Genomic DNA, 72,089 nt, shown 5'->3' on the forward strand with positions numbered 1-72,089 from the left:
TGCTCTAAAAAAGACAATTTGTTGGTTGTCGGTTCTTGGTTTTCACCTTCTTCTCTTACACTTTCTGGCTCCAAGCTTGCTGATGAGCTACTTGGAGTGCTTTCTCATGAATTCGAGACCAAGTCATATTTTGCTTGGAATGTAAACACTTGGTTTTCTCTATAGTCTTTATCATCACGGAAAAATGTGTGTAGATTCCTCATTTTGACTTCATCTTGGTGTTTTTTGAGAATAGTATACATCGTTCTGTAATTTTTTTCCTTTGTTGTTGCTGGTGCGTCATAGTTTTTTATTTCTTTTTTTTAGATCATCTATTTGCTCTACTAGTCTGGTATGTGCTCTTTCAGCATGGTCAATGAGTAAGTGGATCATGTTGGCAGAGCTTTGTATAAGGTTTTTCTCCCATGCGTCTGCTAGGTCTGTGTCATTAGGGTCTTCAAAATCTTGGGAAGATTAGTATCCTGAGTCCCCTAGGTATTTTCCTTTGGTCTGAGTATTGCTGCATGGTGGTTTTTTCCAGAATTTGTTTATTTCTTTGGTCAAAAGTTTTTCTAGTCTTAGGAATTTGTGTTTAAGGTCTTCTTGATGGGTATTAGTAGATCTGAAAGCATTTTCAGTGGAGCCTCTTGGTGCAAAGAGGGCTTTTATGTCTTCCGTTTGTGAAAGTAAATATTTTGCCATGTTAGCAGGGAGCTGGAGCACTGGAGGTTCTCTAGTATTGAAACGGTAGAGAAAGTAGTTGGGTTCTAGATATTGAACACTCCTGTGCTGAGCTCAGAGAGTAATTTGCTTGGATTCTATCTGGTTCTGTAAGGTCAGAGGTTGGAAGAGGTAAACCCAATACTTCTTGAGAAGGAAGAATATCAAAAAGTCCTGGTTACCTTGCAAGGAGGGTATTTGGTCCCTTCAATATCAAAGGAACTCAAACTTTTTAGCTGTGGTTGTTACATGTATGTTTTTATCATAATGTTTGACTACTATTTTTAAACTAATGAGATTGCATCATTTTCTATTATTTGTTGTTGTTTCTGTTTTGCTGATATGTACTTTGATGACGTTAGCCAAATAACGTATTAACATCCTCTGGTATTATGCAAACATTGCAAATCTGTGCCCATACAATCATGAGTGAGGACATTGTCACTGAATGCATTCAAAGTATCATAGCAATCTCTGATGAGCGATCAAAAACCACTGAGCAAGAAGGCCATGAGACGGTGGACAAGACCCCTGCAGAATTTAGGTCGGGTGTGCCTTGGTGCTCTTCAGACCAACACACATTGATGGAGGGTGCAACCATGGCTACTGAATGAGGTGGTTGCTTTAGGTGAACCAGGAGCTGGCGTGGGAATGAGGCTACTGCAGGTACTCCTCTGTTGCATGGAGCAGTGGGCTGGGTGCACCTGGAAAGTCAAAGGTCACTGGGAAGGAGTCCCCTCCAAGCAGCGGTTTAAAGAGGGAGAGGGCTGTCATTTGATCCTGTATGGTCCACTGACAATGCAAAGAAGATTAACAGAGTGTGTCTGGGATATGAGCAGAATAAAAGGACTACATTGACACAACTGAGTGTAGACTTTTCGGACCCCCTTCCCATCTACTGCAAAACATGGAGGATGATCGAGGGACAGGGGCCCTGCAAGCAGAGACCAATGTGGTTGAGGGGCGTGATCTTATTATATGTGAAAGTGCACTCTTGACTTTTATGGAGGTCATGCAATGGAACCTTGATGTAGCAGTGTCAGTGGTTGAGTTTAAATTGAAGGCCATTGACTCTACACTTATGGGTTTGGAAAATAAGGTTTAAAGGATAGTTCCGGGACTTTTTTTTTATTGTCCCTACGGTTCGGCCATGTGTTTTTAAGCATAACTCGGTAGATCGTAGAAAACTTTCCTATGGACCTTACCCGACTTTTCGTCCATTAACGCACTCGAAATCAGCCGCCATTTTCTGATAATCCTATCATTTCCCCCCATCGCCCTGGCTCACCTGCTTTTGCGGCACTAAATCAAATCCCCCGCCCCTGAGCCTGACATCAGCAGACGCGTACCGCCCATTTCCCAACGCCAAAGCACGTTTCGTGTCAACAATCGCTGCGCCTCAGCTAATGAAGTGTCGCCATGGAAATGGCAGGACGCCTCTTTCCTCAATAAGTATAAACACACCGTTTCACGCAGCAGATTTTCGATTCCATTACTCTCTCTGTGTTACTTTGAGTATTCTGTGACTCGTTTCTGTGCTCTGGTCAGCTACCTTCGCCGCTTCTAGGCCTTGTGAACACCTGTACCATCTCTGTAAATTATTTTACTTTCTTTACCACACAATGGCTACAATAATGCCGTATATGTACGAGCCTGAGTACACCGAGCAAGAACTACTGGAAAGGCAAGCACGCGAAAACGATGGGGATTCGGACGGCAGTTGGGAGGACCAGTCAACGGATGACGAGCCTGGACCATGTCGCATGGACGGCGTCTCCACCTGGTGCACGTGCAATCGGTGCGAGCTAATGCCAACTGAGGAGGAGAACTGCTGCTGCCGTGAAAATTCCGGGTGCTTGGCCTACATTTCGGAAGGCGAGCCAAGTCCGCAATGCATCACCGAGCTGCCAGAGTTCAGGGAAGCCTGCCTCTCACGGACCGTGTTGAGGATGATGATGGTGCTTATGCACGAACTTCGCGGCACTGTTCGTCCGCGTAATCCGAGTAACGAGTAAGTATACTCTGGTTTTGACGTCAGTGATGCCACTACTATGTCATGGTCGTCTCCCACATATAAAATTACATCTACATATCATTCGAATGCATGTAAATTGGTTCCATATTGTGCATTTTCTAGATAGAATTTTTTTCAAAGCAGAATGACATTTTTTACCTGAATCGACAGTGATAAGAAAGTTTTGTCATTTTAATACAGTTTGCATCTTTCATTTTCACAGGTGGTACAGGCTGGTGGCCTATCGTTGCTTCACTTGGTGGCTTCACGGGAGGCTTGGACACCGCGTTCGGAGAGTAATACCTGCCTGTGCGGTACTTGCCATTAGACAACATTTCCCCAGCGACAGTGGACAATACCGCAGATTTTCCCTGGATGTGCTGCAACCGGAACTTTACAATGTGTAATGTTTATTATTTATGTTCAATTGAAATTAAGATCTAAAATAAAACCCAACATATATTTTAACAATGGTTGTTTTGATTTTTTAAATGAATCTAGTGTGTCTCCATTGAATAGTCTTCCTGTGCCTTGTCTTGTCACACCACATGTCTCCGGCCAGCATCCTCCCTCACGCTGGCCGCCCACCTTCAATCCACATAACCGTTGAACCCATATGCACCAGACATACATATGTTATTTTGCGGGTTGGCATCAAGCCTCCCTGCCTTGCCTCCTCCCCCAAAAATACTTACCACACCACTTTGTTCAAGCGTTGGCAATAAAAGGAAGGCCGTTGGATTTTATTGATACAAAACATGGTTATAGGTAAATAATCAATATGGTTGATCATAATAAATCATCCTTTTGGGCACCGGGTACAGAGATGACCCCCTCTGGCCCGTGCCGCCTTGCCACCACAGGCCAGCCTGCTGCTGACTAACTGCCTAGGCATCCAGGGTCTCCAGGGTGAACTGCACCCATATATTCTCCTGGGAGGCTGAGGTATTTATAAACTCACCCCCCTGCCTTCCATGTACTAGATCCTTCAGCCTGCCTCTTACATGCAGTTAGATGGCCTCTCCTTGGTGAGGCCCTGCGGCAAACGAGTCTTGTCTGCACGACCAGCGCCCTAATCCACACCCCCCCGCCCTATCAAAGGCAGTTCGCACCGGGGTACTTGCGCTGCCAAGTGGAGCTGTCAGGGAGCGATAAAGGCCAAGAGGTGCCAAAGACCATGTACACTTCAAAGTGGTCTATAGAGCATGGGTTGTTGTTCCCATGTCTACCTCCAGACCCTGTGTCTCCTGCCAAGCATCCCCCCTCACGCTGGACGCCCCCCTGCAATCCACATATGTGTGCCTCCATTCACAAGTCTTCCTGTGTCTTGTCTGCATGACCACCGCCCCAATCCACCCCCCGCCCTATCAAAGGCAGTTCGCACCGGGGTACTTGTGCTGCCAAGTGGAGCTGTCAGGGAGCGATAAAGGCCAAGAGGTGCCAAAGACCATGTACACTTCAAAGTGGTCTATAGAGCATGGGTTGTTGTTCCCATGTCTACCTCCAGACCCCGTGTCTCCTGCCAAGCATCCCCCCTCACGCTGGATGCCCCCCTGCAAACCGCATAATGCCACGACATATACACGTCATTCATTCACAAACACACCCCTGTTTCGAATTCTTTATAACCCACTTCATATTTCTAATGAGAACTTCTTTGCGCTTTGCTAGTCAACCCGTGAAGGTGCTGGTTATCCGCTCTTGTTCTCTGTGAACTTCCGTGACCACTTCGAGGAAACTCGTCAGTTTGCAACCTGTGAACTGCTCCCTGTTCGACGACAAGAAACTACTCTGATCCCTGCATCTAACTGTTTGTTCGTCAAGGTAAGGCCATGTACCATAATCATTTTGCGTCCAATTTTTTAATTTATATCTATTTGCTAGTAGTCATCAAATTGCATCCATGTTTTCTTTTCGTTCAAGACAGTACATGCAAGGAACTAGTCACATGTTCTGAGTTTAGTCAAATTATTTTTCTATTTTTTTAAAGTAATTCAAATACTTATCCGCATGTGAATAACGTGTATAGTTCCAAGAACCAAAACGAACCTTGCATTGAACCTTTTATGTGTCATTTAATTTTTTAACACATTGGTATTCATAGAGAATTGTTGATCTTTACTTTTTAGAACTTTCCACAATGCCTGCCTGTTCCATTGGCGGTTGCCCTTCGAAGACCCATAATAAATCTGAAGGTACTATAATGCATGTTTTCCCTAAGTCAATAGATCAGATAAGAGAATGGGTCCGATATTGCGGATATCCACCGTCTGAGCTTGAAAGTAGAGTCCTAGAAGTCTTTGCGGACAAGAGGGGTGATCGATACCGCATCTGCAGCAGGCACTTTAGCTCAGACATGTACTCCACATCATTGCTAATAAAGAAGAACACACCGCGAGCGAGGCGAAAATTGCTCTCAACCGCTATTCCCACTCTATTCGTCCACATCCCTCCACTGGTGAGTCAAGTTTACGTATTTATCTCTCGGCCTTGCGGTAGTGTGTAGCATTAGCTAACAATAATTTCCCCATTTATGTATCCACTCAATATGAAGGCGGAAGATTCTCCATCCGTGTCATTATTGCAGTCATCAGCCACTTCAAGCGCCTATCGGGTAATCTTACTTGGCTATTCTGCCACTGACTTGTTTTAGGCATGTAAATCAATAGTTTTAATTTATCGTGTAATTATTTTACCTAATGGTACACCCTTGTACTCGTCCTCTAGTCTTTGTTTTCAGTTATAATTATTGTTATCCAAAATAATGCAAGTACTGTCTTTCAGGGAGATGCTGAGGAGTCCAACGTATTGACGACAACCGTTGATGTCACTCAGATGCTCGAGGTACGTTTCCGGACAGTTCCATCGATGGAGATCATCAGATCTTGCATTCTTGTAGCGTGATTGTTACACACAATGTTTCTTTCGTTTTTAGCCATTGATATGTCCTTCTGTCGTCGCCCTCCTATGTGTCTTCTTTTTTCAATATTGTGTTCATTACTAATGAAAGTCCTATGTTTCAGGGAGTCGATGGAGCATTAATCCAAGAAGAAGGGGGAGGTTGCAGTTACGGGTCGGCGCAACAGCTTGCAGAAGTGTGCACCGCAGTTACATCGTCCCTTGATGTTCTTATGCATTTCGAGGTATGGATACTGACAGTTCGATCAAGCGAAATCATATGACGTGATTACATCCGCTATACTTCCTTCTTTATTAACGCAAGTACTATGTTTCAGGGAGATGACGGAGCTTCTTCTACAAGAACATCACCCCTAGTAGTTGATGCAGATCTCTGGGTGGTGACACTTCCAACGATCGAGCAAATCGAATCATATTTACATATCCATTATTTATTTTAGACAACTGATCATTTGTGCAGGTCTATTTAAATGAGCCGTTGACGCCTGCACAAAGTTTATGTTCTTTTTAACAAAATAGAAAACCATACTAATGCAATTACTGTGTTTCAGGGAGTTACTGAAGCATCATCTTCAATAATATCATCAATGGAAGTCTATGAGGAGCCCGAGGTATGGATCTTGACAGTTCCATCTAACTAGATCAACAATGCGTGAATAATTGTCGTTTGAATGTTCTACACAAAGCGTTCATTCGTGTTTTGCTATTGAGATGTAGGTGGGTATTGGTCCCCAAGTACATTTTGTGTTTTCGATATTATTATACATACTAATGAAAGTTCTATGTTTCAGGGAGTCGATGGAGCGTCAGTGCGTGATGGATGTGCTTATCATGAAAATATAGTCGTTGCAGCGCAAGAGGAAGTGGAGACATGCACACACGAGTCGGGGCAACAGCGTCCTGATGTTGAAGTTCGAGGCAAGAAAGTTTCAAAGAAAAGAAAGCAAAAGAAGGTTAGTGTCCTGGTCACTATATTATGTTGTTTTTCACTGTTAATAGTTCAATACTGTAAGTTGTGCTTAAACTGAACATCCCTTTTCCAATCTGTCCTCTAGTTGCGAATGGGTGTACGAACTAGATCTACACAGACAGTGAAGCGAACGAGAGATGTTGCTTGTCAAACCTTTTGGCAGGGACTTGAGACTGGAGATGCATCGTGCCAATGGGAAGAATATGAAGTGATTGACAACGGAGCTATACCACCACCAGCCATTGATAGTGAATGTCCTCCTGGTAGTTCGGATGCAGTCGGAGATCAATTCACAGAATCCACACCCGCAAAAACTAAGACCGCGAGAAAGTTGAAGAAATTGTTTTATTCACCCATCGCCGGAGAAGGAACAGATGTTGCAATGGAAGAGAATGAAGTGGACGACAATGAAACACCATCAATATCACTGAACATAGCGGAAGACGATATCAGAGATTCTACCTTTCATGTGAGTGACATGTCCTCAACGTTACAGGCAGAGCCAGCTGGGATGCAGAGTGACAGTATAAGGAAAGAGGCCAAATTCATTGTATTCGATAGTTGTTTGATTGATATTATTATTCGGATGAAATGTGGGCATTCGGTTGGTGGGGAAGTATGTGGGGAGCCATTGATTAATGTGACTCGTGCAATTCGAGGCACTAACCTTAAAATACATGCCACCTGTACAAAATATCATCCTTTCTCATGGTCTGCACAACCCATGCTGGGGCAACTGCCAGCAGGCAATCTACTTTGTGCAGCGGCTGCACTTTTTAGTGGTTCAAGTTTTAAAAAGTTAGAGTCTTTCTTTCAGTTTGTGGGAATCCATTTCATTGCGAAAACTCAGTTCTACAAATACCAAACCGATTATCTATTTCCAGCCATTAGCGAAGCTTGGAGAATGGAAAAAATGTCTATTGATAGTACATTCGCGGGCAAACGGTTCAGGCTAGCCGGTGATGGACAGTGCGACAGCCCAGGATTTTCAGCCAAGTACTGCACCTACCACTTTCAGGACATGGAAAGTAAGAAAATTGTGAGTTCGGTGGTCGTGCAGGTGTCACAAAGTACATCCTCAGTGGCCATGGAGAAAGTTGGCTTTGTAGCATCATTGCAAGAACTACAATCGCGGGGAATGGTGATCGACCTGATAGCCACGGACAGACACGTTTCAATTGCCAAGACAATGAGAGAAGAGTACAAAAATATAAATCACCAATTTGAAGTTTGGCATCTTGCAAAAACAATCAATAAAAAAATGTCGGCTGCAGGTAAAAAAAAAGATATGCAAGGTATTTCACAGTGGTCCAAGTCAATCAGCAACCATCTTTGGTGGAGCTCAAAAACATGTGGAGGGTCGTTGGAAATTCTACTGGAAAAATGGCGGTCAGTAATGCTACACTGTAGCAACGTTCACCATTGGAACACAAACCAACATTTCCACAATTGTGAACATGGCCATTTGTCCACAGAGGAGGCACGGAAGAAGAAGTGGTTGATTCCTTCATCACCCACTCACAAAGCCATTGAAAAGATTGTATTTGATAAAACTATAACAAGAGATTTGAGGGGACTCACGGAATTCTGCCACACAGGAGATTTGGAGGTGTTCCACAATATGTGCCTAAAGTACAGGCCAAAACGATTGCATTTTGGCATGGAGGGCATGATAAATCGGACTCTTCTAGCGGTCTTGGCACATAACCATAATGTTGGCCGTCAACAAAGTAGGACGACCGGAACTTTAGGGACGCTTCGCTACAATAAGGCCTTCACTAAAAGAAGTAAACAATGGATTATCAAACCAGTGTTTGAGGATATGCAATATGACTTTATTGAGAGACTTATTGTTGATGTCCTAGATAGGCACATACATGGAGTTGTGAACGAACCTGTGCAGGGGACAACTGCATTGCCACCCAACATTGCCTCTGTTCCATGTCCACCTAAAGAAGAGCTCATTGAGAAATACACATCACGGTAAAAATGATTGTAATTTGATTGTCTGTTCTCTCGAGTCTCCTCATGTCGCAGGCCCATTGAATATGTGTATCTATGTAATGTGTAAATAAAAGTGATTGCTCAGTGTACATGCAATGTGTCTCTCCACCGTTGCCCCTCCCTTCACCGTGCAGTTGTGCGAACCACCCGGGTGTCACCTGTGACTTTGCTCTGGAGTCTCCTCATGTTGCAGGCCCATTGAATATGTGTAACTATGTATTGTGTAAATAAAAGTGATTGATCAATGTACATGCAATGTGTCTATCCAACCTTGTTCATTTGCGCATTAAATTAAACCAAACAGTAATATAAATCATTTTTCAAAAAATATAGAATGTCTCCGTATTTATGGTTCTCTGGGGCTGCAAATGCACGCAGACAAAATGCAAAGATGGAGTGTAAATTTCAAGTCCTGTGAGATGGCCTTACACTGAATGTAGCTAACTAGAAATGTGTGCTCGTTCAAAGTGAAGGTCAGCTGCTTTGATTTTTTGCTCGGGTGCCGGAATGGCCCACGTCTCAGTATAAGGTTCTATTGTTATTTGACCTTGACAGGCCGGGACCATCCCGAAAGACTTCTTTTTGGGGGTGTGGGGCAATAACGTAAGAAACGATAATGAATATAATTTCAGAAACGAAAGCCATTTAATGTTCGTTCATTAGAAGAAATAACGTCGGCATAGAAGGAGTGGTATTTCGGGGCTGCCCTACGCACAGACACAATGGAAAATGCAAATATAATGTAAGTAACTCTTTAGATGAGTTTATACCGCAATTTAATTACTATACAGTAGCTTTAAAGACGGGTTAAGTTGTACTTGTTCGTTCTATGTGGCATATTGTTTTGTACCGCGCACTATCTTGAGGAGAACCATCTCCTTTTACGGAAGCACCTCAAAACCTTCCTCTTTGCTTCTGCTTTCTCTCTCCCTCTCCCCTGCTACAACTGGTCCACTGTCTGCGACCTCGGTCCTGGGCCCTTCCACTCTCCACCTGCACTGCCTCCCTGTCAACCCCTGCACTGGGGGACTGTCTCAGTATCCTACAGCCCCCCCTTGACGTATAATACCCAGTTGCACTGTCCTAGCTATGAAATAATTTCCCGACCTAATATATAAAATGAATAATTTTAATAAAGATCTGATGGTGAGACTAATTTCATTTTTTATGTTTTTAAAACAGGTACATCCTTCATTATTGTATGTGTCACGAGTACCAGACACCGGCGGATGGCTTTTTTAACCGCCAGCTGCTTCTCCGCGTGAACAACGTTACCACCCTGACCATTTTATGGGACGATCGCCAAGTACAAGTATGCCCTTACGCGGTACTAACGGCTAGATGCAACATACAGACCGTTGTGGTGGCCTAGTGCCTCGTTGTTGGAACAGCCATGCGATTATCAGTGCGACCGAAGAGCTTATTTTATCGTAAACCAACACCCTCTGTACTGCACACGAACATTGCTTGCCTCAAGACGAACTATTTTGGATCGAGAGCAAATAAAAATGCAAATCGCTGAATATTCTCAAAACATTTGATGTCAAATAAATGTACTTTGCCAAATGTACAATCTTGCCGTTTGCTTTTAAACCACAGTTTCATATTCCGAATTGTGGCGCTGTATTGTGAGATGATCTAAGACCCTGTGTACAGCAAAGGAACATCGCGTGCCTCAAAACGAACTTTTTGGAACGAGAGCAAATAAAAATGAAAATCGCTGAATATTCTCAAAACATTTGATGTCAAATAAATGTACTTTACCAAATTTACAATCTTGCGGTTTAAATTAAAAGTACAGTTTCATATTCCCAATTGTGGCGCGCTGTGTTGTGTGAGCTCATCTGTGTTGATTTCCGGGTTCTGTGTGGAGTCGCGTAGAAGACGCCTGCGCACGTTTGCCTACGCAGCTCAGTCACGTCACGGATAGAGGCGGGGAATATGAATGTTTTGATCAAGTCTGTTTCAGGGTCGGGGGATTTGATTTAGTGCCGCAAAAGCAGGTGAGCCAGGGCGATGGGGGGAAATGATAGGATTATCAGAAAATGGCGGCTGATTTCGAGTGCGTTAATGGACGAAAAGTCGGGTAAGGTCCATAGGAAAGTTTTCTACGATCTACCGAGTTATGCTTAAAAACACATGGCCGAACCGTAGGGACAATAAAAAAAAGTCCCGGAACTATCCTTTAACCAGTCCCAGAAGTCTAAAGCATGTTATGTGGCCAGAAGACGAATTTGAAATGTTGACACCATGCAGCAGCTTCTGTGTTGCTTCCAGAGTGCAAGGTTGATAGGTTAGAAAATCTGACCTGTGCTGCGAAATTCAGAGTTCTGGGTCTACCACACGTGGATAATAATGCAATTTTGTCCATGATGGTTGGCCTTCCCAAACCAAAGTTCAATTCAAAACCCTGGTGGGGACACTTCACAGGAAATCCTTCTCAATCCAGTTGAAGGCATTTGAAAGGAAACCACAGGGAGCTGGGATGGTCAAAACTGCATTGGCTGCCCCCGACCTGAGAGATGGCATGACAATAATACAAATATCAATATCGACCTAGGCAGTAGTACATACAGGTGGAGTCATCCGACCATGGTTTTGAACTCTTGTAGCATGACATTGTCCCTTTCCTGCCAATAGTCTGATGCAAATAGTCTATCTGTCAAGCATATTAAAGGCACCGGCTATTTGTAAGAAACCACAATAAATTAAGCACTCCAAACACCTGCTTCTAGACCTTCCAAAAGGAGAGGGACTACAGATCATGAACATTGAACTTCTTTAATTGGGACTTCAGTATCGGTTCATAATCTTGTGAAATTGAGTCTATCCTAAAAGGGGATAATGTACTATTTCATGGTGATGAAAGTGGCATGGTATTATTTGAACGGGGTGCAGACTGAAAAGACACTTTCCTGACTCTGATACTTTAAAGTCAATGCTGCTATCGTACATATGGTGCTCAGACATCTGCTTTCTTCTTAATGTTACCCAGTACTTAATTAACATTTGCTATGATTTAGCATTAGATTTCATTGGACTCTGTACAGGCCTTCTACCACTCTGTATATTAGACAACTAGATGGCGGATTAATATTTATGAGATTGAATTGAGTTTGTTTGATGAATTGGACTCTGCCCAGCAGGAGTACAAGGGTGAAGAGGGGAAAAATAGCCCATAAGCCCTCACACTTCGACACACCAAAACCCAACACAATCATAAAGGAATAACAGGAAAAGTTAGGATAAATGCCTACTTATGCATTTGTGGTAATGTGGGCCGAAGGAAGGCTATTCTCTCAAGAGGGGTGTGATGGTGAACCAGTAGTGATCCAAACAACAAAGTATCACAGTCCAAAATAAAGGGACTATCCAATTCATGTTCAATAATAATATATATTTTAATCAAACAGACCATCTGCATAAAATGAATAGGAAATACTGTACAAAAACCCACCCCAAAGGAAGAACAGAGAAGATGTGACAGGCTGAGGAAAGTATCACGTTGAGCATAGTTCCCGTGATGGTAGGTGAGATGCTCGCCATACTAGCCAGAAAAAGGATTTGTTGTTGGGCAAAACAGGAGCGATCATGACCCAACCAGTCTCTAGGGGCAAGTGAACCCAGGGGAAACTTCAGGGTGAACAGTACCTGGGTTCAGTTCTTGGTGGGCTGGCACAGTCAGACCTGGTGTCAAGCATTGAAGCAAGCGGATCAAGCTCAGTTTGGGCACGTTGGATTGTGTGGGCACAAGCAGCAAGCGGGAGTCGAGTAGGTGTGAACGCTGACGCTCTGTGCGGTCAAATGAAGTTCTGAACAATGCAGGTCAGGGCAGTCCCAGGTTTGCTTCATGTTGGCCCAGGCTGAGTCAGCTTTAGCCGCTGGTAGGATCAATGAGTGATGCTCCAGCAGTTTGAGTCAGCGGGCGACGCTCGTGGTGACTTTGCGGCGATGATGTGCAGATCAATGAAGCAGCTGTTAAATGGCTTTCTGGGTTCACCTGTGGTTGTAATCCCTGGTAATAGTTGGTGTGTGACTCGTTAGTGATTCGGATCAGGTCCTGGCATTGAGCAGTCGATTCGGACCTTGTAGGTGAAGTTCTTAACTAGGGCATGGTGCAGAATCGAGCTGGTTTGAAGTACAAGCAATAGTTTGGATTGGTGGAGAAGCACAAAAAAAGTGCTGGTCCCTTCCCTCTTGCTCAAGGTGTGGTGAACATGGAGTGACCGGTCCACTGTGGAAAAACATGGAACTTTGGCTTGTCTGTCCTCCAGTTGCTGTGTAGCCCCCCCAGGGGAACTCAAGGACAGGATGGTTCTGTTCAGGGTCTGTTCTCCCAGCATTAGGAGATTCAAGTGCAGAGTGGTAGGTTCTGGTCCACAGCAAAGGTCACTCCCAATGTACCTTGGCACTGGGTAAATGGCAGATCGTCCTTCTGCCTTGGACATCTACTTCTTCACCTTAGGCTGAAGGCTTTGGAAAGTACACATTTCCAAAATGGAAATCCAGTGAGTTCTTCCAGATCGAATCTGTGGGTCTTGAGAGGATCAGGCACCATCTGAAATCTGGAGAGAATATGCAGGAGGGGTGTGAGAACCCTTCTTTTAAGCTCACAATTGGCCTAAAGCTAGCTTGCCTTAGAGGCCCAATCTCTGCTCCTGGATAGAGTGGACATTGCCCTTGTGATGTCACACTCAAAGTGCTTTGCTTCAGAGGAAGTGGAGAGGACAGGAAAGGGAAAAAGAGACAGAGATGAACAAAATGTTGAAAGTCTCCTTCCAGTGACCAGGTCCCCCCTGCCTATCCTAATACCGCCCCCTTCTCTTCTTGCTGAAAACAAATGCCTTTGGAGATGCAGTACCCTGTTATGAGGCTATTCCTTTTAAATGGGTGTGCTCCTTTGATACCCGGGCCCAGGACAGCTGTCTGCTGTGTAGCTGTCTCCATAGGAGGGTATTACTAGCCCTCACAAAGGGATCAAAAAAGAGGTTTGGTCCTTTGGGTTTCCTATCTGCCACTTGGCAGTATCAACCTGTCTGACAGGAATACACATCACTTTCCACAGCAGACCTAACTCACAGAAGCTGACACATTGATATTGATTGGCATGTGATCACCATGATCATAAGTATTACCATGGACCATGCCTAAACTCAGGCATAGTTTGATTTAGAATTGACCATGCCACCAGCATTGGCTGCTTTTGAGCATCAGTGTTGGTAAAGTTGGGCATATCTTAAATGCTTCCCCTGTGCTGCAGAGAATTGGCTTTTGCTGCAGGTGTTGAGTGGGCATCAGGTGACCTTTGAATCTGCTCTATGCCATGAGTAGAGCGGTGCTCCGGATCACGGTCCTGATGCAGCAGGGCACACATAAACTATGCTTTGGCATGTGTAATATCATGATTACAATTTGCCCAGGTGAAAAACCTGCTGAGCTAACTACACTGTGTATAAGTGTGCAGCATACCAAGGCAGGATGGAGCTAATAGTTTATAGAGTCATTGAGTGCTTGCAACCTAACAGTGGCCCACCCTCTATAACATTTTTACACGGCCCCTCTTCCTCATTCTCGACTCTCTGGGTATCTCGTACACTAACTATGCTTACAATATTCAGATCCTCCTCACACTAACAGGAGACTATGATACTGACTCCAAGACACTTAATGATATTTACAACACTATCCAAGCTTGGATGGGAGCCAATGGGCTCTGTCTAAACTCAGACAAGACTGAACTACTCCTGGTTGGCTCCAAGGAAACACTTAAAAACCTTGACTCCAAGTTAGAGTCACTTTATGATCGACTGCATCGAAATCCCTGTGGCTAACTCAGTAAAAACATTGGGAGTCTATTCTGACTCCAACCTAACAATGACTAGGCAAGTTAATGACATCGTCTCATCAGAATCATAGCACGCCAAACTCATGACTGCAGCTAGACCTTTCCTCTCCAAGGACAACTGCATCACCATTGCTAGAGCTATTAGAGGATCTAGATTAGATTACTGCAATGCTCTCTTTCTGGGTACCTCCACTAAAAATATGGCCAAATTGCAAATAATACAAAACAGCGGTCTGCGTGCGGCCATTGGAATCCCAAAAAAATAACACATCACAGCTGCCAGGAAACAGGCGCACTGCCTCCCAGTTAAAGAGAAAGTCCTCTTCAAAGCCCTTTCCCTTACTCATAAGTGTATCCACCATACTGCCCCACCTTTACCTCTCTGAGAGAATTCACCCCACAATCTCCACAAGACCTACCAGAACACCCTATGCAAACATGCTCATAATCCCCACAATCAAGAGAGCCCGAGCCGGAGGCGCTAGCTTCCCATACTTATCAGCTTTGCAATGGAATGCCCTACCACCTCCCCGGTGAGGAGAAGTCTCCCACCTAGCATTGCATAAAGCCGTGAAAGCAATGCTCTTTACTTAATGCCCGACCTAGGACTGACCAATACCAACCACCTGCATCACAAATGTCATAATATATGTACTTCAATGATTGTACTCACCTGCTCTGACATTTATTTATGACTCATAAGCATGCATCTCTCTGTAACTAATCCTGCCACAAGTAACAGTGCTGTGATGCCCTTGGGCTGTATATGCGATATATACATTTAAAAATACATAAATAAATAAATAGTATAGCGCTTATATACTAACCAGCACAAGCAAGAAATGCTCATTAAGGCTTCATTGCTTTTTTCTGAAAGGCCTATATGGGCAGTTGGTGTGCTGACTTTAGCGCTTACTGAAACATTCTGCTTCTTTCACAAGCTGCTCCACCATCCGTGGTAAACAAGTACATGTTTGCACGAGACAGGACAAACTGACCGGAGTACACTGGTAACACAAATTCTAGCAAAACACGTCCCAGGGACAGCTGGGCTCTGAGATGAGAGAGGAGAAAAAGGCTTGCAAGCAGGTACTTACAAGTACTTTTCCATCCTAAACCTGTTTTTCCCCAAAGGAAGGTTCTGGAAGTCTGTGTCACTCTGACTGAAGGGTGTACCTGATAAAAGGTTATACACACATTGATTGAGAGGAACTCTCCGATGGGTTTGCACCAAGCACGTGCTGGCGCACTGGGTTTTTGACAGCCTCTAGCAGCAATTCCAATTTGCCATGTCTCACTTGTGGACTGAGTACCGGAAGGAAAGTGCAAGGGTAATCCAGTTCCTGAGAGGGATGGAGGCCATTCCATTAGCTGACCTGGTTCTAGGCTTGGCATTCCAAAGAAATGTAAAACTGCTTTCTAAATATCTGTAACTTTTTACTTGCATTTCTCCACTTATGTCAAATTGCTTTATTATCAACGTACTGTCAAATAAATGCTAAGTTTATATGCTTGAATTATTGTCTCTCTACCATGAGTTCATGGCTGCAGCACGAAAGTTGAACTTGTAGCGGGGTTAGTATTATGTGCGCATTTTCTTTGGGCTGGTTCCAAAAAACCTCTGCATGCCAGTATGGAACATTATAGAGTAGCAAAAAAGGGAAATCAGGTTAGATTACCCTTTTGAGGATGGAATTATCTGCATAATTGTATGTATTAATAAAAATAAAAAAGACAGGGCTTTGCATCTTTGCCAGATAGCAATTCCTCACAAGTAGTCTGTCATCTCCCGGACATGTTCACAGATTGTCTGACTTGTAGTAAAAACCTCCAGCGCATTATTTTAGACTGGTGCTCTTATCCTGATTCCAGTGATTTTCTTGATGTATAGCTGAAATAGAAACACAATTGTGTGTCATGTATGTTGATGAATATGTTCTGGTAAACTCCCACAATAAAAACATTTATACAGAAAAAAGGCCTATCTGCAACTGAAAAGGTGGGGTTGTACTCCAGGCACACCCATACTTGGAGGAGTGGTATTAGTCACGAAAATAAAATTATTAGGTGAGGAGGCGATATTTGTTTAAAGTCCATGGGAGCTGCATGTCTAGATGACCTATCGGCTGATACCATAAGGGCAAAAACTTATGAGTGGGCTGAAATTATCACCGATTCATTTTCAGTAATAATTAAGGAATATCAAGTCCCATAGACAGAGCGAGGTAGTATTTTGTTTTCAATTCATATGAGGGGTGATTGACTTGACCCTGCAATCTACTGTTTAGTTGCTCTCCTTGACATCAGGGATCAGATATTCTCTCGGATACTTAACAACCTGGGTATTTTCTCTCTAATTGAGTCCTTCATGATAAACATGATTACCCTCATGATACATTACTGCGGAACCGATAGGGTTCCATGTGGTTTGACTGACAGGAATTACTTTGAAGTAATTTACTTCGAAGTAACTCCTTCAGAAAAACTCCTTCTTATTTTATTTTTGCGGGTTGCCCCATACTCCCTCTCCCTATACTAGTCCCCTTTCCCCCAGCTCCTCCTCGCCGATTTTAACCCCTTACCGCCAGCCCCTATATAATTCGATGAGTTTTTCAAAGGAATTACTTCAAAGTAAATTACTTTGAAGTAATTCCTGCCAGTAAAACAACGGGATACGAAACGGTAGATAACTTAAAGTTAAAAAATGTACCCTGTATGCTGGTTTCAAATGTTTCTTCAGTTTGTTTGACTCTTCTAATTGTGGAATTCTTTAGAGAAAGCTTGAATCATGAGGAATGCCACCAGGATTATTAAAATGTTGTGTAGCAGTATGCAGTGATTGTGTTAAAATAGGACCAAAACGGCAGAGCACAAGAACAATTATGAACCATAAGGGTCGTAAATAAGGATGCCTTTTGGCTCCGATTGTGTATAACGTATATTTGGAAGATCGCCCAGCCCAACTAGGAGTGGCCAAGGCTTTCCTGCCTAAATCAAAATCATGCTGTCCCTTTGCCTTATGCTGATGACCTTGCCCATATAGATTCCATGCCTGTTGTCCTGCAAGAAGTTTTGGATTCCCTGCCATCATATTATACAACACATTAGTTAACAATGAATAAAAAGAAAACAAAAAATTTAATATTTTGTAAAATCATTTACGCTAAAGAAACGGACTCCCGGGAAATGTTTTCTTAGAGAGGTAAATATTAGGCCCTTCAAGGATTCTTTTGAAATATCCTCCTACTGAAGCCAGCAAGTTTAAGCAATATCCTATACAAAGGGTCAATAATAAGGATTGCAGGAGAGGTTATCACTTGGAGTCATCGGCTACATTTTGAGATTCAGTCCATTACCTATCCTAGATTGGAACGCGTATTGAAGGGGGGTATTTTTACGCTGGAGAGAATGCAGAAGTGGGTAAACTTGTTGACAAAATCCAGTAGCGGTCACTATTTGACACAATATTGTCCCCATGAAGGTTTGGCTACATATCTAACAAGGGGTTTCCCAATACCTATCTACGGCAGAATGTATATGAGTAAAGTTTATTCTGGTCAATACACTAGAGGTTTTAGGGGCGAGACGTGGTCTACCTAAGAGTGAATGCACGTGCAGAGCTAGCAAGACGAGTGTACACTTGAGACTGCAAAACATGTGTTAAGTTATTGTCCGTACTTTGCTCGATTCAGGACGAACACCAGCAGGGCGGTAGGAATTAACAACCTGTCTGGCATAGAGGGAGAGGATTTTTCGATGGATTTTGTAAGGGGTAACAGTATCCCACTTATTTGCTATCTCACTCGGCAGTGGGTACTTATAAATAAGAGTCTAGATGAGCACTTTAAGCTGGTGACCCAGACCTATATTTTTTTGAGTCGGCTCTTCATTGGAGCTTCTATAACCCTCTTTTGTGACTGTCATAAATTATGGAACTGCAGGGAATAAAGAGGTACATTGAAGGATGCTGTTACACTAATTAATGATTCTATATATGTGGGACTCCGTGATTAACACAGTGATGCTGAGTTAGGATCATAATATTGTAATTGTGGTTTTAGTGGGAATTAGTGGATGTAGTGTATTTTTAAATGTGTTCCTTTTCTATTTCGGTGAATGGTTAGATGTTGGATCATGTTGTGATTTATTTATTTTAAAAAAAGTCATTTTATGGCTGTATTATAATTATAATTAAAAACGAATGGAACAAATATTAGAACAAGTAAAGTTTTCTGTTTATCTTGCAATTGTCTTTGATGAAAGGCTAAACTGGGGTAACATGTACATACACTTTCCATCGGGACGCCTCGAGGTGAGTGCAGCACACGCAAGACCCTTCTGGGCCCTGATCCTGACCCCATCCAGTCCCTCTAGAGGTCCCCTGCACCTGCGTGCACGGTAGCTTGCCCCGGCCCTCGCGCTCTCTCTCCCCCTCCCGACCCGCCTCCCAGCCCGCCCCCGCCCCTGATTGGCCAACCGAATTCCGCGTAGAAACTAGGCCTCTGCAACTCACCTCGAGCGCCACTTTCCATCGGGACGCCTCGAGGTGAATGCAGCACACGGAAGACCCTTCTGGGCCCTGATCCTGACCCCATCCAGTCCCTCTAGAGGTCCCCTGCACCTGCGTGCACGGTAGCTTGCCCCGGCCCTCGCGCTCTCTCTCTCCCCCTCCCGACCCGCCTCCCAGCCCGCCCCCGCCCCTGATTGGCCAACCGAATTCCTCGTAGAAACTAGGCCTCTGCAACTCACCTCCAGCGCCACTTTCCATCGGGACGCCTCGAGGTGAGTGCAGCACACGCAAGACCCTTCTGGGCCCTGATCCTGACCCCATCCAGTCCCTCTAGAGGTCCCCTGCACCTGCGTGCACGGTAGCTTGCCCCAGCCCTCGCGCTCTCTCTCCCCCTCCCGACCCGCCTCCCAGCCCGCCCCCGCCCCTGAATGGCCAACCGAATTCCTCGTAGAAACTAGGCCTCTGCAACTCACCTCGAGCGCCACTTTCCATCGGGACGCCTCGAGGTGAATGCAGCACACGCAAGACCCTTCTGGGCCCTGATCCTGACCCCATCCAGTCCCTCTAGAGGTCCCCTGCACCTGCGTGCACGGTAGCTTGCCCCAGCCCTCGCGCTCTCTCTCCCCCTCCCGACCCGCCTCCCAGCCCGCCCCCGCCCCTGATTGGCCAACCGAATTCCTCGTAGAAACTAGGCCTCTGCAACTCACCTCGAGCGCCACTTTCCATCGGGACGCCTCGAGGTGAATGCAGCACACGCAAGACCCTTCTGGGCCCTGATCCTGACCCCATCCAGTCCCTCTAGAGGTCCCCTGCACCTGCGTGCACGGTAGCTTGCCCCGGCCCTCGCGCTCTCTCTCCCCCTCCCGACCCGCCTCCCAGCCCGCCCCCGCCCCTGATTGGCCAACCAAATTCCTCGTAGAAACTAGGCCTCTGCAACTCACCTCGAGCGCCACTTTCCATCGGGACGCCTCGAGGTGAGTGCAGCACACGCAAGACCCTTCTGGGCCCTGATCCTGACCCCATCCAGTCCCTCTAGAGGTCCCCTGCACCTGCGTGCACGGTAGCTTGCCCCGGCCCTCGCGCTCTCTCTCCCCCTCCCGACCCGCCTCCCAGCCCGCCCCCGCCCCTGATTGGCCAACCGAATTCCTCGTAGAAACTAGGCCTCTGCAACTCACCTCGAGCGCCACTTTCCATCGGGACGCCTCGAGGTGAGTGCAGCACACGCAAGACCCTTCTGGGCCCTGATCCTGACCCCATCCAGTCCCTCTAGAGGTCCCCTGCACCTGCGTGCACGGTAGCTTGCCCCGGCCCTCGCGCTCTCTCTCCCCCTCCCGACCCGCCTCCCAGCCCGCCCCCGCCCCTGATTGGCCAACCGAATTCCTCGTAGAAACTAGGCCTCTGCAACTCACCTCGAGCGCCACTTTCCATCGGGACGCCTCGAGGTGAATGCAGCACACGCAAGACCCTTCTGGGCCCTGATCCTGACCCCATCCAGTCCCTCTAGAGGTCCCCTGCACCTGCGTGCACGGTAGCTTGCCCCGGCCCTCGCGCTCTCTCTCCCCCTCCCGACCCGCCTCCCAGCCCGCCCCCGCCCCTGATTGGCCAACCGAATTCCTCGTAGAAACTAGGCCTCTGCAACTCACCTCGAGCGCCACTTTCCATCGGGACGCCTCGAGGTGAGTGCAGCACACGCAAGACCCTTCTGGGCCCTGATCCTGACCCCATCCAGTCCCTCTAGAGGTCCCCTGCACCTGCGTGCACGGTAGCTTGCCCCGGCCCTCGCGCTCTCTCTCCCCCTCCCGACCCGCCTCCCAGCCCGCCCCCGCCCCCGATTGGCCCTGACAAGAAGATCTGCACTCATTACCAGTCCCTCCAGGGCAGCCCTCTGCCCGGCAGCCCATCAGCTAAGGACCTGAGGCAAAGGACGGCTCCTACAGAGACGGCTCCAGGTTGTATCTGCAGGTATCAGCAGGAGAAGCAAGAAGCCACCAACAAGTAAGTGTGGAAAGGGCGGGGCCAGAAGCAATTACTTCAGGCCATACTACCCTACCACTCAACTAACAAAGCATCGCCACTGTAAATTCACTATATTTGCATTCTGAAACTCTGCCCTCGGTATGTGAAATTTGCATTTGGAAGTTGTACCCAATAACCTATAAGTGTATTTAGAAATTGTGCCCAATAGCCTCTCTAAGGAAAATTGCATTTTGAACCGTTCCCAATTGCATTCAAGAGTGGCGCCCAATAGCCTCTCGGAGGAAAATTGCATTTCGAAGCGATCCCAATTGCATTTAGGTGCTGTGCCCACTAGCCTCTCTGAGGAAAATTGCATTTAGAAGTGTTCCCAATTGCATTTAGGTGCTGTGCCCACTAGCCTCTCTGAGGAAAATTGCATTTAGAAGTGTTCCCAATTGCATTTAGGTGCTGTGCCCACTAGCCTCTCTGAGGAAAATTGCATTTAGAAGTGTTCCCAATTGCATTCAGTAGTGTGCCCAACTGTATTTAATAGTGCTCCCAATTGCATTCAGGAGTTGCACCCAATAGCCTCTCTGAGGCAAATTGCATTTAGAAGCGATCCCAATTGCATTTGATATTGCGCCCATTAGCCTCTCTAAGGAAAATTGCATTTAGAAGTGTTCCCAATTGCATTCAGTAGTGTGCCCAACTGTATTTAATAGTGCTCCCAATTGCATTCAGGAGTTGCGCCCAATAGCCTCTCTGAGGCAAATTGCATTTAGAAGCGATCCCAATTGCATTTGATATTGCGCCCATTAGCCTCTCTAAGGAAAATTGCATTTAGAAGTGTTCCCAATCACATTTAAGCGCCGCGCCCAATAGCCTCTCTGAGGAATATTGCATTTAGAAGTGTTCCCAATTGCACTCAAGAGTTGCGCCCATTAGCCTCTCTAAGGAAAATTGCATTTAGAAGTGTTCCCAATTACAGTTAAGCGCTGCGCCCAATAGCCTCTCTGAGGAATATTGCATTTAGAAGTGTTCCCAATTGCACTCAAGAGTTGCGCCCATTAGCCTCTCTAAGGAAAATTGCATTTAGAAGTGTTCCCAATTACAGTTAAGCGCTGCGCCCAATAGCCTCTCTGAGGAAGATTGCATTTAGAAGTGCTCCCAATTGCACTCAGGAGTTGCGCCCAATAGCCTCTCTGAGGCAAATTGCATTTAGAAGCGATCCCAACTTGCATTTGATATTGTGCCCATTAGCCTCTCTAAGGAAAATTGCATTTAGAAGTGTTCCCAATTGCATTCAGGAGCTGCGCCCAATAGCCTCTCTGAGACAAATTGCATTTAGAAGTGATCCCAATTGCATCTGATATTGTGCCCACTAGCCTCTCTAAGAAAAATTGCATTTTGAACCGTTCCCAATTACATTCAGGAGTGGCGCCCAATAGCCTCTCTGAGGAAAATTACATTTAGAAGTGTTCCCAATTGCATTTAGGTGTTGCGCCCAATAGCCTCTCTGAAGAAAGTTGCATCTAGAATTGTTCCCAACTGCATTTAGGTGTTGCGCCCAATAGCCTCTCTGAAGAAAGTTGCATCTAGAAGTGTTCCCAATTGCATTTAGGTGCTGTGCCCATTAGCCTCTCTGAGGAAAGTCGCATGTAGAATTATTCACAATTGCATCTAGCTGTGTTCCCACACTTAGGTATTGTGCCCATTAGCCTCTCTGAGGAAAGTTGCATGTAGAAGTATTCGCAATTGCATCTAGCTGTGTTCCCAACTGCATCCTGAAACTGCGCCCAATAGCCTCTCGCAGGAAAGTTGCATTTAGAAGTGTTCCCAATTGCGTATAGAATAGCCTCTCACCTAATCCCAATTGCATTTAGTAAGTGATCCCAATGGCATTCTGAAATTAAGCCCATTAGCCTCTCTAATGAAAATTGCATCTAGAAGTGTCCTCAATTACATTTAATAATGTTCCCAAATGCATTCAGGTGTTGTGCCCAATAGTCTCTCTGAGGTAAATTGCACTTAGAAGTGTTCCCAACTGCATTCAGGAGTCGTGCCCAATAGCCCCTCGCAGGAAAGTTGCATTTAGAAGTGTTCTCAAGTGCATTCAGTAGTGTTCCCAACTGCATTTAATAGTGTTCCCAATTGCATTTAGGTGTTGGGCCCAATAGCCTCTCTGAGGAAAACTCCATTTAGAAGTATTCCCAATTGCATTCAGGTGTTGTGCCCAATAATCTCTCTGAAGAAAATTGCATGTAGAAGTGTCCCCAATTGCATTTAGGAGTTGCGCCCAATAGCCTTGAGTAGTGCTCCCAATTACATTAAGTATTGCTACCAATTGCATGTAAGAGTTGCGCCCAATGCGTCTAGAAGTGCTCCCAATACCATTTAGTACTGTTCACAACTGCATTTAATAGTGCTCCCAATTGCATATAGGTGCTGCGCTCAATAGCCTCTCCGAGGAAAGTTGCATCTAAGAAGTGTTCCTAATACCAGTTAATAGTATTCGCAACTGCAATTAATAATGCTCCCAAGTGCATTTAGGTGTTGCGCCCAATAGCCTCTCTGAAGAAAGCTGCATTTAGAAGTGTCCCCAATTGCATTTAGTAGTCTTCCCAACTGCATTTAGGTGCTGTGCCAAATAGCCTCTCTAAGAAAACAGCATTTAGAAGTGTTCCCATTTGCATTTCTGAAGCTACCCCCAATAGCCTCTCTAAGAAACTGGCATTTAGAATTGTTCCCGAAACTACAATTAGAAACTGCGCCCGATAACCTCTCTGAAAAAGTTAAATTTTAGTAGTGTCCCGAATTACATTCATTAAGTATTACACTCCTTGAGCCTACGTGCGTATGTAGAAGTTGTGCCCAATAATCCCTCTAAAAAATCTCTCTGAGACTAACAACCTAATACCCCTTCTAAGCAAATAAAATCTTGAAGCTGTCCGAATATCCTCCCTGGCGACAGAGGAACCTAGAAAGGTACCCAACAAACTAAAATAATCTCTGTTTAAAACTCTAGCTAGTAAGCACCAAATAAAACTAATACCTTCTTGAGCAGTCGAACCCTGAAGTGTGCCTAAGATATCACATCTCATGGTATAGGAAGGGTCTCAGGATTGGAATAGGAAGGAGTTGATATCACATCCCATGTTATAGGAAGGATCTCAGGTTTGAGCAGTTGAACCCTGAAGGGTACCTAAAAGCGTGTCACCACCGACCTTAGAACTACAATCAGAAAACCTGCCTAAACCAATCTTAAAACTCGCACCAATCATGAGTGCACCCACTCCACCAGAATCAGTCAGAAACACCACCCATGGACCACCCCCACTCTCCGATCTGTCTCCCGTCCCGACCCGCCGCACCCAAACCCCCCCACCCTATCTCGCACCCCCTGCTCTTCCCCTCTCCAAACACCAAGCAAGGGGGGCACGATGGCGAGCCACCCACCCCAAGACCACTCATCCTCTGAACCCCACCCCTGACCCACCAGCATTACCCATACCCGCTCCCCTCTCTATCATACCTGCCACACCCCACCCTGCAACCACCCAACTCCCGCCCTCCCCTTATACCCCTGCCACCATCCCCACTCGACCTCACCCCTTCCCCTCCCTAAAAACTGCACGGCTAGCCCTAGCAAGAACCGAAGCTGCCTCCCTCTCACCCTCCAACTCCCCCACTCTCTCCCACACACCAGTCGCAGCAAGGAAACTAAAGAGGAAACATTCCTGGTCCCCCTCAATCTCACAGCACTCCTCGCCCCCCCTATATCGACCAACCACATCTATCCCGCAATCCCCCCTCTCCCCCGCGGCCTCCCCCCACCTGAAACCCCTCTCCCTCGATTTCTCATCAGCTGCAACTGAAACTCCTTACCGTCAACATCCCTCTTTCAAATCCCCCTTCCAAAACCCGACCATCCTATCACACGCAGCCTCCCAACCCCTCCCGAAGCCTGCCAATCTCTCTGCTCGCCCACTATTCCCATCCATCATCACCCAACCCACCCTCCCCCCCCAAACTCTCCACCACTGCACCCTCCCCCCCACCACCAAGATCATCCCCGACTGCCGATGTGAACTGCATCCTATTTAACGCCCGATCAATAGCAAAAAACAGACACTCCATCTTTGACCTCCTCACCTCTGACAAACCAGACCTAGTTTTCATCACTGAAACCTGGCTCTCTGACGACTTCGGCCCAATCGCCAACGAAGCCTTTCCCCCCCAACTACTCCCTCATCCCACTGAACCGTCCGTCCAGGGGAGGAGGGCTAGCATTCGTCTTCAAATCTCTCTTCCGCGCCTCAATCATCAATAACCAACCCTCCATTCCTTCCTGCGAATCTCTCCTTGTTAAACTATCCCTCTCACCATCGCTCTCACATAGCTTCCTAATAATCTACAGGCCCCCAGGCTACGATAGACACTTCGCAAATAACCTTTGCGACTCTATCGCCACCCTCCAACTAAACCATCCCAACCTCACCCTTCTTGGAGACTTCAACATATGGCTCGACATCCCCACCAACCCTATGACATACTCCCTGGTTGACGGATTAGATGCAATTAACCTCCAACCCCACATAAACGGACCGACCCACTATAAAGGACACACCCTCGATGCCATCTTTAGCTCCAACAACCTGATTCAGCTAATGCCGCCCACCCCTATCATCTGGTCTGATCACTACATTCTCTCTTTCACCATCCACGCACCCGATCCCCTCCCCCTACTCGTATCCGAACCTCCGAACATAGGCAAATGCTGGAAGAAACTAATAATCACCCCAGACCTAGCCGAGGTTCTCCTCCAGTCTCCACCACCATCCTGCCCTCTAAACAACCATCTCACCCCTGAGGCCCTTGACTCATGGCTTAGCGCATCTCTGATGCGCCTCACCCCCCCCTGCAAACCATCAATCCGCCGTGGCCCTTTCCCCAGATGGCTCACTCCCGAGCTGAAGACCACTTAACGACTATACAAACACCTAGAATGCAAATGGCATAAAGGAAAACCCATGAGAGCAGGACCACCTTAGCCCGACACCTGTATCGGTACAAAGCCGAAATCCGGAAAACAAAAAAGGCCCACTACAACTCCCGAATCCTAAACTGCAAAAACCCAAGCAAAGAACTCCACAAAATTATCTCCGAATTCACCAACCCAGCTTGTAACACAACCATCCCGACCGCATCGCAATCACTCTGTGACTCACTCTCCCTCCACTTCTACTCCACTGCTATAGAAAGGACAAATACTCTAACCTCCAAACTAGCACTCTTACAGCCACTAGACAATCCTCAGCCCTTACCACCCAACCCATCAGCTACAACCTCCACGCAACCAACGTTCGACTCCTTCAGTCCATTAACAACAGAACAGTTTCTCAAACTCCTATCTGCCCGCAAACCATCCGGATCACCATTGGACCCATGCCCTGCCACTACCCTTAAAGAAATCTTTGCCTCCACCTGTGCAGGAGAACACGCAAGATCCATCATAAATGCTTCCCTCTCTTCCGGTACCTTTCCAGACGCATTCAAATTGGCGCACGTCAAACCCCTGATTAAAAAACCCTCGCTCGACCCGCTTGAGCCCAAAAACTACCGCCCCATATCAAACACCAGGTTCCTCGCCAAACTCATTGACCGAACCGCCTACTCTCAACTTAACGCCTTTGTTGAAGCCAACAAACTCCTAGACCCCGCCCAATCAGGCTTCAGAACTTGTCACGGAACTGAAACCACCCTAACCTCTATCTGGGACGACCTTAAAATGACTGCTGACGCCGCGGGATGCGCCGCACTAATCCTTCTCGACCTATCAGCCGCCTTTGACACGATCAATCACTCAATACTCCTTGATCGCCTCCACTCCCTAGGAATACGTGGAACCGCCCTCAAATGGATAGCCTCATTCCTCAAGGACAGGCACCAAATAACGACACTCTCCAACTTTACCTCCCAAGCCCGACCAGTCGACACAGGAGTCCCACAAGGAGCGTGTCTATCTGCCCTCCTCTTCAATCTCTACCTGATCACCCTCCCACCGATAATTCGTGCACACAACATCCTATGTTACAATTACGCCGATGACACACAACTAATTCTAAAATTCTTGAACACGAATCCTAACTCACGACCTGACCTGGCATCCTGCCTCCTTAACATTGAACGCTGGATGACCCAAAACCACCTCCTGTTAAACCCCTCCAAAACAGAAATCATGGTGTGCGGCAACCCAGATCTTCTCCCGCACCCTCTACCCTGGCCAACCGCCATGGGCAACTCACCGATACCCTCCAACACATTGAAAAATCTTGGATGCACCCTAGACTCTGACCTAACACTCTCGCGCCAAGTCAACAATGTCTCAAAGTCCTGCCACTACCACCTCAAAAACCTTAGGCGCATCTTTCCATATCTATCATTTCCTAACAGAGTCTCTGCGGTACAATCAATCGTCATCTCACGGCTGGACTACGGCAACCCCCTATACCTCGGAATCCATGCCTACCAAATGAACAAACTTCAAAGAGCACAAAACGCGGCGGCCAAAGTGCTACTTGCGCTTGGTCCAAGAGACCACGTATCCCCAGCCCTCAAGACACTCCACTGGCTTCCAGTAGCCCGTAGGGTAGCTTTCAAAACCTTATGCCTCACCCATCGAGCAGTACATAAAACTGGACCACAATATCTTCAAGAAAAACTAATAGCTTATCACCCCACTCGCACCCTCAGATCAAGCACAGCCGGCCTCCTAGTAATTCCTAAAACAAACTCAGTCAGGTTAGGCGGAGCATCATTCTCAGCCCTAGCCCCAACCCTGTGGAACTCTCTCCCACCCCACATCAGGCTAACCGAGGAGCTAACAGCTTTCCGCAAACTACTGAAAACCTGGCTCTTTCCCTAAAACCAACCGGTTCCATTCTAGCATCATCAAAATAACACCGACCCAGCGAAGCACCCAAAGCAAAACCAAATGTAAAAAAAAAAAAAAAAAAAAAAAAAAAAAGGCGAATGCCTCTGGAAAATGGGTATGGATGGCGGAAGACTGTGGAGGGCGGTTGCCTGGGGAAGATGTGTGTGGAGGGCGGATGCCTGTGGAAGATGAGTGTGGAAGGCGGATGACCATAGAGGGCGGATGACCGCGGAGGGCGGATGACTGTGCAAGGCGGATGACCGTGGAGGGCGGATGACTGTGGAGGGCGGATGACTGTGGAGGGCGGATAACTGTGGGGGGCGGATAACTGTGGAGGGCGGACGACTGTGGAGGGCAGATACCTTTGGAAGATGAGTGTGGATGGCGGTTGACCGTGGAAGGCGGATGACTATGGAGGGCGGATGACTATGGAGGGCGGATGACTGTAGAGGGCGGATGACTGTAGAGGGCGGATGACTGTGGAGTGCGGATGACTGTGGAGTGCGGATGACTGTGGAGGGCGGACGACTGCGGAGGGCGGACGACTGCGGAGGGCGGACGACTGCCGAGGGCGGACGACTGCCGAGGGCGGACGACTGCCGAGGGCGGACGACTGCTGAGGGCGGATGACTGCCGAGGGCGGATGACTGTGGAGGACGGATGACTGCGGAGGACGGATGACTGCGGAGGGCGGATGACTGCGGATACGAGTCCAATACCTTCTCTGATGAAATGAATTTAGAAGTGTTCCCATTAGACTCTGTATGGAAAATTGTACTTAGAAGTTCGCCCAGTTCCCTCTCTGGGAAAGTTGCATTTAGAGGTTTGCACACTGAAAGACCATATAACCCGTCACACCACACCCCATGCTTACTCTCTCCTTACATCACCACTCAACTAGAACACAGAGATACTATGACACCATTCGGTATAACTGTTCTCATACGAACATCCACCGCTTACTCCACATCACTCTATGTAAACACTGCTGGTCCCACACCCCCAGCCAGGCGTTTTCCTCAGGCCTAACGCAGCCACATCCGTTCCGGATAAATCCTGCCAGAACGAACACATTCTCCTGATCTCTCAACCACCACACCTACCGATAAGAAGCAGCTATTACACGTGTACCGCACAAGCTGCACACATATCCGGTGCTCACACGCACCTTTTGACTCTCCCTACTCTCTCTACTGATCTGAACTTCGGTTCCCAAGGGCGTTCAACCTACCAGCGCCTTCAGACCATACCAATGGTATATAAGGCGCTATATAAGTGCAAAATAACAATAACAATAACAATAACATTGAATGGGCAGGCATGAGGTAACTGTGGATTAGCCCATCTAGCATAGGATCAGCAAGTTGGCAGTCTGTGTCCAGTTATTAACACATTTAAGGAAATATTTGCTACAAATCTGGGCTATTAGAGCAGGACTTGGGTCACTTTCCTGCACACTGAATTTGACTACTTGGAAAGCAGGATCTGTAAACATCTTGTGGATCTCCTTGAGTGCACCTCTATACAAGTGGTGAGACATGACCTAGGGTTGTCCTCAAGGAAGGCTACAGTAAATGTTGCCCACCAAAGGTTTGCTTACTGCCACCGTGTATATGCTCCTATGCCATTTTATAAGACATATGTAAACTAGGAAGTCCATATGGACGGATGATTAGTTAAAATACATAGCAGATGATGCTGAAGACTTTGATGTTTCTAGACCTGCCGTAGGTGGAGACTCCCCAGACTATGGTAAGCAGTAATCTCTTGAAGCAATCAGAGGTGACATGGCATTTCTCTACCAGCATCAATCACAACGCACTTTATTTACACTTTCTGACCCTATGGCGAAAAAAGTCGTCAGGGGTTTATGATTGAACTCCCGTAATGATGGTATTTCTTTTCCTGTTATTTCTGTTTGTATGTATGTACATTTATTTTTGGGCCATGTTTTCTGTGTTTATCCACACATTTTATTTGTCATATGCAAAGATAATTTGCAGCCAGTATTTCTTTTGCATTTATTTGAATGAGAACATGCAACCACACAGGATAGACATGGAACTGGGTTAGTCCACATCAATGTCAGGTCCATTTTCACCATAATGAATGGCTGCATCTGTGATTGCTGCTGACCTGACATGCATGTTGTCAGCAATTTGAAGAAATGTAATAGTATTTCATGCAACGTTCCTGTTTTCTGTGCTGCCAGAATGCTGTGCGATTGGCTGACAATGCGTGATTGATTGACAGCATAGGGAACCAAGCAAAAAGACATTCCTTTCGGTTATTTTCGATGTCTATAAATGAATGAAGAGAGAAAACAGATTGATTTCCATCTTTATTTATGTGTAAAATCAGTAAAATCTGAAAACACAGAGTGTCATTTATGATGTCCTGCTGAGGAATGACCCTAATTACAATTCGTTTAAGAGGGGGTGGGAATTCAAACATCTGATTTGCTTTGCAAATTATGTGGAGTAATCCTGGAAGCTGTTGCTCTTACATTGTTTCCTCACCGCCATTTAAATATACCCTATTCCAGATGTATTTAAATCATTGTTATAAAGTCCTCCATCATACAGCTCAAGAAGCCCTATCATATTTAAATGTTCCAATGTGCTCACATTCATGGAGACAGTTTATGGAAAGCTTCTCTCTCTGTCTACTGCTGTTATTTGATACTTTGAGGGTGCATTTTATTTGGCATTTTTATATTTCATGATTGTATTACTGTTATGGGCTATATCGTTCTTGTTCATATTGTATCTGGTTTAGAAACATTTGTTGTGTTACTGTTGAGTGTATTTTTCTGTGTCAATATAAAATATAAAATGCAATGAAATTAAGGTCACAACAGAGTACTACTGAATTCACAAAACCAAAACAAAACAGAATCGCCGGCTTGTACCACTTTGCCCGGGTTCAGAAAATGGGAGTATGTCAGATTTAGGAAGGCAAATTTGCGGGAACACATTTTACATTTTCAAACATGTTTTCCTGTAAGGCTTTCACTTCCCCAAAGTCTAACACCACTTTCAAGGAAAAACGTGTTTTTTAACTTGTCACTTTGCAGTGTAATTGCTTATGAAGAGTGCAATTTGCAGGTGGTTACAGACGCATTAAGTCCTTACCACACTTTTCACCAGCAACTGTGTCTCTAGTCTAGATTTCAGACCACCTTCAACACAAGGTGCCAGAATCCCTCTACCTGGGTCCAAGTGTTTTTTTTTAAATGAATCCGTTTTGAAAACATTGATGCAAACTACCCCTGATTGAAGCTGTCAACTGATCTCTTAAATATAGGCAACACAAATTCCTTATGAATGTAGATGTAACTTTTTCATTAAAGTATGCAAAACATCCAAGTTGCATATTGGTTGGGTTACAATTAACTATTTTGTAGCTGCTTAATCATAGATATGCTGAGATCATTCACAAACATTTAAATGACTATCACTATTTACATCAATTAACTGAGTACAGATATATGTGAGTTTTTCTTTTCCACTCTACGATTACATTGCTCTAGATTAAACATTAGGATTGCCTCAAGCGTATGTTGTGTTTAGTTTCAAAAGAGCATTGAGAAACAAATATGTATTCCTAACCCTTTACAAGACTGAAGATATGATTTCAGGGGAGGTAGCCATGCTATGAGCAGAACTAAATTGCGTGTTATTCTCTTTCTAAATACCTTCTTATTGCTATATAACTCAGCTAATTCTAATCGTAACACTAAGACATTATACATTGCAGTATTTCCCAGAGGCTCATGCCTTTATAGTGACTTATGTAATTACAACTTTTGCAATAAAATAAGATGCTTTTAGTAATAGTTTTGCTTTAACGATTCAAAGCAGGAATTGCAAACACATATTGTACACCAATATAGCCCCTAAGAGCAGCATTCGATTCACATTATAATGATGGTAGCAGTTGCCAAACATTTAATGCAATATCTTGTCTGCAGGAAAGGGGACACACAACTCACAAGATTGTTTCCATATATCTCCTTAGATGTTAAGGTTCTGATTTTGTGTTGTTTTCCTTAAGCTTCTATTCCAAAATAATTCCAATTGTTTTCCTGATCCTTTGAAAACCCACTGTAAAACGAATTTCTCTCATTGCAACTTCTATACGTATGGAACCTGAACCACATTGATGCAGCCTGCAAACTAAGCACAGGTGGAATGGTTTGTGTACAAGTCAAACACCCAAGAATTCCATTGGTTCGACCATGTAGAGCATTTTAGGATTATCCCAAGGTTTGAGGCATGTGTTTCTAACAGGTTAGATCATGAGTGTATTTAATGGTCAGCGCGGAAAAACTCAGTACACTTTGGTTGGCGTTTAAAGAGGAAGGAGCAACATAACTGGACTTAGTAGGTTAGAGTATTATTAATTCAATAGTAGAGCTTAAGCATATTTAGGGAATTATATTTGTTTTTTTGGGGAGGTTGGAAGCACAAGATTTGAGGATAGAAGAGCAACACGTAAAACCCAGAGATGTCCCTAGCGTTGATGACCTAACATGTGTTGTGTGGTGTGGAAGTATGTGGAAGCAGTCTTAGGCACTCAGTAATTGTGTAGGTGGGGGCCCGATATTATTTTGTATGTGGAGGAGTAAGCCAAAAACACGCTTAGGCACATGTGAATTATTCTGTAGGTAGAAGAGTATGCAGATGCAGGCCTATGGACAACAACCTTTGTAGGTAGTGGAGAAAAGCAAAGCAGTCTTAGGCACACATATTTATTGACAGTGGAGAAGGTCAAAACATTGTTAGGTGTATGTGTGCAGGAATGCCATCTGGTAAGTGTGTCCAAGCGCTTGCTTATTTTCTTTCATTAATAATACAATGATGTGGGTAATCCATCTAAAAATGGTGTCTGCTCAACAGAGGCCCCTTTCAGAAACCTCCATGCTAAAAGCATAGTGAACACATGTGCGCTGCTGCATCAGTCTCCTGGTTTGCAGTTTCTGGTCTTCAGTGGCACAGTGCAAGTTCAAATGACCATTGTGCCGTGTTTGACAGCCGATGCGACACCAAAGTCACTTCAGACAGAGGTTATATTTAAATCTGTCCCTCTGATCATAAACCATAATAATTGTGAAGACTATCTATCACACGTGGGTTTTGGTATGGTGACTGATAGTAAACACAATTTTAAAGCCACATCACATTTATATCATGCCATGTCACCCCCATGAGCTCAGATTATCTATGGACATGCTATGTGTATAGTTGTAACAACTATAACAATAGGTAAGGGCGTTGTCTCTCTTGGTGCCTTTTGAGGTTCGGTAACACCTCTCTCCAGCTCAGGAAACTCTCAGCAGGAGAGCTCCTGAGAACAATGCTATGAAAGACACAGTCATAACAAAAGGCCAAGCCTCCAAAAATGGTGTTTGATATCAAGGGTCCTATGAAGCTCCAGGCTCGAAAAGTGGGCTGAGTTAGAGTAGTAAGGCAGAGCAGAAGGGAATGAAGCAGGGTCCGCCATTTTGGTTGTGGACTTCTCTTTCCTTCTGTGCTCCAACAAGAGCTGCAAAGCAGAGCACTTTTGGTATTATGAAAGGAGGCAAAGTCATTTGTCACCTAGACAGGTATTGGACCCCTTAAAGCATGCTTGCTTTTATCCAATCCCCTGTGACCGTTTACCTTTGCACAGAAGGGCCTCCAACTTTTCCTCTGATTCCATTTGGACTATCAAGACAAAAATAAATAGTACGTACCCTGTTAGGAGAGCAGTTCTCTTCAAAGTCCTCCAATTGTGAGGTAAAGGTGGTGCTTCAAGGCAGAGGCAAGCTCTCTCCCCTAACCATCGGCAGGAAACAGTGTGGTTGTCTGCTGTTGGACAAAGACCTACAGGCTCCACTAGCTGCACCGGTACCTATGTTCCTCACTGGAAATGACTATTGCAAAAGTCAGAGACAGAAACTTGAATGTGCCTACCTAATACCGTCACAGTGGCAAATGTTGGACAAAGGTTGTTCTTTAGTGTAGCCTTAAAAATAGGTCTCCCAATGGGATAGCCTGTATGCTACATCACCCAGACAGGTGTATATATTGGATGTAGAACAACACAAAATAATACATAACATTGAAAAGTATGGTGATGCAGAAACAGGGCAACTGGCCCTGAAACTGCTCCCAGTCTGCTCCCAGTCTTCTGACAAGAAAAACACATTACTCTAGTGACGTTAACTATGGGGCACCATCTGGCATCTTTTCTTGGGTTTAAGTCAAAGTGCTGGGATTCAAACACTACATGCACAAGGAGGATGTTGAGAACACAGGAGGTTTTCATTCACAAGAAGATGGGTGTGGAGGGACCCTTTCCCCAAAGACACACAGAGACTTGGGGTACGGTGATCAAGTTTATTGATTCACACCTGATGGCCTCTCCTTCAGCCTGGCTAAACTGCTAGCCTCTGAATCAGGTGAGGAACACTGCTGCACAAACAACAACACGTAAGTCAGATGCCGCGTGCCTGACATGACACGAGGAAAATATGCTTTTAACATTTGCTCACACTACATCACACTGCCGCACATGTCCCCCCCTTATTTCATAAGATAACACAAAAACATTGGAGAACATAACAGGTCTGAATATGAAGAAAATAGAACATCAAACATGTGACCACACATAATCTTTGAACTTCGCTGGAAAACGTCTGTCCCTGCTGGAGAGCCTTACTCTGCTTTCCTTATATACCTCTGCTGCGAGGGATGTATCCACTGCTAACTCTGTCCTGATCCCCCTATCTAGTACCACAACTGTGCTAGTTGTTGATGACTCATACTGGTGTTGTTGGGACACCCAGTGTCCTTCTGCGCACAAGCTCACTTTCCCCTTGACTCTCCACCCACCACGCTTCTAAAGAATCACGGACAGAAATCCTTCTTTTGCTCCATGTTGTACCATCATTCAACTTCACATACCCTGCCCCTACCACCACTTCCAACACAGGTGGAAGAAAAAGAGGTAAAATCTTCCCAAAAAATGGATAACTCCTAACTCTGACCACATCATCCCCAATCTGAACCTGAGACTCCTCCTTACATTTATGTCTTTCGGCACCATGCTTCTGTTTCTCCCTTACCTTTTGTACCACTGTCCTTAAATCAACTTCAGACCACACCCCAGCCCCCAGCCAAATGGGTGGAAATGTACTTCCTGCCTTCCTTCCCCTCACAAGTTCCAAATGTGTACACTCAGTAAGATGGTTAGGGTTCTGCCTCTGGGCCTTTATAGCTTTTGTCATCACCAACCTCAACTCCAACCCACTTGCAAGTGCCAGCAGCATAGTTTCTTTTATAAACCAGTTTACGCGCTCCACCAGACGATTAGCACAGTAATTGTACAAAGAAGTCCTGTGATGCTCCTTACCACGCTCTCTCAAAAACTATGCCATCTGATCTGAAAAAAATTGGACCACATTGTTCAGCAAAATACTATACAAAACCCCTTCCCTATCAAAAACCCTTTCCAAGAAATCGGTGGTCACTGAACCCACCAGGGCAACTTCTATACATCGTGAAGTGTAATCCACCATAACCAAAGGTACCTGGTACTCTTACCTAAAGCCTCAAAATAACCCATTACATCGAGGACCACCTTTCTCCAAACACCATCCGGAACTAGAACAGGGTGAATCAGGTGCGCCTTCACCACTTGACCTTAATCACTGACTGCACAAGGTACAATCTCTGACCACACTCTCCACGTCAGTGTTCATAGCTGGACACCAATGCGATTTTCTTAGTAAGCATCCTTCCCAGATGCCCCTTATGGGCTACATCAACCAAATAACTCCTCATACTCACAGGAGAGATCCACCTGTCACCTCTAGTAATGCTCCAGGGGCTCTTGGCCAACTGATCTAAAACCAAATCACGTGTCTTTACTTTCAGGTATACTCCCAAACTTTGTCCATCCTTCTTTGAATCCCTGATTCACAGCGGAACTTGGGAACGCTTGGCACATCCAAGTGAGCACTTTCTTTAATACCAATCACTCAGGCCTCAAGGCCTCTGAGAGCACCCAGCAGCCCGCTCCCACCCTGCGCCCAGTTCCTTCTTTCCCTGCCCTCCCGCCTCCCGACCCGCCCATCCGTGCTCTCTTTGGTACTTTGTACCGTGTTGGGGGATACTAGCCTCGCTACAAGCGGTCAATGGCTCCATTCACAGCGGAGCTCGGGAACGCTTGGCTCATCCAGGTGAGCACTTTCTTTAATACCAATCACTCAGGCCTCAAGGCCTCTGATAGCCCCCAGAAGCCCGCCCCACCCTGCGCCCAGTTCCTGCTTTCACTGCCCTCCTGCCTCCCGACCCACCCATCTACGCTCTCATTGGTCCTTTGGACCGCGTTGGGGGATACTAGCCTCGCTGCAAGAGGTCATCGGCTCCATTCACAGCGGAGCTCGGGAACGCTTGGCTCATCCAGGTGAGCACTTTCTTCACCATCATAGCAGCCAAGGGCCCAAGGCCGAGGGCGGCTCCAACAGAGGCGACCCCAGGAAGTGTCAACAGGGGGAGCAGTGGTCAGCCATTAACCATCATCTACAAGGACCAGTAAGGTAGGAGTGGCCGGGGTCAGGGGTAGAGCAACTACTCTACCTGAGATTCCGAGCCACTTACCTAACGCAAAGTAAAGAAGGTAATCAGCCCCCGCTGCATCTCGTTCCCTCACCCTCAAATTTAATAATTATTTAATACTGTACCAATCTAGCCAGGCACAGAAGCCTCTCCTCTGTATAGACCTATACAGGTCTATACAGTTCACCAGGGGCTCTGTCTCCAAACTGCATTGTATGACATTTAGATTGCATTGATAGGCCTCTCTCCTACTATACAGGTCTCTCAAATCTAGCAGGGGTTCTGTCTCGAAATTGCATTGTATGATGTTTGGATTGCATGGTTAGGCCTCTCTCCCACTGTGCTGGTCTCTCAAGTCTAGCAGGGGATCTGTCTTCAAATTGTATGACGTTTAGATTGCGTTGATGGGCCTCTCTCCCGCTATACAGGTCTCTCAAATCTAGCAGGGGTTCTGCCTCCAAATTGTGTGACGTTTAGATTGCACTGAGAGGTCTTTCTCCCACTATACAGGTCTCTCAAATCTAGCAGGGGTTCTGTCTCGAAATTGCATTGTATGATATTTAGATTGCATGGTTAGTCCTCTCTCCCACTATACAGGTCTCTCAAATCTAGCAAGGGTTCTATCTCCAAATGGTATGACGTTTAGATTGCATTGATAGGCCTCGCTCCCACTATACAGGTCTCTCAAATCTAGCAGGGGTTCTGTCTCCAAATTGCATTGTATGATGTTTGGATTGCATGGTTAGGCCTCTCTCCCACTGTGCAGGTCTCTCAAGTCTAGCAGGGGATCTGTCTCCAAATTGTATGACGTTTAGATTGCGTTGATGGGCCTCTCTCCCACTATACAGGTCTCTCAAATCTAGCAGGGGTTCTGCCTCCAAATTGTATGATGTTTGGATTGCACTGATAGGCCTCTCTCCCACTATACAGGTCTTTCAAATCTAGCAGGGGTTCTGTCTCCAAATTGCATTGTATGATGTCTAAATTGCACGGTTAGGCCACTCTCCCACTATACTGGCCTCCCAAATTTAGCAGGGGTCCTGTCCCCAAATTGCATTGTATGACGTATAGATTGCATTGATAGGCCTCTCTCCCACTATACAGGTCTCTCAGATCTAGCAGGGGTTCTGTCTCCAAATTGTATGACGTTTAGATTGCACTGATAGGCCTCTCTCCCACTATACAGGTCTCTCAAATCTAGCAGGTGTTCTGTTTCCAAGGACCCTCGAGTCTATCTGTGCTTAGTACCGTGCTCCACTCTTTCGGCTGACCCTCAAATCCAGCTGTGTTAGGTCCAGACCTCTGTCACCTCCCAGGTGTAAGCCTTTCTCCCATTATACAGGGCCCTAATCTAATTGTGCTTAGTTCAGTACTCTATCAATCCCGGACACCCATCACAATCTAGTTTAGCAAGTCCCATTCCACCAGACCGTTAATACCCTTACCCTCCCCGACAGTGCACCCTTAGGAAACACACCTTACCCACCAACAGAAATGACAGACTGAGCTAGAAAGCACCCCAGCGTATCCAGAGATGGAAAAACCAAGATCACTGCACCTGCACAGCACAGCATAGAGGACCAACTACCCTACTATGCCTGCACCTTAAACTAAAAAATGGCCCGGCCCAGAAAAGGTTGCAGAGAAAGAGAACAAGATCGTGCAACAAGAGACGTGAACACACAACAACGACAGAACCCAGAAGAAGCAGTTCCATTGGAAGGAAACACGCCTAACGCAAGCATAACCGGAACAAAATCTGTAAGAGAAAAATCCTTATACTTCACACCTTACCTCGCGACGACCGCGGAACACTGCCGCCTAAACACGAAAACCTGGAGACATGAAAAGAATTTCCTGAAACACCCGGAAAAAAGATGGGACCACCCAACAAGAGAGTGGGAGGGCTCCAACACCATCACCCCTTACATCACAAGACAATCGAGTTCCACAACATCCCACACAATACGGCGAAGCCCCGACAACCTACAATGCCACCTCCGACCCAACAATCTGACTCAATGAAGAAGCCATCGCCGATTTTCATCTGAGCAGCATCACAGCAGAAACACCACAACTGATCAGCCCTGTTACCAACCTATTGGACCGATTCAATGAAGAAGCAGCCGTCGCCGTTCTTCATCCTACCAACACCAATGTGGAAACACCATGAACAGACAATTACAAACTTGAACAACGAATAACCAAAAACAAAATCACACCCAGAGAATCCACTGTAACCTAGTAAACGCAAGGTCACTGTCCAAACATTCAATGGAAATATAAGACCTCCTATCAGAAGGAGGCATAGACTTCCTATTTGTAACCAAAACATGGCTAGACGACAACTACAAGATCACCCTCAACAACTGCCTGCCTGAAGACTTCAAATGCATCCAAGCAAACAGAAAATCCAAAAGAGGGGGGGGACTAGCGATCATCCACAAGGAACAACTGGCCATCAAATTGGAAGATCCACTAAACATCGAGAAATGCAAATCCTTAATACTACGGCTATCAGTAAACCCCAAAAACTAACCTGAAATTCATACTGATATACAGACCACCAACCTACGATGCGACTTTCATAGACACATTCATGGAAGCAATCACCATCCTAGCCATTAAGTACAACCATCTGATCATCCTCGGAGACGTCAACATCTGGTTCGAAGAAGAAACCACAACCACGTAAAAATCCTTAACCGCCCAACTAGCAGCCATGAACCTACAACAACTAGTCAAAGGAGCAACAGACTGAGCAGGGCACACACTCAACGCAATCTTCTCCAACAAGGATCTCATCACCACGGCGCCCCCAATTAAAATACTCTGGAGCGACCACCTCATCATTCCATTTATAATCACAACAGCCACTCCGACAAAAAAGCAACAAGAAAAACCACCGATCATGATGAAAAGAAACTGGAGAGCCATAAAAAACTCCAACCTAACCGAGCTCCTAGAACTCAGCAAACCACAAGGATCAACCATGGAAGAAGCTGACCCAGACACAAAAGTTGCCCTGCTCCACACCTGGATCGCAACAACTCTAAACAACATCACCAAAGAAAAGCCCTTCACCCCATCATGTAAGAAAACAACAGCAAAGTGGTTCACCCCACTACTCAACGCCATGAAAAGAAAAAAACGAAAACTAGAATCTGAATGGAGGACCAACAACACCACTGAAAACAAATTGAAATTCCTGCAACAGATCCGCTCATATAAAAAGGAAATACAAAAAGCAAAGAGGAAACACTACGACAACTGAATCTTCAGAGCACCAAACGCACAAAAAGAACTCAAAATCATAAACGAAATAAAAAACCCACCGGGCTGCAACAACACCCCAATTCCATCGATGAAACTTTGGGATGACCTAAGAGACCACTTCAAAAACAAAATAACCTCCATCCAACATACTATACAAAACAGACCAAGCAATCACAGTTCAAACCCCAGCGACACCGACGAGGAACACGCAAACAAGCTACGGAGCTTCCCAGAAATATCAGTTGAGGCTTTCGTCAAACTGGTAAACCAAAGCAACAAATCAGGCTCTCCTGAAGACCCTTGCCCCCCAGACATATACAAAATAATTCTCAAACAAGGAACACCCATGGAATACCACAGGAACCTCCTCAACCTCTCAATCTCAACAGGTAAAGTACTGCAGGCCTTCAAATAAGCGTACATCAAGCCGCTACTCAAAGACACAATGTGAAACATAGAGGATTTATCCAACTACAGCCCCATCTCCAATATACCCTACATAGCCAAACTGCTAGAAACCTACGTCTACAAAATAACCCAAGAATTCATAGAAGAGCACTGCCTACTAGACCAGGCACAAGTTGGTTTCAGACCAAAGAGAGGAACAAGCTAAAAACGAACGCAGACTCAGACAACAGCACCGCCCTGATTTTCCTTGATCTGTCTGCAGCTTTCGACACTGTCAACCATGACATCCTCATAAAGAGTTTAGGGATAACAGACACCGCCATACTATGGATCAAATCCTTCCTAACAAACAAAACCGAAACCGTATGGATGAAACCTTTTAAATCCAAACCTAGAGACTCCACGTGCGGAGTACCACAAGGATCATCCTTCTCACCGCTTCTATTCAACATCTACATGTACGTAATAATCAAACTCATCAAAAAACACGGCCTCACATGCTACAACTACGCCGCCGATACTCAAATAATCTTCAACATACAAGACACCCGAGAAGGAAACACGACACTAGAGAATTGCCTTTGTGAGATATTCAACTGAATGAATCTCAACCACCTCAAAATCAACCCAGGCAAAACAGAGATAATGATTGTCTCAAAAAAGGGAACAGACATCAACTACATCCCCTGGCCAAGAGAGCTCGGCACCACACCAGAACCATCATCAACTGTGAAAAACCTAGGGGTCCTGATGGATAACAACCTCACCCTAGAGCCACAAGTAAACTCTCTACTCAAGAAATGTTTCTTCCTCTTGTGAGCAGCAAAAAGGATCCTACCGTTCCTGTCGTTCACCAACAAAACACTTACCATCATCACTCTGATCATGTCCAGAGTAGACTACGCCAATAGCCTATACCTGGGCATGCCCGAACGCCTTCTAAAAAAACTACAACGCATACAAAATGCAGCAGCCAGACTCCTCCTCAAGGTACCCAGAAGAGAACACATCACACCCCCGCTAAAAATACTACACTGGCTACCATTAAAACAGTGAATAAAGTTCAAGTTCATGTGCATCACACACAGAGCAATACACAAACAAGTCGCAGAATTCCTAAGCGATAAACTACGCCTACATCAAACGACAAGAACACTGAGATCAAGCACCGACATCCGCCTGGAACCAAAACCCTATAACAGAAGAAAACTCGGAGGATCCTCTTTCTCTCACCAGGCACCAAAAACCTGGAATGACCTACCTAAGAATATACGGAACACAACAAACCACTTAGCATTCAGCAAACTCCTCAAATCATGGCTCTTCACAGCGTAACCACAACAGCAACACACTAAAATGCCCACCCCATTAAAGAACTACGAAAATAACACCAACCTCGGTCACTCTCAAATGGACAAACACTGAACCCAAAGAAGCAAGAACACGACAAACCATAAGATATCAGGGGAAATAGCCACAAAAGGAGACCTCCAGAGACTGATTACATACTCATACCCGGACGAGAGCCCTAAATGACTCACCCATTCCCCCCCGGATGTACCATATCCAAACCGGCAGATGCATTTAGATAGAAAGTTTGAGAGGAGTCCGCTACACCAGCCCCAGCACCCAAAGAGTAGAATAAACACCCAACCTACATTAATCAATCCATCAGCATTAGAACACCTACAGAACTGGCTAGAATAGAACGGCAAGGAGCAATAAGAACACTTGCAAAGCACATTAGAATAGCAAAGGGAGTGCCCCACACAAACCAAACCCTGCCAGGCATAGGCCTTTAGCCCAGCCTGATGAAATTGGGAGGAATGACAAGTGCCACACTCTGACAGATTCCTGAACTTCTGCTAACCTTAATACAACCGACTAATATAAAAACTCAGCATTTCTGCAAACTTATCTCACTCAAAAATCTCACACAACCATCTTTCGCACAACAACCTGCACGCACTTCACAACACTGCAACAACACATAAGCAACACCAACAGCACACGAGGACTGACATCGATCCAATACTCGCATCCAAGCTCAGCACCCGGTGTACACCGAGTTGAAGCTGCCAACAGAACAACACTCTTCTGACTATCCTACTCCCGCTTCACCTACTAAACCATCCCACCTTCTCAAGATCCGCCAGAGCGCCTGGGGACCAACTCCGTTGGTGACGGTGCGCTGTACAAATACCTTTGACATTTAACATTTTACATATACATATTAATCCCGGATCCTTTTTCACACTCTGCCCACCATTTCTCCTTGTCTACAGCTGGTATGATGCATGCATCTCCCACTTGTGTTTTTCATCAGACAATATGGGTAACTTGGATAAACAATCTGCAACATTTCTCTGACCAGGAGCATATTCCACCACAAAATTATAATCCTAGAAGTCCACGATCCACCTCGGGATACGAGGAGAGATGGACCCCAACTCTTTTGTAGTAAAAACGTGAACAAGTGGCTTGTGATCTGTTGTTCCAACATAATGTAACCCCCACAACAAGGTAAGGGAATGCATGGATGCCCAACACATCGCTAATGGGTCTTTGTCTATGATGGAATACCTAGTTTCAGGATCGCGCAAAACCCTGGCAGCAAAAGCTATGGGCCTATACTCACCCTGCTTCCACTGTGCCAATCTTGCTTTAAGACCTACATTGCTTGCATCCTCCCTTAATACTATGTACTACTTAATAACTGTGCTTTATCTGCTTCATGTTTCACCCTACCAAATTCTTGTTGACACTCTCGTAAAGCAATCAAATGTTGCATGTTTGTTTTAACAATTCTCTCATCAGAACAGTTTTTTATTGCATTCCCCCGGATGAAATTTAAATAGTATTTCACCTTGCCCAAGAAGAACCTCAGCTGGTCCTTGGAGACTAGTCCTACCACATAGAGTGAACCCTTGCTCATATCCTTGAACTGCAATTCAGGTGCTTGTTGTGCATTCTGTGTGGTCACAAAGTTTCTGGAAACATTTGTGGTCTCTTTTTTGCATAACTACTAGAAATGCAACTAACTGACATTCATCGTGCTCAGCATAACCTCAGCTCAGACCATGCAAGAGAGGGAAGTGAGCAGGAAGATTAGGGTGCCTCAGTGGAAGGGAAAGGGCTGATGGAAAAGATGAGACAGTGAAAGTGGATAGGATACCAGATAACAAATAATTCAGTAGGCAAGAGAGAATAAATGTGTATTGATGTTATGTCTGAAAAGATTTTGAAAATGTTAGTTGTTGAGTTTTGGTGAAAGGGATTTCATCAGCTTTGGGTCTTGTACACTTCTTTGTGAAAATGCAAGCATGTAAAGGCCACAAGTAAATACACTGCTGGTTGCATTCCGTCCATAGCCCCTCACTTTCTCACCTTCTAAGTCCCTTAGCCCCCCACCTCCCACATGGTGGGTGGATGGGGTGCCGTCAGCATAATTTGTACCGGTGATATTCACACTGTGGCTGAGTGATATAATACGGGTGTGCACAGTGAAAAGGCAACATCTAAGATTCTGGAGGTTTAAAGGATCTAATGTAGAAAGGGACGGTTTTATAACTGCATATATGTGTTAATGATGCAGAGAATTGGAGACATTTATGATTAATGACAGCTAAGGGGTGCACTTTATCAGATATTGATGGAAAGTGCTCCAGTCGAGTTCTAAAAAGAAGAGAAAGAAAAATGTAGGTTGCATGTGTGATGTCATCATAAACCTTGAGATTAAAGATTAATCCATCCATTTTGTTTCAAATGCTTCAACCACATATTGATAAGTGATGATGCAGAGTTTGTTTGTGTAGTTCAAACTGTGGAGAAAATTGCTCTGATGTGGTGTGACATGGTGGATGGTGGTGACAGGGGGAGGGGGAGGGGTGTTGATGGTACGAGTTGGTTTGGAATTGCAAAATGCAGCAAGTGGGCCTGAAAAGAGAATCTGTCATCAAATTGAAATGCAAGATTGTGGATGTATTTGATTGGAACAGGCACTGATTGAATTCAGGCGGTAAACAGGGAGGTAGGGAGTTTTGACCATCAGAGTCTACACATTCTCTTTGCAGTCACGTTGAGCCTGGTGTGATCAATCTGGGATTTAATGTATCCTTTGCAACTGGTAAAGCTTCAAAGAACATTGCGACTCACCAGTGAGATTTGGCCGGATTGTGTGGTTGTAGCCACTAACTGGAGTTATCTGCATGCATTACAATTACAATTTTGAAGTTTCTTATGGCATCCGTTATAGGGTGAATCGGAACATTGAAAAGTAAGTACAGAGGTAGGAGCCTTGCAGGGTCCCATCACGGTGGCTTGACAAAGGGAGATAAATGGAGCCAGCTTGACCTGCCAGAGCTGGGTAGGGACGTATGTCCTCATCCAAGAGAAGACAACTCAGAGGATGTTGAGATAAGAGATGAGATATTTAAGAAGGATATGGTTGATCATATGAAACAAGGGGAAAGGCAGGGGGAATTGATACTGCAGTTTGAATGACATCATATTCTTTGATGCAGTATTTTCAAAGGCTGGGAAGAGTAGATTCAGCTGTGTGAGAAGAGTCAGTGCTTGATTGATTAGTATTGGGAAGGTAACATGTACACGTTCAGTTATGAACATGACATACAGCTAACATGTCCATAACATTTCTTATGCATGGTAGATTTGAAATTAGATGGAAGTTGGGAGGGGCTCGTGAGGATTTGTTCTCTTGGGTCTATGAGTGTTTAAAGATGACCGAATTTACCTTTTGTTTTGTGTCTTATTTTTATGGTGGGCAAATCCCAGATGTTTTACCTGACATCGCCCAATGCCTCTGACAGTAGAGTACACTAGTTCCCTTCCCAACTCAGTTTGGCAAATAGTCATTATTATAAAATGAATTTCATGTTTATGGTCCTGTGTGCCAAAGTTCATTTTGTGTGTATGGTACAATTAAACCCACATGACCATGTTATTTACATGCTAGTGGCAACAATATTGCCTTTGAGGCTTTGGGGGATATTCCCCGCCTGCAAGGATTCATTTATGTAACAAAGATCAGGTTAGGCAAGGCTAAGACGGGGGACATAACTGCAGGTGGCTTTGATTACTTAAACCCACCCACTTTGGGCTCCCACGTCTCAAATCCACAGACTCTGTCTAGTCCAAAACACGGCTGATAACCACATTTTTTGGCCTTCAGTGCAATGACCATGTCTCACCAGGAATCCTATCCATTGGCTCTCCATTACACAAAGAATAACATGCAATGTTCTATACATAGCATACATAGCACATTGTGCCTACCATTGTTCTGGACACAACTTCATTCAGAAGAAATTCCAAAAATACCAACCACAAGGATCTCAATGTTTATTGAAAAAAGACACCTTATTCCAACCAACACTTTCCCCATAAGGAAAGGAAGCTATCCATTTTCCACGCAAGCTAGCATTCGTTGGAACACTCTCCCGAGTTGCATCCACAACTTAGAAGCCCACCTTTCCCCCAGGAAGTCCCAGAAAACATAGCTATGCCCACCCTCACTATGACCCCATCAAGCTTTCACCTTCTGAATGTTTAATCTTTAGGTTTCTGGAAATTGAAATAATATTGTACCTCCTATCGCATTGTTTGAATGTATGTTGGCCTACGCCAAGTAGTCTAAAAACATTGCGTACATAGATTCCGCGGCAAGGTCTTGACCTTAATGTATTGTGCAAATCGCCATCTTGGATTAAGCCGACATTTTAGGTACTCTTGCAGTGTGGAAGTCACCCTGAACAACAAAATGGAGGCCGAATGACATTTCGAGTGGGATTCTGGCCGTTGGGACCTCCGCACACATGAATAAGTAATATGCCCGCAGGCCACTTGTTGGGGTCGCGAACTGAGACCTTGTCCTATCCCTGACCTATGTGTAAATGAACAACTGTATCAGCGGAACTGATCGAATTGCATACATTACGGGATTGACCTGGCAACGAACCCTAGGCCTGGTCCAAAGAATGGTTCCCCGCGAGGGGGTTGGCCAATGCTGGATAAAAAGTATAAAAACCCGAGTATCCCAATGCACGGTCTCTCAAACTAACACGGCGAACTACCGTTGATGGTTCGTTCTGTTACTCTGAGGGCCGAATAGCTATCTGTATGTCAATTGACTTTTGGTAATTGTTGTAACTTTGAATAAAGCGCTTTGTATGTCCTTTGTAACCTGTGTTGGTGTGTTTCCTTCGGGCTTCCCGGCCTCATATCAATTTTTCTGTTTCCACAGGTTCTGTCAGCACCAACCTACCTTGAACGTTAAGCTTGATAAACTTCAATAAATAAAGCAAGTGAGGCATGTGTTGGAGAGTCTATACACTTGGTAGCTGAGTGAGAATTGGCATCTTCAATTATTCACTCCCTAATTCGTAAAGTTACTCTTCTCTGCCTTAGAATGAAATAATGCCATTCATCATCAATGACTCATATATGATAAGGAAAGTCAGTGTTTTGTGATTTATCGTAGTTTAATGATAGTGCCAATGTATTATAAGTTAACAAAAGAAAAACCTTCTTCTTCGAGCATTTAAAATGTAGTGTTGTAATCATTGTTATGAAGGAATACATCAAAAGTTTTATGGAATCATATTTAATTTGGCATGGACAAAGTGAATAATGCCAAGACAAAAAACAGAGAAGATCGAAAAAGTATTAAGAAATAATGTTTGCAATTCAGTGAGACTAAATGGCTTAATCCTAACTCTGTTAGTGTATCTTGTGTGATTACAACGTTAATTAATAGTCTCACAGAACAAAAACATGGCACTAGTCACTAAGATACGTAAGGCTCACTTCAATAAGCATTCATGTTCTATTGTGCTGGGATAAGTAGCTTTGATAAGTACCTCAGTTGCGTGATTAAAACCTATAATTAATTCTACAAAGCAAGATAAACGTTCATATTACATTAGTATTTAGTTGGTATAATTGTTATGCGTGTTATTTGGAAATATAATGAGGAACATGGCTTACCCAGTAGGATGTTTTCCATGTCCATTTCAAATGTTATATCATTTCTTTACTACAGTTAGTTTATTTCATGTTTCTGTTCATTCATAACTCCTGTGATAGGAAAAGGGTGCATAAACCAATGGTCCATGTCAATATATAGTGCTTTAAACAGATACTAGTTAAAAGCAGGATATGTGCAAATCTTCAAAAATACCGATTTTTCTGTTTGGACAGATGGTACCTCTCGTGTTGAATGTCATTTAAAACATAATCCGAATCCTGAAAATGAATCTGTGTTCAACCCTCCCCTCATGTTCTGCAGGACATGTTTAAATTCTTCGTTCGTGGGGCGTTGGTTTCCCATATCTCCTTTTCTAAAACGACCTCCAGGCAAACATCATTGATGCTGGAAAAATGCTGGAAAAATATTAAAATGCTGGAAAAGCAGTTTGTGTCTTTGGAGATGTAGATGTTTTGATGGCACTGCACGAAGACAATTTCTCTTAAATTGCCTTATAAATAATCAAACTGAAGTGGACATGTTGCATCATAAAATCAAATATGTCCTTGGGCGCAACAATCAAGGACGGGTGTTAGGAGATTTCCTAAAAGACAGACAAGGTCACACAAGTGTGCCCTCAAAAATATTGCCAGATTGCCAGAACATACATGCTTTCCTTTCAATTAGCTAATGTATGGCTTGAAGCTACATTTCTCAGGGATTTTGCAAAGAAATACTGCTGGAGAAATTCAAGCAAAAGACAGCCTGATACATTAGGGGAAATCCTCCTTCTGTAAATATTGCACTCTGGTGGAAAGGCTCTGGGACCAAATGGCCTTAAAGATGAATTATTTTGTACTTGTCTGCAAGCACTATGCACCAGTACTGCTTAAACTGTACATCTCCTTCCCCACGGTGCCAGACAGGGTTGGCTCCATTGCAGAAACCTGGATATGGTGTTCCCAAAGCCAGGACAAGATCCAACCATGATAAGGACATTTATGCCTATAATGCTTATGAATGGCAAATGTAACATTTGCAAAAATGTTGGCATCAAGAATTAACAAGATCCTTCTGTCTCTGCTGTCGCCAGGGTTGGCACATTTTGTAAAAGCAGATTAGCGTTGGATAACACTGTGATGGTAATCACAAATATAAATATGTCCAAATGTGTGAATGTTCCATTTGTTGTAATATCCCTGGATCCTAAGAAGGCATTTATTTAGGATGAGAGCAGCTAGTAAATCCGGGATAAAGATGCATGGGTTTTGGTCTTCTGATGATATTCCTTTTTGAACTTCTTTGTCCCATATCCAGAGCATCAGTTCCAGAGAATGACACAGATTCCAAATAATGTAGTCTTACCAGAGGCCCCTGACAGGGCTGCCTCCTATCCACCATTTAGTTTAATATAGCACTAGAATTCCTTCCTCATGGGAATCCTGAACCATAGTGTCATCTCCCATCTCTGGAGTGGTGATTAAATGGAAGCATTCAATGCTCTTGTCATATGCAAATTATTTTTTCATGTATCTGTCATATATTGAGACATAACTTTCTCAGTGGAGTTTACAGATGAATACTCCAAAATGTCTGGGTACACAATCAATAGGGATATGAGCACAGTCATTCAGTGTAAAATTAACATTTTCATTGGTTACCCAATCCTCTGGAAACTGTGAGGCCTCAATTATGTGGGGGTTCTATTTACACCCTTGTTAGAAGAAAGAGCATGTGCCAATAAGTGGAACGTCTTTAATACAATGATAAAGTGTTTCAGTTCCTAGTTGACCCATCTAGAAATCGTCAAGAAACATTGATACAGTCAAATTAATGATTTTGTAATAATTACACTGAACTGCTAAGCAGTACAACTGATAATGTGCATATATTGTGTACCATAGGTATTCCATATACTCATTTTCTGCAGTCACTGTCCCATACCATTTGCACCTAGCTTTGGCCTCCCTTGTAAAGTCGAATTCCCACTCCTGCTGAGTAATACTGTTATTTATTCATGTATTTATTTATTTATTCATTTCATTCATTGTGCATTTGTAAAGCACTTATACAACAAGTACATTTTGTTTCAAAGCGCTCACAGGGCAACAGGGAGGGAACATGGGAGTACAATTAGATATAACACTATAAGATAGAGGCGGACCTTCTAGGCCTTGCGGGCATTCAGAACGTGCAAGTGCAGAGAGAGAAGAGGTGAGAGAGTAGGGGGTATGTGCTAGTTGCATCAAGTGAGAAGTGAGAAGTGCTAGGGAGTGAGCAGTTTTAAGTGCCAGGGTGGAATGTTATACCACCAATAAATAGGTAAGTTCCAGCCTGTGGTGTCACAGGCCAGTGGGTGCCAGGGCAAAGTGCTGGGAGGTGCAGAGACTGAAGGCCATTGGGTGTGGGAAGCCATGACCCAGGAGGACACGCAGGGGCCATCCTCACATGGTTATCTCTCCTCCTGCTTTCCTTTTTTGTGTACTTGTTCACTTATCTTTGAATATATATATTTTTAAAAAGGAATCCAGACATCCCTGTCATGCAGATTGGGGTATATCATACATTGCTGTGAAAAGGATTAATACATGACGCTTCTAGGTGAAGATATGCTTTTCCCCTTGTTAGCACAGAAGGACTGGCAAAAGAGGCTACGAAGTACTTGTTTCGTGTCAGAGGAAGGAGAATGACTCACTGGCACTGGAGTACAGGTACTCGTCATCCAACCTTTTCTCATTGTTGGTCAGCTGCACATCGCTCTGCAGAAAGACAGCACATATCTGCCCTACAGGCACTTCACAGCTTGCATTCAGATGCATTACACCTCCAGAGAACCTCTACAGAGACGGGATTGAAGGTATGCGTTTGGCTCTCTAATATTTGTTCTGCTACAATACAGGACTTGTGTCCCTTGGTATTGGGTGCATTTTGAGGATGTCTGCATAGATAAAGCGCCAATTGGAGTGCCTGTTTTTCTAAAAACGAGTGCACATACGTTTATCTGGGGCCATTCAGTAGGTATTTATGGATCAACTGAGCAGTGGCAGGAATTTATTTAGTTATTTATTTTCAAGAATACCACAACATAGAAATAATATGTACACAAAATTACATCATAAAGTAATGACAACAAAGCAAACAAAACTATATACCGCTGAAAAACCCCCTCCCCCCAGGAGTCACAAAACAATCAATGAACTGGTCTAATATAATAGCAGAAATTTACCCCAAATCTTGTTAAATAATGTAGTTTTCTTCTATCTCTGATATAACACTCTCTCCATATCCGCTAGAGAATGCATTTCTGAAATCCATTCCTCAATAGTAATAGGGTTAGACGTTTTCCAATGTCTCAAAATTAGTTTCTTCCCCACCATTGCCCCACAAAAGATCAATTTCTTCTGGGAAGTAGTCAGATTGTCCAATAAATCCCCACAGCCTAGTACAATTGTCTTAAAATCCATCAATCGTCTCCTCCAAAATCTTTTCACAGATCTGATCAAACTCGAACCACAAACCTCTCACCCTCGAACATCCCCACAACATATGCTCCAAGGTGCCCTCCTCATGTGAACACGCCCAACATTCCGAGCTGTCACTCATCCCTCTTTTCATCATTCTCTCAGGTGTCCAGTATGTTCTATTCAAAATCTGTATTTGACACGACATATCAGCAAGATTCAAAGAACACAATTTCACATTCTCACAAATACTTGTCCAATCCTCCTCAGTAATATCCTCACCAATTCTCCGATTCCAATCCAATCTCAAAGCATCATTAGCCCGATAGTTCGACAAAACCAGTCTATAGACATAACTAACCAGGCCACATCCACTCACTCCAGGTATCCATCCAATCATGTCTATGTTGATTCTCTTTTCCAAGTCCACCTCCCCCACCGCCCTCCTGATCTTCCGATAGTCCGACAAACAAAAAGTAGGAATTTCAAACTTCAACCGAAATTTCCTAGCCGTCATCCAAAGCAAACCATTGAACAAATCACTAATCCAATGCACCCCGGCTAGATACCAATCCTGCCAGAACAAAGTTTTCCCTTCAAGCGTAATACATGGATTCATCCAAATTGAAGCACTCGGATCTCTCAAGGCATTGAAACCCAGACACTCGCACAAGGCCACCCAAGAGTTTCGTAAACTCCTAGTTAGCAGGCCTTCCACGCTTGTTCGCGATGGCTTAATGGTCAAAATGGCCCTAGGCGACAAAGGGCCGACATGGCTAGACTCTGCACACCTCCAGTCCTCATGTTCCGATTTTAGAAAATAAAAAATATTCCGTGACATAAACGCCAGATGGTATGTCTTAAAATTAGGGACCCCCAGCCCACCCTTAGACAAAGGCAATTGCAATTTGCTAATCTTTAGGATTTTGTTAGCATGAGGTCAAAGGCAAGCACAAAATGAAAAGATGCCATGTTGAGTTTACCATGGCCTTCAGAAGAGTGTCTTCCCTGTAATGACTTCTATGAAACATATTTGCTTTTGCAGTGATCCTTTTTAAATAGAATTGCTTCAGATCTAGTACCACCCACCATGAGATGCACATCCCAAAATCTGGGACAAGAATTGGGATGTTTATTCTCTAAATATTCAGTTTTGCTTAGAACTAGTAAAAACTGTCTGTTCTCTGAGCGGGCTCTGTACGCAGACTTGACAACACTCTGATCAATTGTTGAAAATCAATGATCATGTACGTTGCTGTTCCGATTCATTTATCGCTTGATGTGCTTTGCTTCCTGAAGTAAAATGCACTGAGAATGTGTGTGTGTGGCTGGCTGACATACCCCGGAGCAGATGTAGGGGGGGCGAGAGTTGGTGTACTGCTGCATACTGAGAACTTTTGTGCTCTCTCCCCACCTGTTGCCTTACCCTGGCATGGTGCAGTTCTTTGTGGTGTATTGCGGTGCAAATACCTTGGAAACCGTGCATTAATAGAGCCTGGAAATATGGTATTTGATGGACCTCGCATTTTGTTCCTCATGTCGAGACTGGTCCTTCTACGACCACATTGATGTTTTGCTGATTTCATTGGAACATGGGGGTGGCGTCCTGCCACACAAATTCTTATGGATATTACTCTGCATTCACATTTACTGCAAAGATTGTACCATTTAACATGCCAAGTATCAAAGAAACTGTATACTTATGTTTGATGGAAGTGTGAACAAGAAAACATACATATAGTGACGATAAGCTTGTTTATTTAGCTGATGTCAAATGACCATGGGTTTGGTTTCCCATAATATTTTATAGTTTTTTTAACAACAGCTGCCTAATATTTGGCAGACATATAGGAAAAACAAGAAAACAGAAAAAACAAATATAGAAATCAATCCAAATTACTCATAAATGAACATAGTTATGCCAATAAATATACATAAATGCAGGGCAGTTGTTCAGCAATGAATGCTAGCGGGGTTAACCTCTATACAAGTCACATATAAATCATGTTTCTATAGAGTAACCCCCTACACTCACATAACACTTAAGAAGTGAATTTGTAAACAGTGAACTGGAGCTAGTCTTCACAAGTACATCCTAGTTGTTGTTCCCAAGGTGTACTGGATATTGGGAGGTAACCAAGTCTTTAAATGGTACAATATTTGCAGTAAATGTGAATGCATAGTAATATCCATAAGAATTTGTGTGGCAGGACGCCACCCCATGTTCCAATAGTTTGCAGAAGTCTGAAGTCCTCCCACACTCCTTGAAAAGTCCCTTTTGTTATTCAGTTTTGCTGATTTAAGGCAACAGTCTCATGTATGAAGGTGCTTAAATCTATGAAAACTACATCACAAATCATTATGGAGAATCCCAACAATCAGAAATACAATCCCAAACACCAACTGTACATAATGAAATAATGATCTTGTCTTCAAAATTGGATGAATTTAGCAAAGACTTTAAAGAACTTTTAAATTATGTTAAAAATCATGTTATTAAAAATGTTGATTATCACTGCCCTACTTGTACCTGTCCCTCTTTCCCCCAGCAATCACCCCAATCAAATTCACAAAACATAAATCAAAGACAGTTTGATGAAACTTATCTGCCTCCCTCCCCTGATGATGACTTAATTGAAATTCCAAACCCTCCCATTTATGTTTCCCATTCTGATACCCTTCCCCTTTCATAAATATATGTTTTTATGCTACTATAAATATCTTGTATATTATTGAGTGATACATTCTTTTTTCTTTTTTTTAAACCACAATTAATAGTCAGCGGAAATCACACCTGTTTGGAGGGTCCATTTACGCAATGGGGTATCCGCAGACACCGCGCCTCTTCTGGGCATGTTCAGTCTCTCATGATGCACTTTTAATTGATCCATGTACAAAGTGCATATTTGCGGACATCCCCACACATGCACCCGGCGTCTCCCAACCGTCGAAGTTCACGGACACCTAACACTGCCGCTGACACTCCACAGACGTCATCATGTGACCGCACCTGTGCAGCATGCTGACATGTCTGCGGACAGTGTCTGTGACCGTGTATGGTTTGAAACCGTATTTTCAAGGTGAAACTTTACCCTTCCAGAGCTCCTAGACCCCTTCTTAGCTGATCTGTCAACTTTTTACAACTTTTCACAGCCTATTTTTGACTATGTAGTCTGCGGACAGTCAGGCGGTCCGTAGACGGTTCCACTGAATGGACCCACCCATTACTTTTAGTCATTCTTAATCTGGCAGACCAGATGAGAGCATCTTTTGATAGTTACTTCCAGGGGACTTCCAGCAGACTTCCAGGAGTTTAAGAATGGCATCTGTCCTGGCCACCACCACCACCACCATCACCACGTGGAAGGCTTGAACAGGGGAACAGGCACAATGATGTGGAGGAGGGTGATGAGGAACAGGAAAATGAGGTTGGGGAAGTCACTACCTTCAGCACCTAGAGAAAGTCATGTTTGTGTGGCTGTTCTTTAAGACCATTGGGGGTGTACCTAAAGCTTGGGATGCCAAGGTTGAGTGCATTGAGTGCAGGATTGGATGGTGAAACCAGACGTGCTTTCCAGGTCCCACGAAGGCAAGAGGGAGGCAATAACGGGCCAGATGTAATCTGCCCTTTATTACCTCGCTCCCCATTCCCATTGAGCCCTATGGGGGCTCATGGGAATGGGGATGGGTTCCTGCAAGGAGGAATTACCGGGTCCTCCTATGTCGGAGTAACTCGGTAAGTCCCCATTGCAAGAACCCAGTAATGGAGCCCGGAACGGAGGCAGCCATGGAGCTAATAGCTCCATGGCTACCTCCATTCTTGTAATGAGGCCCTATTTCTAACAATGTTAATGTAGCCAGAGTAAAGCAATCCAAAAAAATAATTTTAAAACAATTTTCCACCGTAGAGTTCTTAACAATCTTAATAATCTTATTAAGATAGCTAAAAAGTCAAAATCTACCCTTAAAAACAACTGCAGAAAACGAATCCGCAAAGCTCTATTTGACAGCGCATTTCTACCAAAGAGAACGTTTATATTAATATTAAAAAGAATGAAACCAGTAACTAAATTAATGAATACATTACAAAAAGTAGTTCTAAACATGTGCAATGTTTAAAACTTCTGTGAAGGTGAATCGATTCACACAAGCAGCACAGAACCATATTTCAATGAAGAGGCTTGTGAACAGGAACCAAAAATCCCCAATTGCCGTAGACAATAATGGCCGAGGGTAGGCAATAATAGGAGACACCATTACGGCAAAAGAAACTTGCATAGAAAAATCTTCCCAACAAACTTTCAACCAAATGTTAATTTTGCCCAAACAAACTACCCAGTGTGCAAATGGATGTGTTGCTCAATATGGAGCGTACGCCAAAAACCCTTAAAATCTTTACAACAATTCCTCAATCACTATGTGAAACTAAAAGACAAAAGTAGAATAAAAGCTTTACAAATCATGGACCCCTGCCCAGGGTGCATCCACAATGGACTGGGAGGAAATTCATTAGCCCGCATTTCAGGAACTGCTTGCAAAAGCACCTTACACCACATAGAAATGTTAGCTGCACACCATTCCACTATACACAATCATGTCCATAGACTGTACCATGCAAAAAGTCCTGCTATAGAACTGCAACATTTAAAAAACATTCTCCTACATGGAACAGCCAAAAAACTCCTTCAAGAAATGGAGTACATCTAAAGTAAAAACTTTGGAACTGAAATTGACTTAGATTAGAAAAATTCAGTAACTTCAGAAAACATTAGCGAAAACCTCACAAACACCAACCTTCTAGAAACACACACAAAAAAGAAATATCTAAGTTTCAAAACACATTTGCTAAAATGCCAGACTAAGTGCGTGTCTGTTGTCACAGAACTTCATATAAAAAGAGCACAAATATAGTAGATATGGCCTACAAAATAGATGACAATGAGGAATCCCAATGGTTCCAATTAGCTTTATATCTAACATCAGAAAATAAATACTAAATAACTGACCCCTCAATAGTTTGCACTTACTGCAATACAATGCTTGACAATAACCAAATGCCATCACGTGCTATCACTAATAAATTTGAAATATTCCCACTTCCAAAGTTTCTCCAAAAACCTAACTTGTATGAGAGCATTATAATCCAAACAATAGAGCCATTTCAAGCTATAATACGCCTTGTACCGAAAACAGCCAAATTGCATCATTCTGAGTTACTAAATGCCATCTGTAGCAAAGTAGTATATTTGCCATTAGATCTTAAAGAAAATGTAGAAAATGTAGAAACTCTCGGAGTACAATGGCCAATAGATCAATCTTTGTACTAGTTAATGGTGTACCAACAAATGACAAACACATTTGGCAACAACTACGTGACTTAAACAAAGTTAGGCAAGCCCTACAACATCTGAAAGAAAACAATGAATACTACAAAGATATAAGCATAGAGGAAAACATAAGAGAAACCAACCAAATAATTCAAGATTCAACAGCAACTGGCCAATTTGAACATGTAGATCTTGTTACTGCAGCCAACATTTTAGACAAGCATACATTTCATCCACTACACTTCAAAGACCCCATTGAAAATGCATTAGAAACATATCAATTGTGTCAAGCCCTAGGATCCCCAATGAGCATATTGGAAAAATGTGTAGAAGCATGTGTTACGCTCACCTGGCTCCCATAGAGGCGTCGATCTGAACTGGACAGCTGCGGTCTTCACCAGTGTGACGTAGGGCCGAGAGGATGGATTGGACTGGTCCACCTACCTTCGTTTGCTTGGCCCGTAAGAATATTCTTCTGTAAATGGAGAAAGGGAATTAACCACCCGTGGGGTTGAGCGTAAATCTCCCCACCCCTGCTGTTCTCCCCACAGATCACCTTTGATGTCCCTTCTTATAGTCTCACCTGATGGTTTGCAAAGATGAGCTCTCCATCCTGCATTGAGTGCAGGGGCACGTTGATAACCAGTTGCTTCACTGGCTCGAAGGAATTGGTGAGTTCCAGAACAATATTGGGTCCGAAAAGCATGTAGTTCGTAAGAGTTCACATGTCTGACTTTCACTCTTGTTCGATTCCTTGCAGTTTGCAGCTTGACCCCAGCGAAGAGATCCTCGTGGTAGCTGACGAAGTTCAGGTCAGGATTTGGTTTATCCTACACAGTTCAATAAAATAAGGCCAGAATGTAACCTCTGGCTTGCTCCCTTATTCAGATGTGAAGAGAAAATATGAAGTTCGGGGAATAATGCCTCTGGCGGTAAAATTAGGTAAGTCTATTGTGGTGAGAAGAGTTCCCCTTGTTTGTCCCTTCGTCTCACCTTGTTGTCCTTTTGTTCCCCTTAGGGGCTGGGGTACGGCGAGGATGCAATGGAGACTGTGCCGACCCGTGAAGAGGAATAGTACCCCAGGCGGTAATCAGGTAAGTATATGGGGTAGTTACTATTGCCTCTGTTTATTCCCTTGGCTCACCTTTGCTGTTCTTGTGTTCCCCTTAGGTGCCAGAGTGCGACTGGAACGTGTAGAAGGATGCGGTGGATCGTGAGGATGCTGCGAAGGCCGGTGAGTTCAGTAAAATGCTTCTTTCTTCCAGCTCGAAGGCGCAGTGGATCCGGAATTCAGGTAAGGATCGAAGGTTTTGCTCTTATTCTAACCTCTTCTCCTTCTGTTCCTCCCTTTTCCTAGGAGCTGCAGACTCAAGGCGGGCATGGCAGAAGACTGGATGCAGGCTTTCAGACACGGTGAGCGTTACGCTGCTGGATGCAGAATAACGCGAAGCGTGTGCTGCTCTTCGGGCGTGGTTTAAATAGCCTCCAAAGTAGTCCCAGGTAAGTATTCCTCCCCAGCCCCACCCGAGTAAAAAATAGTCCCTAGGTAAAATAGTCCCTTCCAAACCTCATTTGGCTCGGAGCTCTGCAGCATGGTCTGCATCAGGTAAGCTAGCAGCATGGTCTGCATCAGGTAAGTTCTACTCTATGAGCCTGGCCAATACCGCACCCAAACATCCCCTAGCAGGGGTTTTTGGACTTGCTCAAAATAACTTGATGCCTGCTTCCGGGGTTGCTGGACCTGGTCTGGTTCCCCGGGGGTAGGCATCATGACAGCATGTTCTTTTCCACTACTCTTTCGTGCAGGAAAAAGAGGAATATATAATGAAAGATCCACACAAATGAGTGCATCAGAATATCACTCTTTATGACTGTATTCTGAAGACCCAGATTCAGACAAAATGTACAATACATTTTCCACCTCCTGCTCAAAAGTGTACTAGTAACTCTATATTATGGAGTTGCACACACATTAAAATCAGCCTCTAATTTTTTTAACCTGCCGCTACCCAACTACTTCAAAAGAAAAAAGACAAAGATTAAGTTTTGCAGTCAAGTATCACAAATCTCTTGGAAAACATGCATTGTACAAAAGAATTCTGGTTCTGTCATCACACTGATGTACGTTGTATGCTAAGGAACCTAGGCTCACCCACATGGTTTGTTACTTTAAGGTGTGGAGAGAATGCATGGGATGACATGCAAAACTACTAACGCACTGCAAACCCAAATAAAGAGGGTAAAGATATAAAAACACCAGAGCACTCTGATCTCTTGACCCTGTCAATATTTCAAGGTATGTTCACCATCTCTTCATTACCATGCTGCACTTCATCTGCAATAAAGCGAATCCTTGAATCGGAGAAGTGCAACATTTCTTTTGGTGAAAAGAATATCAATCCAGAGGAGCACCACACATCCACATGATTTTGTGGATAAAAGATGCTCCCAAATTTGGCCATGACAGTGATGCCACTGTTTTACAGTTTATTGATAAATACATTACCTGCAACATCCCTTCTGAAACGTACACAAATCATGCGTTTCCAAAAACATAAGTGTGGCAAATACTGCCAACATAGATATAAAAACAAAGGTAGGTACTATACCAAATGTCGCTTTGGCTTCCCCAGACCAGTTTGCATAAAAGGACAAGTAAATAGCTTGATGTCTTCTGTTAGACAGAGTGAAAAATGCAAATCCCCTAAAAGCACATACAACATTAAAAGGAGTGAAGCATCCAAGTACATCCCTGAATACAATTCAATCATGGCCCTCTTGTGGAATGTAAATATAGACATACCATACATTGCAGACAATTCTACTGCAGTTACAAGATGTGTCACCAAAGCTGAAAAAACAGAGCTAAACGACCTCTGGGATGACATATCATCTGACAAAACACTGTCACAAACATTGTACAACTTTAATATAAAAATGCTCTACTATAGAGCATGTGGGTGCTATGAAGCTGCAGACTGTTTAACAGGTAGAGCATTATATGGCAAATCTGAACCCATTGTCTGGCTAAACCTTGGTCAGCTTCATACAGACAAAGAGTACTAAAATCCTACCAAGAGATAGAAACCATAGCCACACATGATCCCACCATCCAGGACATTTTAAAAAACAATTGAATTGACACATACTGCCCAAACAGAACTACTGCTTTAGAAAACATGTGCCTGTACGACATATCCCAAAACTACTCCTACAAAAACAATGTCACACCAGATGCGACAATTGCCAAATATTCTCAACTTGTGAAGAAAGCCTAGTAAAATATATCAACCCCAGCCTAATTAATCATATAAAGTTATCATTTAAATCTCTGCAACATAGAGAACTGTATTACATGGCCCTACCACAATTTTTTAAACCTGGGAGAAAAGAAGTAGAAATATTAGTTGACCATGACTCATTTGAAGCTGCATTCAAAGCAAATGAAAGCAGTACAACACATTTCAATTTCAAACAATACAAAGAAATGTTGCACAATGAACGCCAACAAGAGGAAGAAATTGAAGCTCTACTAGATAAAGACACCCCTGAGACACTCTTTACAGGAAGCCAAGAACCACTTGGAGAACCACTCATTTTAAATGAAGCAAATTTTGCCATGACCAAGGCTGAAAATACCACGTATCAATAAAAACAATCTAAAGAAGACGTTCAGTGTGTTGAAATCACAGCTAAATGATAAGTCACTGAAGAAACTAAACATGGTTTTAAACATGAAACTCAAACGTGTAGCTTTAAAAATTATAAACCTCTAATCCTGTATGTAAGTGGTGAAGCTGGTTCTGGTGAAACATTCTTAATTAAAATAATCAGCACATTTCTACACAACTAAACAAACAACAACCTTTCATCTTTTGTAACAGCCCCAACAGGTTTAGCTGTCTGCAACATAGGAGGTGTAACCTTACACCAACAGCTACCCCTCCTAGTAGAACACCAAAACAAATGAGAATACTACAAATTATCAGCAGAAGCTGCGACTGAAGTATGCAGAATTCTGAAACAAATGAAAGTGCTCCTGATAGATGAAGTAAGCATGGTTTCCAAACACATGTTGGCTTTAATTCATCTCAGAAACCAAGAAGTCCTAAAAACCGACTACGAAGAACTGTTTGGAGCAAAATAGGTTATTGTTTTCGGAGACCTACTACAGTTAACACCACTAAAATGTCAACATATTTTGAAAACATTAGGACACAAACAATGCCTTAACACACTCAGCAGCATTGTAAATGTAAATCTTTGGCAACATTGTTTGCTATAGAGAACTAACTCAAAACATGTGTCAGTCTACATATCTCACCTATGCTAAGGGTTTAAAAAGCATTAGAACTGGTCTGCTTTCGAAAGATACACAATCCATCATAAATACTGGACTAATCCATGAGCGTAATGTACAGAATGCATCTGCTCCTGATGTCATGGAGCAATTAACACAATAAAATATAAAATGCATGTCCTTAATGCCAACCTTTGAAAGCTGTAGTCAATTCAACGAAACAATGTTGAAAAAATAAATGCAACCCATAATACATATCAGCTCCACAAACTAGAAGTGCACAGCATGACACTCCCTATACGTCAACAAGTAACAGCACGACTAAAGAGCTTAGGAAAATGTATCTCCCACACAGCTGGATTAGAAAAAGTATTATATCTGTGTCTAAAATGCAGAGTAATTCTAAAATGTAACCTTGACGTAGAACAAGGTATAGTCAATGGGGTAATCTGTACAGTTGTTGGCTATCCACATGACAACAACATGCAGTTTATCAACATCCACTTTAACAAACTTGCAGAAGTTCTAAAAATAGGCCGCACAACAGCAGGTTTCCTTTTTTTCAAACACATGTACTTACGCAGAGAACAATTCTCTCTATCTCTTGCATATGCTGTCACTATTCACAAATTGCTAGGTCTACCCCTAGATCACACATTTATTGACATTGGCAGCACCTTCATGTCTGCGTACACTCAATGGTCTATTGCTAGTTAACTTTGATGCAAGCGAAGTCAACACTGACATTCCTTGCATCCTAGAATACAACAGAGTATGTGCACTGTACACCCCATCTAGATATGTGCCCAGTACCTCAAAAAGAGCAACTGCTATGCCAGGAAATAATACAATCACAAAACTGTCTTGTATAAAATCAACTGCATGCCCATCAGAAGACAAAGAGACTAATGTCTCTTCTCGAAAAATGACTGCAGGCCCATCAAAGGATACAGAGTCACAACTCGCTGGTCCATTTCAATTCAGCAACACAACTGGAGTAAATTGCTATGCAAATGTAGCAATCAATACTCTCTTCCAATTGCCACCAACTGTTTCCAACAATTATTTAAACAGCTCAGATCAGTCTTTTTGCAAATGCTCGTCCTTCATAGAAATGCCACAAATAACCCTGACAGCACTTGCAGTGTCTCAGGTAGAAGGCAAGAATTGGACTACATGCAGGAATGGTAAAATGTACCATAGACACACAGGAAGATCCACAAGAATTCCTAATGCACTTACTACAAGTACTGGAAACGAAAAACATCCCTATAAATGAAATCTTCCAGATTTCATACACCTGGAAAGATGAATGCACTCTTTGCAACCATGTTTCACAAGAGCACATCCCTAAGGAATGATGTGTGTATGTATCCATACCAAGTTATGAATTCATTCCATTTCACCAGCTTCTGCAGAATGCAAATCATACCATAAAATGCTGTTTTTGTAATTTAGCCAATCTTTCCAACATACAATAAACTCACATGGCCAATTTGTGATAGTAATGCTTCTAAGGTACAATGCAGATGGGACCAAAAACAACTGTAAACTTACAGGCTTCACACACGGCCCAGTATCTCTTGGCAAGAAAGACTTCACTACAGTGGGCATAATCTACAACACTGGTGCTACAACCCCTTCATGCCACTATACTGCATATGTCAAAAAAATAAGTTGTTGGTTTGAATGTAACGGCACCTCTGTTACTCCAAAACATAGGTTACCAGCAAATCTAACACATGCCTACTTAATATTCCTTCAACCCAAATGTACTCACTAAACTATAGCACAATAAACAGTTAGAATACACCAACGGGTATCTAACTGCATCCATAATGCTGCAATAGTACTTTTAAAAGCCAAGATAGAATACACCAACAGGTATCTAACTACTTCAAAAATACCCTTCATTGCAATATACTTCAGATACCCCATCACAGTTCTTGTTACTGCAAAACCTCTTGTAAAGTCTAATACAGTAAGAATGTGCCAACACGTATCTAACTACTTTAAACATTCCAATATTTACAACACACTTCAAGCAAACATACTATCACACTTACACTCACATAATTATAATAGTTTTTCTTTTTAATCCTCTATGGATGTTCTTTCCCAATGATCCAATGATTATTTCATGGCAATACAACAACAGTGCAGCACACACTAATGTTCTACCAAACATAGTACATAGAATGTGCTGTTTATGAGGGTCAAAAAAAGTACATTTATATGTACGATTGCATGCAATTAAAGCTTTTAAACTATCCTGCTTATCAAATTACACTGTTTTTTCACAGAAAAAGAACCAGATATTCCAGCTTTATTACTGCATGCAACTAAATAGCCATACCAAGCATAAAGAAATAGATATTCCATAAGCACTATCCTCAATAGTACTACAATCATAAAAAACATATACACTTCAATTATATCATTCCACCATATTACAAATACTGTACTTCCCTGACATTACCTATAATTACTATACACATATTACTATAGTGTGAGTAGCCAGTGGCCAGATTCTTGGGGGCATGGCCAAAAGCCATGCCCCCAAGAATGTGTCATCTGTGCACAACCACCACAATAGAATTAAACCATACAAACAGTATGTACAATACACCTTCAAATAACAAGACTCGCCCTGAACCCCTGCAATCCAAATGATGTGCGCAGACAGCAAGAGTGACTGCGGCACCTGCACACTTTTTTTCCCCTCTACAAACAGCTCCATGTCAAATGTATTGCACTCCCCCACCCTTTCCAACCCTCTTTTGGCCAATAAATAACTCCAAATGTGTTTTCCAGACTTTTTCCGCACCACGATATCTGCAGTAAGCGCGTTGTCTGCAGTTTCAGCGACACCTGCAAGCCCTTTTTTCACCTACAGAAACAGCTCCATATTAACTTTATTCCACTCACCCACCCTTTCCAGCCCCTCTTTCGGCCACCAAATAAACCCAAACTTGTTTTACAGAGTTTTTGCCCACTGCCCTATGCGCGGACACCGGCGGCTCTCTGCAGATCCAACATGGTGACCATTTCAAAAATATGACGTGCCTCGTGTTTTTGGACATCCAATCAGCGGGCGCATTTGATGTACAAGAACCTCACGCAGCTCCGTGATTGGTCCGGGGGGGTCTGCAGACTCTGAATCAGGAAATTAGTCTGTGGACCAAACTTGGATATACCCAAATGTTTTGCCTACTTTTTTCCCATTTTTTAAAAAACGACTCAGTGGATTTACACCAAATTGACAAAAGCACGCTTTTGGGACGAAGCCACCGCTCCATGAGCAAATTTGGTAAAAATGCATCCAGTGGTATGGGCTGTAGACGCGAGGACATTTTTTTGCCATTGCATTTATAAGGATTTCCACACATTTTGGGACCCCCTCTATAGCTTTGCCCCCACTTTACAAAACCACACCAAACTTCACATAATCATTCTGAGGGGGGCATATACTTTTTTTTGGCAACGTTTGGTGAACTTTCATCAAACAGCGCCAAGGTTTTAAGCCACCCAAAAAGGGCTCTTTCTGTGAGTTGAGCACCTTAACCATAACTAATAACTACAGGGCCGCTACCACTACATACATTTCGTCCATATTATCCATATACTTTGCAAAATTTTTGAATGGTTAGATTGCAATTTTTGTAATGGCTATACCATGTATTCATGCATATTTTTATAATATTCATGGCCGGTCAATTAAAAATCCTTCCCAAAACAGATAATGACTCCACCAATTGCCACCTCTCCCCACCACTTACCCACCTCCATACACATGTGCATGAAATGCTGCCCCCATTAATTTGATAGATCACCCCTGTGTGTCCATTATTTGTTTGTTTTATTTTCAACTGTTCGCTCTACTCCTTATGCATTTCCAAAGAGCACTGTTTACTTCATTAACTTTGACTTTAAATGTATGATGCTTCTGAAATTTACTTTCAGCATACCCAAGCAAATAATTGCCCCAGAAAATAACAGCCCTCCCCACTTCATACTAACCTTCTAGCAAAAGGTGACAACCACCACACTAGCAGAACCTGTGCTTCATAGTGTGGCACTGTTCTTGCTCAGCATTGCAATGTTCTGGTCTCCAATAATGGCAGGTCAACAAAGCAGATATTATTTTGCCCAAATAGTGCCCACCTTTACATCTGAAATGACGCCCCTATTATGGATTTTTACAAATACTGCCAGCTTTTGTCTCTGTAAAGACACACCCGTGAGAGCTTTGCCCAACATGTCACACTGTGGTCATTTAAGGGCACACCACTGCTGGTTTTAACAACAAATAAGAATTGGACTTTTTTTTAAGGACACGCCTATAGTAGATTTGTCCCAAAATTGACTTTGTACCAAATTGACAGCATGTGCCCATTTAAGAATGCACCTGTGTTGGGGTTGCACCAAAATGCCAACATTTGATCCAGTAAGGTCACACGTTCTATGACTTTGTCGCACCATGTCAGTATTTTCCCCTATGAGGACACACCCCTGATGGTATTGCCCCAAAATGTCCGGAACTTGCCTTGTAAGAACATACTTGTGATGGCTTTTCCCCAGCATGTCATCATTTGTCCATGAAAGAACACACACATGATGGCCATTCCCCAAAATGCCAGCCTTTGCCCCTAGAAAGAAACACGTGTCAGGGAGTTGCCCACAACAAAGCAGGAAATGGCCCCAGAGACTGTCATCCCTCCCCACCCATACTTAATGTGGCATGTGCTTGTTCAGCCTTGGAACCTCACACATTCTGATATAGGGAGGTCAAAATTAAATAAGGCCTACTCAGAAAGATAATGACCTAGAGATTGCTGCCCATCCTCTCCATCCCATGCTTACTTTCTAGCAAACAGTGACTGCCACCCAAAGCCTTAACCATACTGACCGTCGCCCTGTATATGTTCAGCCTAAACGCGTCACACAGTCTTATACTTGGAGGTCCTATTAAAAAACGGTATGCCCAAGCAAATAATGAACCAATAGATGGTCACCCATCCCCATCACATGCTTACCTCCACATGCATGTCCCAGAAATGCAGCTACTATTCCGTTGGTGAATACCCATGTTTCTCCCTTCTTTGACTTTCAGCAACACTCTCTACTTCTGCTTTGCTTTAGATCAGTATTTTTCTCCATAACTTCAACATTCAACTGCCGCTTTAGAAATATACTTTCAATATTTTAATTGAAATGTTATTTTAAGTCGTCAACTGTCATTCCTCTTCCAAAGAAACCCTGGCTCGATCCAGTCTAATGCAAAATTACTGACAGCAAGCTTGTCCTGGCCCGGAAAAGTAGGTCACGCTACACCTACACCATCATGTGGAGAAATATCAACGTTACCTTCTTTCCAATCTCGGTTTCACTCATTGCACGGAACAGAAAATGCCCTGGTGGCTAAGTAGGATGACATTCTGATCTACGCTGATGAAGGTCCTTGCAGATTACTTGTTATGTTGGATTTGTCGGCAGTATTTGACACTGTAGGTCACAATGTTCTGCTATCTAGGCTGTCCAAAGTCGCAGCTGTAACCCTCAAACTCTCGGCGTGTACCACGCTTTACTGAAGGAAATCAGTCACCATCTTAAACTCAGGTTGTCTCTCCATTTTGATTCCTCTGACTTGCAGGGTGCCTCACCATTCCTCTATGTCTCTATTGCCTTTTACTATCTGCATCCAGCCACTGATGTCTCTTTTCTCCAACTTCGGTTTTTGCTTTCTTTCATATCCAGATGACACTCAGATTTATCTGTGAGTCAGTAATTCTACAAACTCCTGTCAGAATACCATGGACTGCATGCAGGACTGCATGCTTGCAGTTAAACTTTGCATGATCTAGAATACATTACAGCTCAATCCCTCAAAGACAGTCATAATTGTATGTGGTCCCAAACATGTGCTTAATAGTTCATCCAGATTGCCTCCACCCAGGTTTTGTTGGAACTTCCAACTTCCTTAATACAAAAGGTCAAGAGCCAGGGCTGTTACCGCTAAGTTGTTCAAGGCTATGAACATCAGATTGGGTGATAGCTAAATGTATTTTTCGCAGGGTTTGTTTATTACATTTTATTATTTCCTATATCTCTATTGCTGATCACCCAACCGTGGTTGGAGCACGTGTCAATCCTAACGTGATTGCAGGAATGCCATTATAGCTGGCATCCCTCAGCGGCAACCTCTGTGCCTTCAGGCTGCACAACATGCCTCAGCCAGGCTTATTTTTTATCTACCATAGTCTTTTTTGATCTCTCAATGTGCAGAGCGCTGCATTGGCTAGCAGTTATGGGGAGGAACGAATTTAAAATACTGTGTCTGATCTTTAAATGTTTGCACAGGCAGTCACTGTGATATTTATCCAACAGAATTCAAGAATATTAGCCAACATGTTCTCTGTGTTCCGCACATCAACCTTTGCTTGTCATCCCTCGTCCTCATTATGTGCTCTGAGAAGACAGACACGTTTCTCCGGGGCCCTCGTCTCTGGAACTCTCTTCTCACGAGCTTGCCAAGCATCAATACTTTAATATTGTTTTGGCAGACCCTTAAAAATGTCCTCTCAACTAAACACCTTCCGGTAGTTTACTTTTCTTTTTCTTTATTTATTGTAATTGGTTAAAAAGAAGAATATTAACCTTTTACAAATATTACATAAATATACATTAATAAATACATAGAATGAAATAGGTCCATTTGGTTGTAGGTGAAAGGGTCGACTGCAATTGATTCGAATGCAATAGTTTCGAGTCAAAAGGACCGGAAAAAAAGGTCGTTTTTTTGGGGGGGGCGGGGGGTGTCCCCAAACCCCTGTTTGTGGTGTAAAAACCACTTTTTTTTCCTATACGTAAGCCAAAAAATTAAAATACATTTAAAAAAAGGCATTTTCCGGTCCTTTTGTTTTTTAGAAATTATTGTAATTCGAAACAATATATTCGACAGCGGTCCATTTTAGTTTACCTATATTATACTAATTCATTATCATTACACATTTAAAAACTTACATTTCGAAGAAAGTCTGAGTACAGATACAAAGATAAGTACCATGTTTACCATACAGTATACATTTACACAGACTTACAACATCGATAAAATCAATACTGTGAACACATTGTTTAAAGTGCATAATTTGTAATGGAAGAAGGGCACCACGTTTCATAACCAAATGCTTTACATTCTCAGTTTCAGTTTTGCTGTTACAAAAATGAGAAAAGGCTTATACTTTAGGAAGTTGATGCCAGGCACATAATATTTCTTTAGTGGGCAATACATCATATCTAAACCTCATAAAGGTATGATACAATTGTGCGTTCGGAAACCTCACGAGGTAAGACGCCAATGTTTGAATTTTTTTGTGCTCTTCCTACAAATGAGCACATAGGGCCCGATTCATGGAATTGGGTGCAGAAATGGTGCAATGGCCGCACGTCAATAAGGACCCTGCGCGAGCCGTGGTGCAGAATAAATATTGTGCGGCTCGCATATTCATGGATTCAAAGGCAAATTAATAGCCGTTGTGTAAGTAAAAACAAGCTGCTTTAGGAATGCCCACAACACGCCCCCACGCGCACCAAAAAAAGGGCCAAACCAGGAGCAAACCTCCGGGTCCACCCTTGACCCACCATCCAGTAGCCTTGTCGGAAGGGGCAACCTCCCCCGCAAGGCCAGGCTGCACCACAGCGAAATCACGCCTCACCCCGCAAGCCCAGGCTGCACCCCTGCAAAAACGCAGGCTCTCCCTCACCAGGCCAGGCTGCAACCCAGAGAAATTGTGCCCCTCACTTCGCAAGCCCAGGCTGCACCCCTACAAAAACGCAGGCCCTCCCTTGCAAGGCCAGGCTGCACCGCAGTGAAATCAGGCATCTCACCTTGCAAGCCCAGGCTGCTCCCCTGCAAAAATACGGGCCCTCCCTCATGAGGCCAGAGTGCACTCCAGCGAAATTGTGCACCTCACTTCGCAAGCCCAGGCTGCACCCCTGGGAAAACGTGGGCCCTCCCTCACATGGCCAGGTTGCACCCCAACGAAATCGTGTGCCTCACCTCGCAAGCCCAGGCTGCACCCCTGCAAAAACACGGTCCCTCCTTCGCAAGGCCAGGCTGAACCCAAGCGAAAACACGGGCCCTCCCTCGCAAGCCCAGGCTGCACCCCGCAAAAATGTGGCCTAACTCATAATTGTGAGTCCACTCCTTTACTCTGCACCCATTCCAGCCGCATACCCCCTTTTGCACATCAACCACTCTAGCCCACATACCACCCACCAGCCCCCCTCGCCTGTGACACCCCCCCAAGTAGGCTCCTCCAGTCTGCCACCACCCATCAGCCCCCTCCAGACTGGACACCACCCAACAGTCCCCCTCACCTGTGACCATCCCTGGGCAGCCCCTTTCAGACTGTAAAACACCCACCAGCCCCCCTCACCTGTGACACCCCCCTATGCAGTACCCTCCAGTCTGGAAACCAACCACCAGCTCCCTCCAGACTGGACACCACCCACCAACCTCCCTCACCTGTGCCACCCTCCCAGGCAGCCCTCTCCAGACCCAGACTGAACACCAGTCCCCCCTCACCTGTGACACCCCACAGGCAGCCCCCTCCAGACTGGACACCACTCACCAGTCCCTTCACCTGTGACACCTGCCAGGTAGCCCCCTCCAGACTGGACACCACCCACCAGCCTGCTTCCCATTTGCCCCCCTGGGCAGGCCCCCCCAGTCTGGATACCACCCATCTGCCCCCCACACCTCTGACACCCCGAAACAGCCCCCTCCAGTCTGGACAACACCCACCAGCCCCCCTCACCTGTGACACCCCACCCAGGCAGTCCCCTCCAGACTGGACACCACCAGCCCCTCTCACCTGTGATACCCCCCACAGGGAGCCCCCTCCAAAATTGACACCGACCACCAGCTCCCTCCAGACAGGACACCACCCACCAGCCCCCCTCTTCTGTGACAACCCCCATGCAGCCCCCTCCAGACAGGACAAAACCCACCAGCCCCCATCACCTGGGAACCCCCCAGACTGCCCCCTCCAGTCTGAACACCACCCACCAGCCCCCCTTACCTGTGACCCCCATGTAGCCCCCTCCAGATTAGAAACCATCCACCAGCCCCCCTCATCTGTGACACCCCCCAGGCAGCCCCTTCCAGTCTGGACACCAGCCCCCTGCAGACTGAACACACCCACAAGCCCCCCTCACCTGTGACACCCCACAGGCAGCCCCTGACATTCTCCCACAATACCAGTGTCATGCATGTCTGCAGCACACCTGAACCTATGTGGTCTGTCAGCACCATGTAGTGGACCACCAACATGTCCACTGCAAACACGAACAACAGGAAGCACCAGAGATCCATCCAGGATTGAGCATCTGCTGACACACCCTGCCATAACCTTAATCAGCCCACCCCATACACATGTGACAAGTGAATGCAATGCCAAGTGGCATGTGCATGTTGGCCATTGCACATTGCCAAGGCATCAAAGCACACCAACTGAATGTGTGCCCACGACAGAAGTAAATCTACTAAAGAATTCACAAACAATGACCAGGCGCCTCACATCCTGACCATCAGTGACCTGGGTGGAAGGGGTGGCAAAATACCTGTTAGGGGAAAATAACATGACAGGGCCATGCATGAGTGATGGGAGGGCAGTCAGAGAGTGCATGAGTCACTAAAACAGGAAAATTGTGCTGCCACACTGAAAGAGAAAACATGGCTCGCTACTGCATTCCAGTGGTAGAGGTGGAACAACACATGAGAGCAGGTAGTGTGTGACTGCACATGCAGGTGGGCGTGTTTGCACGGCATGGGTTTAACATAACACAGCAATGACAAACAAATGTGCCAGTAATGTGACCATGGCACACCTCCACAGTAAGCACACCTCTCTCCACCCCAACCACACTGACGCCAAACACACGGGGATGCTGCACAGGTAAATGCAAATGGAAACATACACTACAGACCCAGTCATCTGATGGAGCCACTCCCACATGTCATGCACATTTGCATCCTTCCAGCCACAAACATCACAGCAACACCAACACACATGCAGGCACGCCACAAGACACATGACTTGCAATGGAGAGAAGCACTGGCTGAAAAGTGAACTATCAAAGTTGCTGACACACAAATTAACTGCTTGAAGCGTGGAATGTAACAAAATGAAAGTTATATTGAAATATTGAAAAAAAATATATACAATTAAAACAGGGAATGACGGTCCATGCAATCCAGGGGAAAATATTAAATGAAACAACCCTACACCTAAATAACTATATACATGAAAAACTGGGAAGGAAAGTTTGCAAAGTCCGGGGCAAACAATACATCAAAAAAGGAGACCTACACCTAAATAACGATGTACAAAGGCAGCAGGCTAGTCCTCCTCTCCAATCTCACTCAGGCTTTCTACCACGGCTGATTCAAACGCCACATCCTCCACTGTTGCCTGGAGTGCTTGCAGGTTGGCCAGCATTTGCGCTTCTACCTCCTGTGGCATCCTGAAATTGGTTCCCAGGATGGCAGCTCGCCTCCTTGCCCGAGGCAGCGAAATCTCAGCCCTGGCCATCATAACTCTAGCTTCCCATGCCCGCTGCCTCTCTGCCATGATCTGCCCTTCACATTGCCTGAACATGGAAGACATTGAGTGCCTCATTCCCATGAGTACCTCCTGCCTTACACTTTGTGCTTGCCTCCTTTGGGTGGACTGCCCTGCAACAGAATGCCTCCTCGTCGTTGCCACCTGCTGCCACAGTGCCCAGTGCCTGCTACATTGGTACACCCTCCAAGCTGATGATGATCCTCGGGGCGTATGGCACCTGCACTGCTCCTAGGTGCCTGCTGTCCCTCCATTGCCTGGGTAGGCACAGTGACCACCTCAGCTGCTGTGCCTGGGACTCCCACCTCAGACAGGGATGTGAGCTCCACCAGACTGGACTGGGCATTGTGGGTGTGTCTGGTGCACATGGGGCCCTGCTGGTATGTTGGCCAGAAGGCACTCTGGATGTGGTTCCAACAGTGAATAGCCCATGGAGTCCAAAAGGGAACAGGGCTACTGCAAGCAAGGCTACAAGGCGGTATAGCTCACTTTGATGATGGGCAAGCAGACTACAAATAGCCTGCCGATCATCATGAATGACACATGCCCACCTTGTCAACCCAGCCAGCAGGGGCAGCACATAATCCCGGATGGACACACCAGATGGCAAGGGGGTGTCGGTCTGTGTGGACATACCTGCCGACAACGGGGGGTGGGTCTGGCAGACATGCACTGCTGCATTCGATGCCCCAGGGACAGGATTTTGCACAGACACCTCCAAGGTGGCCTGCACAGCCTCATGCCCCTGGGACAGGACTGTAGCAAGCATGCCCACCCCAACACCCCCAACTTACCTGATGGGCTGGGCTGCAACAGCCAACTTCTCCACCTCCCCCTCCATCAACCTGAATGACTGCAGAGTGTATTCCACCATGGATGGCCCCTGTGTGGCATCACCTGGCCCTACCGCTCCTGAGGAGTCCCCTCCCACCTTCACCTTCTTGGACTCACCCACAGCAGCCATGCCCAATGTCACTGATGCTGCCACAGCCACATCCCTCCCTAAAGAAGAGCTGTCCTGGGAGCGTGGCTGGGGCCTGCACCTCTGTCTGGTGGAGGCATCCATGCATCCATGCTCCACAGCACTGCTTCCGCCCTCTTCAGATCCACTGTGAAAAAGGAGACACAGAACCGCAACATCAGTGTACTGCACCAAAGCCGGCGTGGCATCATCAATATTCACAGTAACATGACTTTTCAAAGGAACAACCATCAACTGCCACACCCACACACATGGACATGCAATCCAC

The sequence above is a fragment of the Ambystoma mexicanum genome, chromosome 5p, assembly GCF_040938575.1.
Source record: "Ambystoma mexicanum isolate Mex_15411 chromosome 5p, UKY_AmexF1_1, whole genome shotgun sequence".
Taxonomy (NCBI): domain Eukaryota; kingdom Metazoa; phylum Chordata; class Amphibia; order Caudata; family Ambystomatidae; genus Ambystoma; species Ambystoma mexicanum.